The sequence below is a fragment of the Erigeron canadensis genome, chromosome 1, assembly GCF_010389155.1.
Source record: "Erigeron canadensis isolate Cc75 chromosome 1, C_canadensis_v1, whole genome shotgun sequence".
Lineage (NCBI taxonomy): Eukaryota > Viridiplantae > Streptophyta > Magnoliopsida > Asterales > Asteraceae > Erigeron > Erigeron canadensis.
The window spans coordinates 9,625,034-9,697,122 of record NC_057761.1 but is presented as its reverse complement, the minus strand read 5'-3'; the positions used below and the strand labels follow the sequence as shown (position 1 = coordinate 9,697,122).

The 72,089-nt window shown below is 33.9% G+C and overlaps 1 protein-coding gene, 5 long non-coding RNA genes and 1 other non-coding gene across 9 annotated transcripts; 3 read left to right on the top strand and 4 right to left on the bottom strand.

Moving 5' to 3' along the window:
- Positions 1–6,000: 6,000 nt before the first annotated feature.
- On the bottom strand, positions 6,001–6,074 carry TRNAH-AUG. The gene has a single exon. It is a non-coding gene; the product is annotated as a tRNA-His (tRNA).
- Positions 6,075–24,725: 18,651 nt separating this feature from the next.
- LOC122609260 (auxin-responsive protein SAUR50) lies at positions 24,726–25,674 on the bottom strand. Its single transcript, XM_043782322.1, has one exon. The coding sequence runs from the start codon at positions 25,582–25,584 to the stop codon at positions 25,270–25,272; it is 315 nt and encodes a 104-aa protein (XP_043638257.1). The 5' UTR covers positions 25,585–25,674; the 3' UTR covers positions 24,726–25,269.
- A 4,277-nt stretch (positions 25,675–29,951) lies between these two features.
- Positions 29,952–30,579, top strand: LOC122600329. Its single transcript, XR_006324033.1, has 3 exons — positions 29,952–29,993; positions 30,185–30,223; positions 30,534–30,579. It is a non-coding gene; the product is annotated as an uncharacterized LOC122600329 (long non-coding RNA).
- A 1,671-nt stretch (positions 30,580–32,250) lies between these two features.
- On the top strand, positions 32,251–34,128 carry LOC122585852. Of its 3 annotated transcripts, none has more exons than XR_006321799.1 (5): positions 32,251–32,533; positions 32,833–32,957; positions 33,083–33,130; positions 33,356–33,410; positions 33,537–34,128. It is a non-coding gene; the product is annotated as an uncharacterized LOC122585852 (long non-coding RNA). The 3 variants fall into 3 exon arrangements; XR_006321798.1 differs by having other exon boundaries at positions 32,271–32,306; positions 32,405–32,957; XR_006321797.1 differs by having other exon boundaries at positions 32,251–32,957.
- Positions 34,129–43,905: 9,777 nt separating this feature from the next.
- Positions 43,906–45,580, bottom strand: LOC122585476. Its single transcript, XR_006321713.1, has 2 exons — positions 45,464–45,580; positions 43,906–44,377 (listed from the first exon to the last, which is right to left on the bottom strand). It is a non-coding gene; the product is annotated as an uncharacterized LOC122585476 (long non-coding RNA).
- Positions 44,962–47,275, top strand: LOC122585477. The gene is made up of 2 exons (XR_006321714.1): positions 44,962–45,061; positions 47,086–47,275. It is a non-coding gene; the product is annotated as an uncharacterized LOC122585477 (long non-coding RNA).
- Positions 47,276–47,828: 553 nt separating this feature from the next.
- Positions 47,829–49,954, bottom strand: LOC122584996. Its single transcript, XR_006321629.1, has 3 exons — positions 49,015–49,954; positions 48,377–48,706; positions 47,829–48,244 (listed from the first exon to the last, which is right to left on the bottom strand). It is a non-coding gene; the product is annotated as an uncharacterized LOC122584996 (long non-coding RNA).
- Positions 49,955–72,089: the final 22,135 nt, after the last annotated feature.

Below are 72,089 nucleotides of genomic sequence, written 5' to 3'. Positions count from 1 at the left end.
CCCTTCTAAAATTTAACACTCTATTTTTAAAATCTTTAATTTACCCTTTTAATCTATACTAGCATAAAACACTTTATACCTGAAATTCCAAAAATACCCTTAAAAAAATCGTACGCGTGTCCCTTCCTTTCTCCGAAGTTGCTCACATAGTATACTAAAAAAACATGCATGCGTTTCCGAATTTAATAATCAATCAACATAAAAAACGTTCACTCTAAAACAACAAAGGCGATTTGCACTTTCAGCCGGACTAAGAAACACTTGAGATACATTCATGTAATAACACGGTACCGCTACTTAACAAACATTTTTTTCCTATGGTCCGCCGCATCGCGCGGGTAGAAGGCTAGTATATATATATATATGGGTGAGTTATTTTGAGAACTCCTAAAAAAAATGAACTCAAGAACCATTCTGGACCACACATTTTTTTCTTTTTTCTCTCTCTTCAATTATATAATAAAATTCACCAAATCATTCAAAATGTTCTAACTCACAAACCGTAAATCGTTAGACAAAACAAAAAGCATAGGTAGTCTTAAAATTTCGTCCTCTTTCATTAAAGATCTAATTCGATATACTTTTGACGACTTTTTAATTTTCGTTTTCTTTTTGGTAGTTACACATAACTTACACGTGTGTAGGTTGAACAAAAATTATGATTCAGAACGGGCTCGCCCTTAAGGATATTCATAAACCAAAGCTAGTAGGGGTGATAGTTCATAAAGGGTGATAGGTCATAAGGTGATAGGTCATAGAGGGTGATAGGTCATAGGGGGTGAGCAGTGAGGGGTGATCTACCTAACGGGCTCCGCCCTTAGCCGCTATTCCTCCATCATGGACTGACGGGCTCCGTCCTTGGCTACCATGGCTCTGCCATGGATTGACGGGCTCCGCCCTTGACCTTCATTGTTGTATACATATGTTTATTTACTAATTTACATGTAAAAACAATGATCTTACACATGTGTAGGATGAACGCGATAGAAAAAAAAATGAAAATTAAAAAGTCGTAAAAATTTTCTCAAATTGATTCAAATTGAAAAAATAAAAATCTCATCCCTAATACGTAATACGTATGTACAATTGGGATCAAATACAAATTAATTGATGAACCACTCATTTGAGATGCATATACTTCTACCTCATGTTTAGTTCCATCTGGATAGTTTGTCTTCAATTCGTGGCGTGTTCAACTTGACTTACAAATTCGATTTAAAAGAAAGGCTGTGATCCACAAATATTGTTCCTCAAAATAATTTTCAATTTAATCTCTAATCACCAGTAAACGAGTAATGATATATATCATCCTATAAATCCTTCTAATGCTTTCTTATCATGCCAAATATAATCCAGTAAAAATCTCTCTTCTAATTTCATACTTAAATCATGTCATGTGTCATGATTATATTACATATACATTATTATATAGATTATTAGGGTGTGATTTAATATGTGAAGATGACCTAATAGTACTCGCCAAAACAGTCTCAAACTTGATTGAATTTTTAGGGGGTGTTTTGTATGATAGAATGGAAAGGGGGGAATGGAAATTGGAAAGACTTCCCTTGTTTGTTTGCGACAAAGAAAGGGAATGAGAAAGGAGAAAGGGAAATCAATTTCATTCTCTCCATTCTCTACAAATGGGTGAGAATGAAAAAAAAAAAAAAATTTTTTTATCTTTCAAGATGTTATATGTAATAAATGTATTATTATTTAAATTTTTTTTTATATATATTCATTCTCTGTGAGTACCAAACAACGAAATTCATTCTCTTTCCAAATACTCATTCTTTTTCTCACTATTTCCATTCTCTATTACATTTCCAATCTCTATTATTCTCTCAATTCTCTTTCCAAATACTCATTCTTTTTCTTACTATTTCCATTCTCTATTACAATTTCAATCTCTATTATTCTCTATATATTGATCAGTACATATGTTGCTTACATATGATAAACGCATAGTCAACTTTTTTTTTTTCTCTCAAATAATGTTAGCTGTTTGGTAATTTCTCCTCCGACCAGGATAAAAGATCCCATTGAAGCGGCTGATCCCATGCATATTGTCTATACATCAAGTTATACATATTGCATAGTATCATAAAAATCTACACCCGGTATTACCCCTTCGTCAGGATAGCTTATAAGCAAATACAGATTTTGGGTATCATTCTCCATACTGAGATATATCATAAGACCAACAAGTTGATTAGAGATCTCGCTATCAACCTTGACCTAAAAAAAAGTAATCTTTCTCGATAAAGTCGGCTGATCAGGGTCAAATTGTATCCCTGAAATTAAACCAACCGTACATGCGCCTTTTTACTCATACAGTTAAAAAAACAAATCAATTTGTAGATTTCTATATAATATAAGTTGGATGGTCATGCAATACATAATGATTGGCTAGGCCTAACATGTAACATCCCGAACTTTTCGTGTTTGACTATTTGACCTTCCATTAGTTAACGTTAGGTTCGTTAAGTAAATGTGTGTTATATGTGATTAGATGATTAAATGCTTATGTATTTAATATGAATATGTAAATGTGATGTTTAATGAAAGTAATCAAAGTGACGTTAAGTAATTAAGTGCTTGTTAGATCGTTAAGACTCCCGGTAGAATGATAAGCTAAGAAAGTCAAGTTTATAAGTTGAGGAGTCCTAAGTGTATCATAATGGGCTGATGGTCAGGGGTTAGTAAGCAATTAAGAAGCCCTAATTAACACAAACGCTGTTGCAACATGTGTGTGAGAACCCCCAGCCGATTCCCCTCCCTTTCCAAGTGAAGATTCCACCGTTTCGTGTCGTTTCAATCGAGTTTTGTTAAGATCTTGAATCACCTAAGCCGTCTACAGGTAATATAGGTAATATTCTCTTTGAAATCTGATCTTATGAGTCATAGATGGATATTCAATCTAGGCCATGGGGTTTGGGTTGGGTTAATTGATTAAACGGTTACCGATTTCATGTTATTCAGGTGATTCAATGATTGATTTATGTTGTAAAGGATTAAAGGATTGATTGATGGATTAAAGTCATCAAAAGTGTTGTCAAAGAGGTCAATTTTATGTCTCCAGGTCGGGCTAAGGGTTTGAGATTGAATGAGAATCGTTTAGAGCAAGTTTAAAAATTAAGTTGCTGGTCGCACCCCAGGTGCGACTCACCAAGTGGGAGGTGCGACGCACCACAACCCAGGTTGGGAAATTTGATTTTCGATCGAAGCCCGATATGCAACTCACCAAGGGTAGGTGCGGCGCACCTACATCTGATCTGACTTTCCTGTATGATTGGTGCGACGCACCAATAGGGAGCGATGCCCAGGTTGCACAAAATGCTTCGTTTAGCTTATATTTCAATCTTATACTTGTTCTAGGTTGTCGGGAGCACTTGGCAAGCACTATAAGATACTCTTAACTTGTTAGTAAGCGGTATCATGGTAAGATACACTACTTTGACACGCTGAGGGTTCAACAAAAACATAGTTTTCATATAATAACTTCCCAAATGGTATCTTGTTTGCTTATGGGTATTCGGGATTATACGAGATGTGATATGGGCTATGTAGATGCATATGAAAGCCTGAAATGCTACCCCAATGATATGTACTAATATAAGATGCTATGTATGCTTAATAGATGATATGATATGAAATGATATATGGGATGAAATAATATATGATTTGCAACGATATATGACATGATATGATAGATGATATGAAATGATATATATATATATATATATATATAATATGATAAGAAAGATGATATGAAATGATGTACGATCTAAGATGATAAATGATATGCAATGTTGTAATGATATACGATGTGCAATGATATATGATGATGTACGTGATGTAACAATGTATGCGATGTAATGATATGATATGAAATGCTTTGTAAATGTCTTAAGATGAATTAAGATGTGCTATATGTTGATGATATGTAAAATGTGCATGACTGCATGGCTTGTTCATCTAGTTCACTAGATTTATTAAGTTGCCATGACACGTGCACGTTTAAGGGCCCAAACGTTAAGATGTATATGTGATAATGTTTAGGTAATATGAACACCTAAACTATATGAGATGTGAAATCGAGCTCGTAATTTAAGATGAAAGTGTTAAGCTTAACCCGTACTTGCCCTTGCCCGGCTAAGTGCGTAAATGTGGTTGCTTGGGTGGCTCCTTGCAACATGGTCAAAAATGTGAAGAGTAATACGGAAGCTCTAACCTGCCCCACTTGTATTGAACATACGGATTACTCCGGGATTGGGTTACCAATCCTTAACGACAATGATGTACAATCGTAAGGTTTGTCCATCCAGTCGGGTGTGACTTGTGTCACACTTATAAAGATGCATATGTTATATGAGATGCGTGACTTATGTCACAATTATAAAGATGTTTAGATGTGATATGTGGAGATGCAAAAGATGACTAGGCACATTTAGGATGACCCATCCTAATATGAAAAATGTTGATGCTATGATATGTATGTGAGATGATATGTTTAATGATATGTGCCTTAACGACTTAATATGACTTTTATATAATGTTTTAAATAGACAAACATTTTATAAACCTTACTTAGCTAATTCGTTAGCTAACATTGCTCTTTTAAAATGTGTTGTTCCCTCAGGTCCAACATTAGTGAGCAGGTTGATGTGAGAAGATGTGAGGCATGGGTAGATGATCTTGAAGCTGGCTGTAGTTTACCCATAGTGGCTGCTCGCTTTAGACATTTGCTTTATGTTTAGATAATAATGACTTGTATTGATAATGTGGTCGGTTGTTTAATGTTGGGCAACCGATGCATTTCCATTTGAACTTATTTTGATGATATGGCTAGTAACACCATTTAATGAATAAACTTAAACAGTTTTTGCTTGTTTGAACTTTTAAAGTTTACTTCCGTTTTTTTTACGCCGTTAGGTGAAGGTTTTTGGAAATCCATATTTTTAAACGACGGGTGTTACAAGTTGGTATCAGAGAAATGGTTTAAGTGAGCCAAGGACTATAGGTTTGCCATAGGAATTGGACTTAAACCGATAAAGATCAAGTTAGGCCTAAGTAGGTATACTTAGCCTTAGGACGGGTTTGGGATGAGTGAGAGTGTAGGATTAAGGCTATGTGATGACTGTTATTGATATGTGAATGTGTATTTTAGCCTTTGTTCTCTCGTTTCTCGCTTCTCCGTCGCTAAACTATCTTATTGCTACGATAGACGGTCCCAGAGGTAATAAGCCATTTCCCTAACTGAAATTAATAACTGTGTGATATAAATTATGTGTGAAGTAGCTGAGGTGAATGGAAGTGGGGAATTAGGTGAAATGGTATTCTATCAATGTTGTCTAGTCCATGGAGTTAGTGACAAGGACCACAAAGGAAATGAGATGTTGTAAGTGTGCGGGAAACCGTGTGAAAGGAATGAAAAAGGGTGATACACAAACGTGGGAACGAACACGCTTGTGAAAGGATGTAATTACAATTATGGTCCGGAACTTAATTGCAATTGTATCACGACGCGAGCGTGTTTGTATGGCCATGCTTGTGTTAACCGGAGTACAAAGTAATGAAGTTGAAGAGATTTCTATGTATTGTACCCCTATTTGTCAAGAGTAAATCTCAGATGTACTAGTACTAGCAGTACATCAAAGATGCAGTCATCGATTCTCCCGAGAGGCCACAATTGCCGCGAGCAAACATATTAATGATGAGGAACGCTTTTTTGTTATGCTACTAATACCTGTACTTGCTCTGCTATTCTGCCCCATCCTGGCTGAGGAAGAGTTACGGGCGCGTAAAACAAAAAAATACGCTGATGGGGGGCGGGCATACTATGCGTAATGCTTCGCTCATTTACGATAATAATAAATAAAAAGGCCATTCCATTTCGATAAAAGACCCACACACAAGTTCCATAGTTTTTGGTCCGCTATCCCGATCATGATTTTCCTACCCCCCGGAGGGAAGGGCCCTTCCCTTTTGGGCCGGTTGTGGGCGAGGAGGGATTCGAACCCCCGACACCGTGGTTCATAGCCACGTGCTCTAATCCTCTGAGCTACAGGCCCCATTCCGTCTCCACTGGATCTGTTCCCGGGAGTACCCTCAAAAAAAGGAACCTTTGCTCTCCTTAGCCGTTTCGGGTTAAGAAGATGTCAAAGCGCCTTTATAAGAACGGCACGTTCCGAGGTGTGAAGTGGGAGAGAAGGGATGTCATAGTTGGGGTTTTGAATAAGACGACCTTTTTCTTTTGCATTTTTTTCATATTGAAAAAGTATGAAGTCTTCTTTCAAATGCCTATTTATTTATGCTTATTTTGACGCAAAGACAAATCTTTCTTCGTATTTTTGGTGATTATCTATTCGTGGAATAAGTGATGATCCGATGGTTCTTACAACTTTAGTGATGATAATGCAAGTGATAGTCAGATTGAATGTTTTTGATGTTAATGATGTACATGAAATAAAATTAAGTGATTAGTAGTCAATGTTGTTGAGTCTACTAGTTTAAAAGACATGGAATTGAAGTTTGAAGAGTAGAGTTGATGCTGGATACTTGAAGGATTATAAGTAGGTGACGCATAGAAGGGTTACCGAGCACACGTTTGAAAGGATATAGTTACAATTCGTCGCGAACATAATTGTAAATGTATCATGACATGTGTGTGTTTGTGAGACTGTGTCTGTGTTGATCCGAATGAAGAGAAGATGAGAATGATGGAACCACTGAATGGTATCATATATAACCACGTGAAAAGTAGACAAGTATAAATGAAATAAAGAACGATGAAGCAGAAGCAAGTAAAGGAGTTAACCCTAAGGTTGATTGAACCCTTAACAATAAAGCTCTTCCATTCTATAAACACTATGATATGATGTGAAGCTACATTCGAGTTGTGAAGAATTAAAGTTGTGCTTGGGTGTAAGAAAAACATCTAGATTTCGTTGGAAATTATTTTATCCTGATCATCGATAATATGCGGCGCATGAACCGTCATGCGACGCATAATCTGGTCTGTTTGGATTCACGAATTGTTTAATCTTGATTTCGCTATGGGATGATATATGACGATTGGGACGAGTATCTTAAGGGGGAGGTAATTGCCACATCCCAAACTGTAACGTTCTAAAAATTTTATAGGTAATGCTCTATTTAGATACATGTCGTACAATATATCCAAAATTTGACAAGTTATTATGAAACTTTGCTAGACAATTCACATACTAATCTACGTACATTATACGTGTTTTAAAAGTTAACAAAAATAAAAAAAATTAACCTTCATTTTAGCACCTTGTATTAACTGTCCACCACAATTAAATTAAATAAGCCAGATGGCTAAGTCTCAAGTGATCAATTGCATGACTCATGTTTTAACCGACTTTACATGATATATATGGTTCTTTTTATTTGAAGTTGTTTTTGTTAGCTTTCCTGATAAGTATTTCCTCATAATAAAAATAATATTAAGCTAAATAAAGCATGGGTGAGATTGGAACATAATTTGCTTGTGGCTGGAGTTTTGTTGGAAATTTATAAATAAAGCTTAAGTTGTTCAAATTGTGGAGAAGTCAAGAATGAAGGTTGGGTGAGTGCATGTGTGCGCGTGATTTTATATAGAGGCAGGAAAAGAAAGGTTACCAATAGAGAGTCTATTACTGAAATTAAGGTAAGCAAAAAACTGAATTCATATATGTGTTAAGCCGTTATTATTGATAGTAATTTAATGATTTATAATTAAAAAGATGATAAGTTCTGTGATATCTTGAATGAGTGTTAGTTGTTATTGATAATAAATAGTAAGGGTTGTTGTAGTAACAACAATGATATTGGTTATTGTTTAATGATTCCATCTATTGTTTGTTGAAATCCCAGATAATAATTAGTCATATTTCCTTGTAATCTTCCTGGTATCTATTATGACTAGTTTTTATAATAATTATATCTAAATCTAAATATTAAGTATAACATAATAAATTAAATTTTGAGGGTGGTTTGTTGGACTCAAATTGGAAGAAGCAAAATACAGATAAGATACGGCCATATGCTCAAATCTATATACATTGCTTGTTACTACTTAATTAATAAATTTAGGAGGTCATAAATTGGAAGTGTGTATGTTAGTAGCCAACGAACTCTACAAGGAACAAAATGTAATTTATGTAGACTTTATACAAAATTGATAGCTTAGTAAAAAGATGAGTTATGTGCCGATGATAATGTACATTTATGTATGTTGTTTTCTTAATTAGTATTGTATGTGTTACTGAATATTATGGAAATTTGAATACGTCAAATGAAATTGTAATTTGAATGACCAAAATATGAAAGTGAAAATGGTTATCAATTGTAATGAATGTCGATGGAGTTATAAGAAAAATAAATGTGCATTATTCTAATAGGTACTATTGAACGTAGAATCATCATAGCTAAGCAGGATAACCAGTTGCAAGGTGAGTTATATTTTACAAATATAATTAAAAGTTCCGGGGGCACATAAAAGATAGTAAGTGCCGGGGGCACATAAAAATGATAAGTGCCGGCGGCACGTGAAATTGAAGTACTAGTACATTAAGTGGCGGGGCCACCTAAAGTGCTGGGAGCACATAAAGTACCAAGGGTACATAAAGTGCCGGGGGCACATAAAGTGTCAGGGACACATGAAGTGCTGGGAGCACATAAATAATTATGCCTGTAGATTAGAACTCACTAACCATTAAGCTTACTTTTTAGTTGTTGACATTTTGTAGGTGGGGAAACGAGCAGGGGAAAGGCTCGAGTAGACTGATATGCGAAATGTTGAATGCATGATATCTTTTGGTTATGTGGGACCGTAGTGATGTCTTTTGAATCAAGCTCTGGGTACCTGTTTGAACGTTTGTAAAATAAAGTTTAAAAGTTGTGTTTAAGAATATGTAATTATGTTAATCTTTTGTAACGTTTGGACTAATGTCGGTGTAGTTATCTTTTGTATATAAATAAATTTAAAAAAAATAATAATAAATGTTATGGTCAAAATTGATAAAGTTTTATTAGAAATAAATGTTAAAAAGGGTTGGGTGTTACACAAACTTTTTGGTGTAATGGTTGACTTCAGTCGTTAAGTCAACACATTGTTACCGTTAAGTCTCTAAACGAGTTAATGCTTACGTGGATGTAATAGGCTATATGTGAGAGGCTTAAATGCCTTAAAGGTATATACGTTTATGTGTTTAAGATGCCAAGATGTGTTATTGTTATTGTACAGCCGTAAGGTTTGTCCATCCAGTCGGGTGTGACTTGTGTCACACTTATAAAGATGCATATGGATATGAGATGCGTGACTTATGTCACAATTATAAAGATGTATAGATGTGATATGTGGAGAGGTAAAAGATGACTAGGCACATTTAGGATGACCCATCCTAATATGAAAGATGTTGATGCTATGATATGTATGTGAGATGATATGTTTAATGATATGTGCCTTAACGACTTAATATGACTTTTATATAATGTTTTAAATGGACAAATATTTTATAAACTATGTGTTATCTTACTTAGCTAATTCGTTAGCTAACACTTGCTCTTTTAAAATGTGTTGTGCCCTCAGGTCCAACATTAGTGAGCAAGTTGATGTGAGAAAATGTGAGGCATGGGTAGATGATCTTGAAGCTGGTTATAGTTTACCCATAGTGGCTGATCGCTTTAGACATTTGCTTTATGTTTAGATAATAATGACTTGTATTGATAATGTGGTCGGTTGTTTAATGTTGGGCAACCGATACGTTTCCATTTGAACTTATTTTGATGATATGGCTAGTAACACCATTTAATGAATAAATTTAACAAATTTTGCTGGTTTGGACTTTTAAAGTTTACTTCTGCTTTCTTTTGACGCCGTTAGGCGAAGGTTTTTGGAAATCTATATTTTTAAACGACGGGTGTTACATAACACTAATACAAGTCTAATACAAATATATCAACATAGTGTAATATATACACTAGCCCTCCCCCCCCCCCCCCCCCCCCCCCCCACATTTTTTTTACGTATTATGAATATATATCAATATGTTTTATCCGTTGTAATTGTACCAGATTAGATGTCATATTTATGTAAACAAAGCTGCTGTTATCACAATATATATACTATCGGTCTATTGTGGACGATCTTAACTAATAGGTGGAGTTAAGCTCTCATAGATGATTGCATAACCAACAAGTTTTGCCAACCGCATTGACACTCCATCAAAATATGACATGTTACTATATTAGAACTTGAAGATCAAGAAGTGGATCTGCTAGTCTAAGTGCAACCACCCCAGTCGGCATCGGAATAAAAAACAAGACCATATATAGTAGAGGCATGAATATGAAGACCATGATCAAGTTGGCGTCACACACGTATGTAGCGCAAGACACCTTTCAGGGCATGAAAGTGTGAAGTAGCTAGATCTCTACACTCATGCCTGCCTGCATAAACTAATTTGTTAGACAACATATGATCATCGGGGGTGTAATCGAGTCGAGCTCAAGCCTGACACTATGTCAGCTCGACTTGGCTCGATTATAAAACACGAAGCACGAAACTCAACTCAAGCTCGGCGACTGAGGTTTTATTACCAACCTTGAGCTCGAGCTCGCTTTATAAATCGACACATTCAAGCTCGGCTTGGTGCAAATCGATTAGGTATTATACTAATAAATTAAATTGGATTAGTTAGTACCATACGTTGTTAGAATAAGCATATAATCATACATATAATCACGAGTAAGCGCAACGGACGAATCGAAACAAATATGCAATCAAACTAATTAACAAAGAATAGAATTGAGTTTGTACCTTATGCAAAGCTCTGACAAATAATAATAATATTATTATTATGATTTAGGGTTTAAAGCAAAATCCCTCTACGATCGCACACTAGACACCTCTTATACCGTATGCTAGTACCCTGATCACAAACCGAAAAACCCTTTGTTACTATCCCTTAAAGTCGAACTAACCAAAACCCGAAAACCCTTTTTCTTTTGAGGTTTGGCCGAAGCCAAGAGAGAGGGAAGAAAGGAGAGAATTAATGTGTGAATGAATGCAAAACCCTTAGATTTAAGCCTCTATTTATAGGGAGATATTAGGGCATAATGACTTGGTGATCAAGTCAAATTAAGGCCTCAATGAGCCTTCAAAACTGCCCCCCCCCCCCTTTACATAATTAGAGTCCAACTCCAGTTATCTTATTTCACAATTAAACCTCCTTTTTAATTAATTTAAATATAATTAACACTTTAATTTATTTAAACTAAACATTTCATGATCTAATTAATTAATATACTACTTTAATATACTAATTAAGAATATAGAATTACCGTGTCATTTCGTGTGACCCCGTAGGCTTGAATTATTTCCGGTCATGCGATTTATAATAAAATGATTACACTGCAACAGATCCCACTTTAGCATGTTTTATAAAGGCAATAACATTAGTTAGCGTCTAACAACACGCCAATGCTCCCGGAAATATTTAAGATTAGATTCTTAAATTGCCAATTTGAAATGATTTAGTCTTAATATCTCTTTATTCAGATACCCTTGTTAATTATGAATATGGATCAATGTCATTTCATAATTTAACGATTATGTTTTTCATTTCTACAATTAATTAAGATTACCAAATTAGTTAAGACCACCTCTTGAGTTCATTTGGGTGTGGCCACACAAACATCTTCAATTAATTAATGAGGGCGCCAAATGGTATCATACTTCAGTTGCAAATTGAAGGAACAAATCCTGTATTGGCTACAAGTGTCTGGCCATGTCGTTTCTCAACATTTCTGAAAATAGCTCTTTATTACTGCCTTGTTTAGGACAGTATAGAACTATATCTAAAATACAATCCACACATGCATAACTCACTTGTATCTCAAGTCAAAGGATAAATACGGTAACCACTTCACGAATCTCATTTAATGACACCAATCCATAAAATGATCATTCGTTCTGTGGGGTAAGTCTAATATTCACCTTTTGAATATGATGTGAGTTTGGTACGATCCACCATCTTCTAGGTATTCCCTTAAATATTTTCACCAATCTCTCACAATTGTCTTACTTTAATTTTAGAATATTTAACTAATATTCATGGATCTAAACATGCAAATATAGGACACAACTATTATAAAATGAAACCGCTTATATCGTGTATAAAAATTCATTTATTGAAAATAACAAATGTTTAACATCACATTATCCAAATACCAATCACATATTTACATGATATAACTTAGCAGTATCTAAGACCTAAGCCTTTTGCATGCTTATTGAGCTTTCCCTTTGACAATGCCTTTGTAAAAGGATCCGCCAAGTTATAATCTGTGTGAACTTTGAGTAATTTGATTTCACGTGATTCGATTTGCTCATGAACGTAGTGATATCTCATTTGGTAATGTCTGACACCCTTTTGAACCCAGGTTCATTGGCAATGAGAATTGCTCCCGAATTGTCATAGTACAGATCTATAGGTGTGTTATTTGATGGCATCACATCAAGCCCAGAAATAAACTTTCTGATTCAGACAGCTTCCATGGCTCCATCCGAAGCAGCTATATACTCAGATTCTGTAGCAGAAATAGCAACGGTAGATTGTTTCTTGCTCTTCCAATCTACTGCACCTCCATTTAAAATGAAGACATGTCCTGACTGAGATTTGGTATCATCCTTATCAGTCTGAAATCCAGCATCACAATATCCATTGACTTTAAGCTCTTCATCCGGATTTCCTCCATACACCAAAAACAATTCTTTAGTAGCACGCATGTACTTAAGAATGTTCTTCACAACAGTCCAATGATCCTCTCTAGGATTTTGCTAATATCGGGTAACTATATTTTGCGCGAATGCAACATCAGGTCTAGTGCATCTAACCGCATACATGATAGAACCCATAGCCAAAGCATAAGGAATTCTTTCCATACGTTTCACCTCTTCAGGTGTAGAAGCACTGTTCTTGCTAGATAAATTAAGTCCTTCTTGCATTGGTAAATTCCCGCGCTTAGAGTTTTCCATCTTGAATCTATTCAAGATCTTATCTATATAAGCACTTTGACTTAATCCAATCAACCGTTTACTTCTATCTTTATAGATCTTGATTCCAAGTATAAATGCCGCTTCACCCAAGTCTTTCATAGCGAAACACTTTCCAAGATAAGATTTAACGTCTTTCAACATTGGAATGTGATTTCCTATTATTAATATGTCATCGACATACAAGACAAGGAAAGTAACATTACTCCCACTAGCTTTGCGATATACACATGGCTCATCAGGATTTTGAGCAAAACCAAACTTTTTGATCTCCTCATCAAACCTTTTGTTCCAACGCCTTGATGCTTGCTTCAATCCATAAATGGACCTTTGAAGTTTGCACACTTTGTTGGGATGCTTTGGATCGACAAAACCTTCTGGTTTTACCATATAAACTTCCTTGTCTAGAAAACCATTCAAGAAAGCGGTTTTGACATCCATTTGTCATATCTCAAAGTCATAGTACGCTGCTATGGCCAAGATGATCCTAATAGCTCTAATGTCCGCAACGGGAGAAAAGGTTTCCTCATAATCAACTCCAAAAAGTTGAGTATAAACTTTCGCCACAAGGCGAGCTTTATACATGTGTACATTTCCATCCATGTCGGTCTTCTTCTTGAGATCCATTTACACCCAACGGTTCTACCATTTGGTGGAAGATCAACCAAGCTCTAGACTTGATTATCTTTCATGGATTTCATTTCCACATTCACAGCTTCAAGCCATTTGTCAAATTCCGAATCTAATAATGCAGCATTGAAATTAGGAGGCTCATTCAAATCTCCTACTACATGCTCTTCAGATTCAACCATAAGATTTAATCTTTAACGAGCACGTATTGTCCTTGAGGACCTCAAACTGATGACCCGTATAGGGGGAGCACGTCGCATGGGAAGAATCAGCGTTAAGTGGAATCGCTTCATCTTCAACTTGATGTTCATCTAGAGATTCATCTCTTTGATCATTCCCCCTCCCCCCCAAGTTGAAGATTGCTAGTATTTTCAGAAGTTGACACATCTTCTTGATTCTCATCAAGGTTAACAATCCTCCCACTGTCTTCTTGAGATATGAGTTTCTGTTCAAAAAACTCAGCATATCGATGTACCTTGACAGTGTTTTCCGTAGGAAAGTAGAAGTAGTAACCCATTGTTTCCTTTGGGTATCCTACAAAGATGCACTTAACAGATCTAGATTCAAGTTTGTCAGGCGTATCTCGTTTCACGAATGCCTCACATCCCCAGACCTTTAAGTAAGACAATTTGGGAACACTCTCATGCCACAATTCATGCAGTGTCTAGTCAAGCATCTTGGTTGGAACCATATTGAGAATGCAAACAGCAGTCTCTAGGGCATAATCCCAAAACGAAAAAGGAAGAGTTGTATGATTCATCATTGATCGAACCATTTCCAACAAGGTTCGATTCCTCCTCTCCGAAACACCATTATGTTGAGGAGTATATGGAGGGGTAAGTTGTTGAACTATTCCACAAGCTTTAATATAATCTTTAAACTCTTGACTTAAGTATTCACCACCTCGATCCGAACAAAGAATCTTGATGGTTATACTAAGTTGATTCTCCACTTCACTTTTAAATTCCTTGAATGTTTCAAAGACTTCATGTTTATGCTTTATCAAATAAACATAACCATAACGACTGAAATCATCCGTAAAAGTGACGAAGTACCTAGCACCTCTCCTTGACACATGTCTAAATGGGTCACATACATTTCCTTGTCATTTTGCCGGAAACACAAGATATGCATTTGTCAAATGATTCATCATTTGATTTAACGATCTCATGTCAAATGATTCATCATTTGGTTTTAAGATCCCTTCAATTTGAAGTATGCATTTCTTGCTAATGATAATGCATTTATCAAATGATTCATCATTTGATTGTAAGATTTCTTCACTTTGAAAACTTTCAACACGTTTCTTGCTAACGACCATTCCAAAAACGCACATTTTATCAAATAATTCATCATTTGATTGCAAGAGCTCTTCATATCGAAGATTTTCAATGTGTTTCCTGTTAATAATAATGTCAAAAACATGCATTTATCAAATGATTCATCATTTGATTGTAAGACACTGTCCCTTTGAAGTCTTTAAATGCTTTTCTTGACAAAATTAAAGAAGATGACGATGTCAAAGATAGTTAGAGTCCAAGTTAAACTTGACTCTTTTGCTATTGAATTATTATTTGTATAACAACACATATAATTCAATTATGAAGATACTTGAAGCACTGGCTGAACCAACTTGCTTCTTCTTCGCATTCAACTCAGCTAGATACTTTAGCCGTATGCTCCTTTTTCCGAAAAGGTCTTTTAAGGTTTCGAGACTAACACAACTTGTTTTCTCTTACCAAATTCTTGCCCTTTGCTTACGGTTGTTTTGCTTTCTGAACCTTCCCCTTGATCATTAGAACTTGGGTATGTAGCAGATTTCTTTGGAAGCTCCTTCTTATAGTCAATTAATATGGCATATAGTTCAGCTATAGTTTTATTCATGCTGTGCTTATTATAATTGCGCACAAACTCCTCAAAATCCTTGGAAAAATATTTTAGGATTTTGCCAATTGTAATAGCCGGATAAGCATAGTACAACCTTTCCAATTTCTCATGAGTACTTCTTCAACTAGAGTTCATGAGGACTAACCGATGTTCCTAGCTCGTGTCGCAAGTCATGAAGTTGATCAACTAGGTCGAACAACTCCATTCCAGCTTGCATTTCGTACAAAGACTTGAGTTCGTTGAGCATATCATATGGAAATGAATGCTCAAATTGCTTTTGAAGGTTAGCATTCATGCTTCCCAACATCAAACAAGTAACCTCATTATGTCTATCGTACAGAGCATTTTATGCAGCCAACTCTTCAGTTGAAGCAGTCGCTCCCAGAACAATGGTGTCTGCTCATCAATGACTTGAAACCAGTCATTGAAGTTTGGCTTCAGAAAGTCTTTCCCTTTCTAGCAATGACCTGAAAGCCGATTGGTGTATGTTTTAAGAAGGATTCGTTGTTGCCATCTTCAAAACAGACAAAAGTTCAATTATCAGTATTTTCGATAATAATCCTTAAGAAATGTAATTTACCCTTGTTAAATTCATCTAACAAATTACTTTCACTAAGGCTAGGATCCAACTTGACATACAATCATTTCATTAGTTGATCTGCTAGAAATGACGGTATTCAAAAGGTAATTGAGAACCGATAATTGCATTCATGCAACTCCTAGAAATATGGGACTTACAACAACACTGTAAAGGGGTATTAAGTGTTTTGTAAACATGTTTTGCCCCATCTTATGCCACGGGTCAAGGATCTCACCTCTTAACTCGTTTTAAGTCGCCCAATTAAGAACATGTAGATAGTCCACCGCTGATCTCACAATGGAGTGGTAATCTACCTTGAAGAGATACAATTCGCCTACGCTCTCACGTAGGAGCGAAAAGCACTGGCAACTGTTCTTAGCAAAGTGGGTGGCAATGACTTAACTTTAAATGGGTAATGCATTTGATGTGAATCAAAAGTTTATCTATGAAGACTCATGCATAATGTTCATAACTTAATATTTAATAAAACTATTTGTATAGTCCTAGCAACACAAGATAGCTCGGTAGCTCCATTTGAACGCACAAAGAAGCGCAAGGGCAAAGGTTTGCGACGAACGAAATTAAAAACCCGCCCTTTTAGAAGGCTAACGCACTCCGGCTTATACCTCTCTTAGAGTTTGTTCAAAAGGGTGAGCCGGTGTATCTCTTAGTCAAGTTTATATTTTTCCAAGAAAACAATTTTTGCATCACCTTTATACAACTTATAAACAATACAAAAATTAATATACTTACTAATTACCGAACTACTTTAATCAAACAACAAGTTAAGGTAGGCCACCTAAACATGGTCACTATGGTTCATGCATATGTTTAAATCCCAGATCCCCTTTCCGAAGAAAAGGACCACATACATCAAGTTACCTTGATTGCGTAAGCCTTTAAACAATTTAATTTACCAAGCAATATCACATAAACACATAAATATGCTCACTGGAAATTTCCAGAAGCTTGACGACCAAATTAGACCTGTTTATGGTCCGATTCAGTCGGCCAGAACTACAAAGTTTTAGCCCTATGTGTTGAGCATCTACTTTACAAAGCACGACTTCTAACTCATTACCGATTAAAAGATATGAATTTTTTAGTGAACTGTCGCAAATCAGGAAAATCACACGAAGAATTCACAGTCACACAATTATCTAATAATTAACCTTAATTATTTGATCATCATGCTTTGCAAAAATATATCTCTATATATTCAGTAAAATCACAATTAATTTTGCATGAATTACTTGTGATTTTACTATTATTTAACAACTTTAAATAATTACGATAGACGTAACATGAAATTTATATCACATAAATCATGTCAATTCACAATTCAAAACTTGCTTGATGGTTACACTCATCCATTGAAATAGGTTAAATTAATTAAACAAAAAAAACCCTAATTTTTTAATTAATTAAAACCGATGTTTAATTAGTTAAAATAAGAAAATAACTTTTAATTATTTAACAATTAATTAAAAATCAACCAATCTTTAACCCTCCCCTTCAAGTTTTGATCTTTGTAATTAATAAATCACATATGTGGCTCGTGATATCACTGTTAGAATATAAGCATATAATCATACATATAATCACAAGTAAGCGCAACGGAAGAATCGAAACAAATATGCAATCAAATTAATTACAAAGAATAGAATTGAGTTTGTACCTTATGCAAAGCTCCAACAAATAATAATAATATTATTATGATTTAGGGTTTAAAGCAAAACCCCTCTACGATCGCACACTAGACACCTCTTATACCGTATGCTAGTACCCCGATCACAACCGAACAACCCTTTGTTACTATCCCTTAAAGTCGAACCAACCAAAACCGAAAACCCTTTTTCTTTTGAGGTTCCGCCGAAGCCAAGAGAGAGGGAAGAGGAGAGAGAATTAATGTGTCCCTTAGATTTAAGCTTCTGTCTATAGGGAGATATTAGGGCATAATGAATTGGTGATCAAGTCAAATTAAGGCCTCTAATGAGCCTTCAAACCCCCCCCCCCCCCCTTTACACAATTAGAGTCCAACTCTAATTATCTTATTTCACAATTAAACCTCCTTTTAGTTAATTTAAATATAATTAAGTAAAGTAAGTAACTGCTCAGTGCCGTCTTCCGCGGGTTTTGAGCTCCAATACCTCGACGGTGTATGGGGGAGGTTAAGATGTAGGCAGACCTTACCTCTACCTAAGTATAGGCTGCTTCCAGTTTCTACCTAAATGGTAGAAAAGGCCCTCCAACCTTTGCATGGGATGAGGATCGAACTCATGACCTCTGTCTCCAGAGGCAAAGGTGTTTACCTCTGTTTAAATATAATTAACCTTTTAATTTATTTAAACTAATCATTTCGTGATCTAATTAATTAATATATTACTTTAATATACTAATTAATAATATAGAGTTACCGTGTCATTTTGTGTGACCCTTTAGGCTTAAATTATTTCCGGTCATCCGGTTTATAATAAAATGATCACACTCCAACATACGTTTGATAATTTCCAGCTCGACTCAATATTTTGACACCGACTCGATTAAGATCATCTCAGTAGGCTAATAATTGTGTAAAGATATATAATGTTTAGGGTTTAAATATTAAAATGATCGACTAATCTCGTGAGCTTTTCGAGTAGGTTAATTTGAGGCTCGAACTGAATTGGAAGAGATAAGGTCAGCCTCTCATTTAGCAGAAGCCATAGATCTTACCACTCAATTGTCCACTTCTTTATCTGTTACAGGACTTAAATTCATATCTTTTGATCGATTAACCGATATATCGTTAGACGTCTCGCCTATTCTTAAATAGTAATTCATTTTTTAAGTTTTAAATGTGTTTCACCTCAAATTTAGCCGGTAAAAGACGTAAATAATTAAACACAGATGAAAACTCGGAGATTCACTAGTGTACATTTTGTAAGGAAAATCTTAGCACATGGCTCCCAGCTATGTTGACAAAAACAAGAAATACGTTTGAAAATGACATACGAATCTTCCTTTGTCAAATGTCTAATTTAGCCTCTTCCGTTTCCGTTTTCATCATAATTGTTAGATACTTGAATCACATACGTGTAATGCGCGGGTGTAAATTTTTTTCGAAACAAATTGAAAAGCATAAATTAAATATGACTCAGAATTCATAAACTTTGATTACATTAGAGGGAAGGGAGTGGAAGCGGGGAAGAGGTCGCGGGGCCAAGCGGGCACATGGCTACCGGTGTTTCACCGCAGGAGAGGGGGGATGATTATAAGTGAAGAACCCCGATGGGGGAAGAAGGAGGGAGAAAGGAAAGAAGGAGAGAGAGTGAGATTGATTGGTTGGTCAAAGATGGGGGCCATGGTTAATTTTTTATTTTCTTTTATATATAGTTGAACAATGGAGTTGTATATATGTATATGACTATATTTATATGTCTAGCCATGAAGAAGAAGAAGCAAAAACGACCAGATATGTTCTACTTTTTTATTTTTTATTTTTATTTGTTAATTACATTTTAGTCCCTGTAAATTATTTTATTTATTTATACTAATTGCATGTTGGTCCCTGTAAACTATTTTTTATTACATATCAACCCCTGTACTTTAAATTTTTATATTGCTGATTATATATATATGTTTTAGTTTATATATTTTTTGAAATTGTATTGGTATTAAAAATAAATCAAAAAGAAATGATGAGGTGGAGATTGGGGGAAAGTCCCATCAGTGATTTGAGGAAGATGGGGAAAGATTAGGAAAAATTGAGGTGGAAAGATTTAATTGGTTAGTATTGGGGAAAGTTGGGTGACCACTCCCTCCCCCCTTATGCTACAAACGGTAAAACGGGTGATGGTAGCTGCGTGACGGGCTTCCCAACAACCAGCTTACGATGTGTGTTGTTTGTTTGTCGATGGGTGATTAAACGTGATATTGAGCTAAGGTTCCTTCTATTACGTACCATTTTTGTTTCTAACTAGGTGAAACTCGTGCGTTGCACCGGTCTGTTTATTTTTTACGTAATTCATCGTGAATGACATGTAATAAAAATAATGTTATAGTATAAAAAGTGTATAGTTATATATAATAAAATATATTATACTCGTTATATATATAACGATACAATAAATATTACCTAATGACTAATTACTTATGATTGTTATTTTATTCCCCCCACCCACACACACACATATATGTATAACATATGATTTAACAAATATAACTGTATTATTTACTCAAATTTTAAAATAAGACAATGTAAGTAGAATAGTTTATAAAAATGACTTGTTCTATCAGCTTTAAAGTAAATTCCTATATGTAAAGTTTAAGAAACATGCCATATATATATATATTTATATATATAACACTCCGGTGAGAACACTTAAAAAACATAATTTTGATGCATTAAAACTCTATAAAACCAACATAGTGCATAACTAATTATCATTATCTAAGTGTTTAACAACAAATCGATCCGTCGAAATCGAAAAAATCACGTTTTTTATTGGATGCATCATTTTGATAAATATGCATCCAAGATGGATGCACAAAACAAAAACAAAAAAAACATGATTTTCTCGATTTTGATAGGCCAATATATTATTAAACACTTAAATAATGATAATTAGTTATACACTATGTTAGTTTTATGTACTTTTAATGCATCAAAATATAGTTTTTAAGTGTTCTCACCGGTTCTTATTTTAAGACTGTTCTTATTTGATTGTATATATATATATATATATAGGGTGACAATCAAATGAGAACCAACTTAAAATGAGAACAAATGAGAACACTTAAAAACTACATTTTGATGCATTAAAAGTCCATAAAACTGACATAGTGCATAACTAATTATCATTATTTAAGTGTTTAACAACACATGGATCCGTCAAAATCGAAAAAATCACGTTTTTTGTTGTATGCATCATTTTGAAAATATGCATCCAAGATGGATGCACAAAACAAAAAACGTAATTTTTCTGATTTTGAAGGATCAATGTGTTGTTAAACACTTAAATAATGATAATTAGTTATGCACTATGTTAGTTTTATGGACTTTTAATGCATCAAAATGATGTTTTTAAGTGTTCTCACCGTTTTTATTTAAAAAGTGTTCTCACCGGAGTGTTACCCTATATATATATATATATGTGAAAAGTAAAGGTGGTGCTGTTATGCGCCTAAGTTGGGTGAAATCCCCTCACATGCTAACTTTTTAATCCATAAATATATAATGAATAAATAATAGGCCCCATGTTTTTTATGGATTAAAAAATCAACATGTGATAGGGATTCCACCCAATTTAGATGTCTAACAGCACTACCTTCACTTCCCCCTATATATATATTAGGGGAAAAGAATATGAGGCTGTTAGGCACCTAAGTTGGGTGAATAACTCTCACATACATTTTTTTAAACCATAAAAATCATGGGAGACCAAGCATTTATTCAAAATATTAAAATATTGGTATGTGAGGAGTTTTTCCCCTTAGTTTGGTACATTACAGCCTCATACTCACTTTTCTCATATATATTATATAAGGTATATGAGCGTAGAAACACCTTTCATTAAAAGTAATTTATTGATAATACATTCGAATTATAACATAAAATTACAATAAAATTAACAACTAACTAAACAATACAAGAATCAAAATTACTTAAAGTAAACACAAAAGAAGAAGACAAATTGAGCAGAGGATTCAGTTAAACATAGATCGCACTTAAAATTGGTTTTGGGCCACCCAAATGAACCTGTCAGTTTTCTAAGGTACAACAACCAAAACAATATGCACTACCAAAGTTAAACAACAACCCATAATGATACCTTCAATAACAAATTGAAGAGAAAAAAATGATAGAAATTTAGTTGGAGGATCCAAGCTGATTTTTTGTTGTTGGTGTTGTGTATAACTTTTGATTTTCACTTAGAATATTAACAATAGGTGTCATTTGCTGAATTAATGCAAATATCGTTCCAGGTATTAAACCATGAATACCACCTGAGCCATAGAAGCCATAATGGAGCCAAGCTGAGTGGCGGAATTATACCTTCAATAAGCGGCTCGCGCCACTAAAACGTCACATTGTGCCTTGCACCCTCCTTGCCCTTTTGGGGTGTGACCACCTATAAAAAATTATTATTCCTCCAACACTCCTATTTATAGACACACTTAATGCTTATACTTTAATGTGAGACAAAACCAGATTAGTTAAATACACTTTCAACTTCATTTTAACATCCTCACTTGAATATTTTATGTTATATTATTTAAACACATTAAATAATATATTATACATAAAATTTCTAACAATGAGAACATCGTATCGTATATTTACATATGGATGCATAAATGATGACTGCTTCATACTAAGCAAGTTACGAGAGAACCAACTCATGCTAATGCGAACCCGATGTGCTAATTTTGTCATGTTTGATCTACTCATAACTCATGCACGTTAAAGATTTATAAATGGTAATAAGATATTTAACATAATCTTTCTTTTTACCTCCTGTTGTTGACTTCTTGTTAGTTTTTCTCTTGTTAATAATTAATCATCAAAGTTTTAATTTGAGCAATGGACTTCTCAAGACACAAAGCGTCCCACCTCTTGTGAACCACTAGACCAATAGCCCATTTACAGATACTTACTTCACAATTTCACATAGCTATTGATTAAAATTTTATACAGCCAAATGAACGTTAGATTAAAATCTAAGTTGAACTAAGCTTGTGGGGCAGGGTAGGGTTGAGGAGGGTTAGGGACAGGAGACAAATTGGGCAATTACCAGTTGGTCACTATGTCAATTAATGCAGTTGTAGCCCAACAAGTCTGGGTCATGGTGCAGCCCACCTATCAATCAGGTGGTTCTCCTTTCTGCCCATGTCTTCTTCGGTGATTTATTCTAATTTTGATAATACATATAAATATATTTATTCCATATTACAGCTAGAAAATAAAACTGCTAATATTGTCTTATATATAGACAGAAAAGAAAAATATCCTTTTCTTTTTAATACTTTCAACATTCAAACGGACAAATAAACAAGACCATGACAATTTCTGTTTTTTTATATTATTATTATTATTATTATTATTATTATTATTATTATTATTATTATTATTATTATTATTATTATTATTATTATTATTATTATTATGCAGGTCTAATTTACTACAAATCATTCATTTTGAAAAATCAATAATTAAAAGACATATTCAAAATAATAATAATAATAAGCAGAAGTCCGTGTAAAAAAAATAAGCAGAAGTAGTACTACGGAAGTACGGAGTAAAATTTGACGAGCTTAATACAATCAACGGGAATTTTCCATCAATGGGTTTTTGGGACAAAACCCCAACTTTTATTACTCTTGATTTTGAAAGTTCTAAAACAAAAAATTCATATCCCATGAGTCCATGACCCGTTTTCATCATGGGATCAACATATAAACATTTTAGATCCGAACACGGCTTAAATCGAGACCGATTTTCAAAGAAAGTTCATGTTTAAAAGAAACTAATTTGGCCAAAAATCACACTTTTGTACAGTAAATATTATCCAACAAAACTTTGTGGATGGTGTTGTAATAAATGATTTGTGCAACCTTTTAATTTGGACGTAAACAATCTAAGACTTGGCAACTACGAGTATTTGTGTATGCATCTAACGAGACCTTAACATGGTAGTAAACAAATGAGTTGAAAGTTGATTTTGCATTCGTGAGAAATGGATGAATGCCGGTGAGGATATGATGGTATGAAGCTATAACATAAGTTTTTGGATGAAGATTTGTAAATTTTTATAGTGGATTTAAGGAACTATCAAACTGCCGAAACAAGTACTTCTTTAAATTCTAAGATACAATTTGGTACTTATAAGTTTAATTAAATATGTATATCATTATTAAAATATATTTATAGTTATTAACATACTATATTTACAGTCCTTTTTACAACTTTTCTGCAAATCTTGAAAAAGTTTATGAATTCCATTGCTAGTCCATGACTCTCCATCAAACTGCCGAAACAATTTGGTACTTTTAAGTTTAATTAAATATGTATATCGTTACTAAAATATTATTATAGTTTTAAAATATATTAATAGTTCTGTTTACACCTTTTTCTGCAAATCTTGAAAAGGTAATTTAACCTTTTCAAGGGTACCCACCCACATGATGAAATAGTACGAAATTCGTGGAAACTTGTGCAATACGGTCAACAAACATGAAGTATTTTCAACTCCAAAACCAGTCATATTAATTAGCGATAATTACAAATTAATAATAATAATAATTAGTTGATGTTATGTGTATGCACTATTTCTAATAAGAAAAAATATATTTCTATTTTTAGCAAACATTTACATTGATTTGCATGAAATTATGCAAATACAACCAGCAAGGTATAGAGGCTTTCTTAGATCACCGAGCATCGCATCGAGTTACAAGGCAAAAGAGCTCATTCGGACCAAAAATACCATATACTTACAATATATACAATATAAAATAATAATGATGGTAAAAGGAAAGATCATCACACATATAACAAATAAAAATATCAACCAATAACAATTTGTTAAAAAACCACCAAATATCTCATAATATTAGGGAAACATTTAGTCACTCTCAAGTGGGTGTAAAACAATTTACACCTCAAATGAGGAAAATTACAACATTTCATTTGTACAAATTCATTCATTCAATCATCTAACCCAAAATACTAAACTTATTAAATTTCTATATTTTGGGTAAGAGTCAGCCAAAAAATAAAAGAAAACAAATAAATATGGTTAAAAAAAAAGGAAATCCCTTTTCCCAGAGCTCAAAATCACCATCTCAGAAATCAAACGTTTAAACAACTTGTGCTTCGTTCTTCAACAGTTGTACGTTTTTCTGGATTTAAACACTTTAGCTCTGCAAAAACCCATATTTTTCGAACATATCCAACAATAGTAATAACAGCACTCAGCGCAGTCACCACCCGTCTTCGCCACCATCATTTTTGGTCAGCGTCAAAGCGCCACATCTAAAAAATCTCTCCGTACACTATATCAACCACTAATTTTATGCGATACTCTCGAGTCCCATAATTAATCAACCACTAGTCTGAAACACGTCATCGTAGCATAGAAGTGAGTGATTGAAAAACGACTTCTTCACAAGGAATAGTGAGACCCATTTCATGATGAAACCCAAATTCTTCTTCAGCATGTTGGAGCAACCTTTGGAATTCAGGATGTGTTAAATACGATATCGGTACGATATATCGGGTGCGCTTTACGCCTACATAGACGGGAAAATGGCCTTTTGGGACATCAAGTGGAAGTCCATCATCATCATATCCATGTTTTTTGCCTAGACTTGAACATCTTTTTAGTATTTGCTTTAATAATGCTGCTTGTGAAAGTTTGTTTGATTTTTTGATGCCCATTTTTAGTGAAGAAATACTGGTTTTCACCTAGCTAAGAGTGTGTTTGGTTTTATTATAAAAGGTGATGGTGGTGGTGAATAAAGGATAGAAGGGGATGCATAGAGTATTTATAGAGAAAATATTGAACACAAGCTTAATATTCTGTTTGGTCACATTTAATATTGTACTCTACTAGTGGATATATTTTATTATAACTTTTAAAAACAAAATAATATTTTTGATGTAGATGATCTAATAAATATATTGTGTATTGATTTGATATTTATACAAAGGGTGAACTTCATAGAAGTTATGATGAAGATTTTTAATTTAACTTTTTCTTTGCAAAAGCAAGTTATTGGAGAGATAGGCTATTGGATAGAGAGCTTTTTAAGGGTTTTTTTTTTGAAGAGGTTATAGGTTCAAATACTGTCACATACAAACGTAACGAGGAGATATTAACTATGTTATAATTATCTATATATGAGAGAGCATACCCTTTAGGTCATTGTCAGGATTTGAACCCGATGTAAGTGCGTCAAAATTGAAAGTATTAGCCATTTATATCAGCTCTATTTAAAAAAAAAAAAAAAAACACAATACTTTGTGCGCAAGTATATTCAAAACACAGAGACACATTTGGTTACTCATTTTAAACTTTTAATTCCATAGTGTTGTTAAACAAACTTAAAATACATTCAATTTTTATACATTAAATTGATAGATTCCATTGTTATCTACATAATATACATGCTACAATAGTAGTTTACTACTTCAAAGTCTTAGCCTTTATAAGGATCAAGCCTAGGTGGACTTTAAAAAATGACGACATGCTTGCCAATCCACCTAAAAGCGTTGACGAATTTCCATATATAATGTTTTGGCTTAGGTTTTTTGTTGACTAAGACTATCTCTAATGCGGGCGTTCTTGAGCTGACACATCATATCCTTACAAATCTTTATAAATCTTTATAAATCCTTCAAATCTTATGATTTTATCTCCAACCATACAAACATCCTTACATTTCCTTACATGTCCTTACATATCATTTTACCTCCAACTAAAAACAAAAATATATTAAGTAAAAACAAGTAAGGGCATGCCCTTAGGTAAGGACATCCTTCAAAAAATCATTAGTTTTGGACAAGCTTCAACAGCAAAGGATATCCAAGGGCACCTAAGGACGCCTCCATTGGAGATAGCCTAAGTTGAATCAATTTTGAAGGCTTTTTCTAAAATCTTTAATAATCATCCTTCTTTATCCGGACTTGATAGCATATAATATATTATTAAACTTATTGCTTGAGATCTCAAGCGACCGCTGCCCATGTGTGTATGTATGTATGTATGTATGTATGTATGTATGTATGTATGTATGTATGTATGTATGTATGTATGTATGTGTGTGTATGTGTATGTGTGTGTGTGAAAGATAATTTGAGACCACCCTTTCTAAAAGGCACTGGGGACAAATCTCAGTCACTCGTTTCTTTTTCTTTTTTTTTGTAGCATCGATCCCAAACGTTTTGTGGTTAACTATTTGACAACGTTAGATTCGTTAAGTTTATGTGTCCTATATGGGATTATGTGATTAAATGCATATGTGTTTCGTATGAAATGATTAATATGATGATTAATGAAAGTAATTAAAGTAAAGTTATGTAACTAAGTGCTTGTTAGTATGTTAAGACTCCCGATAGGATGTTGAAGCTAAGAAAGTTAAGTTTAAAAGTTGAGGAGTCCCATGTGTAACTATTGGAGCTGATGGCCAGGGGCTAGGGGCAATTAGGCAGCCCTAATTGTCACAAAACCTGAGTATTGTGTGTGTTTTTACCCCGGCCCTACATGTTATGAAATGTTTATGTTATGTAATCATGAAAAGATGAAATGATAATGCTAAATGTTTGTATACATGGCTTGAGCACCTAGTCACTAGACTTGATTAGGATTGCCATGTCACGTGCACGTTAAGGGCCCTAAAGTAAAAAATGATATGTGATTAGCTTAGGTGACAGTGTAGCCTAAACTAATATAAAGATTAAAAGTCTCGAGCAAGATGTAAAGTCTTGTGTTAAGCTTAACCAATATTGTAAAATGAAGGCTTTAAAGGTCGTTATAAAGGCGTTATAATGCTTAAAGGTGGCCTGTCGTTATGTAATGTGTCTTGTAGGGTAGATTTAAAGGCTTCGGTCAATAAGGGTCAAATAACGTACTTAATGAGGCTGGGGCCATAGATAATAGATAGATACATATATTAGCCTAATGATTTTGTGTTTAATACGAATATCTTATGAAACAAAAAGATGACTTGGTTTAAATAAAATCACCAACATTTTTGGTTAGGTACATTATTGTTCTAAATTTAAATAAATAAAAAATTCACATAAAATTAATTATAGGTATTTTATGTTATACTTTTTAGTTTTTTATGGTTATTGAATTATTTTATAGAGATATTGTTAATATATATCTTTAAAAAAAAGAAGTTCCTTTACAATTTATAGTCTCCGTTATAACACTGATATATCTCCGCGAAATGAGATTTATCCTTAAAGGTGGTCGGTCATCGAGTGACCGCCTACCATTATTTACAACCTTGAGCTTAACCCGTGCTAGTTCATCAGAGTTGGTGCGTACATGGTCACGTGGTTTGGGAATCATGATACCTCCCGTGGCATAGTTACGTTTGAGTATTCCGGGTGGAGTAACTAGCCACCATTGCATAAAGGCATAAACAGTTTATTCAGGTGGAAATGACTTTGTCTTTCCTTAACGACGCCGATGGACCACCTTATGGTTTACCCATCATGTCGGGTGTGAGGACTCCATGTATGATCTATGACCGTCTACACACAAGCCCACTTGCCTATGTAAGTGACATAAGTTACTTAGCCTACATCTAGGCAAAGAAATAAATAAAAGAAAGAAAGATAAAGAAAGTAAAGTTAGGCACAATTAGGAATACAATGATCCTAATATGTTATGTTATGATATGTTATGTATGTATGTGATATTAACAAATAATGATGATTTTGTTAATATATTTAATTGGCAAATGTTTTCAAATTCATGTTATCTTACTTATTAGCTTACACTTGTTTTTGAGAATGTTGTGCCTTCAGAAAAACCAGGCTTGAGCTAGGAGAAAATTAACTTGGTGAGATGGGTAGAATGAATAAAGAAGACTAGCAAAGACTTTGGAATGCTTAGACTTCCCATTAGCCTTATGTTTTGGCTATTTCGTTTGTGTTTAAAGAGTTGTAATAATGTGACATTTATGTTGGTGCCAAGACTTGGATTTCTCTTATCATTTTGATGATGCTTATTAGTAACACCATTTTTAAAGGTACCATCCGTAACGGATAGGGCAAATTTTAAAGTAATCCTTTCCGCTACATTTTAAACGTCGTTTGACAAAGTTTTCTAAAAATTCAAGTTTTTAAATGACGGGTGTTACATTTTTTGTTCACTTACACATGTGTAAGTGACACGGTGACATTATCATAAATATTGACTTTCTTTATTTACCTACACAAGTTTAACTGTATTGTCAAAAATATACACTGGTTTACACATGTGTAAGTAAATAAAATTATTCAATATTTAGAAAAATGTTACCGCATCACTTGTACATGTGTAAGTGAAACGGAAAAAGGAAAGAAAAAATGAGTGATTGATATTTGTCCCGCGTTCTTTTTGAAAATGGTGGTCTCAAATTAACCCATCTATCCCCCTTTTCATACTAAAGAACACAAACATTGTGACATCACAAAACTGACGTGTCGATCAATGAGTTCTGCCACATTGGAACTATGACATCAAATTGTGTGTTTTATAAGGTGTTTTTGATGTGTATTTTGATTGAAGTGTAAAGAGTGTGTGTTGGAGGGTGTAAAAATGGGCGGGTCGTTTGAATTTTTAAATGGGAAGAGAGATAAATAGAGGGAGAATGGGAGAGAGAAATAATAAAAAGCTTTTATAATTATAATCTTTAGATCTAAAATTTCACCACTTTCTTTCATATATTCCTTTTCTTTCAATCTTCAATCCAACTTTTCAATTTGGCTTATGATGATGATGATAATGATGATGATGATGATGATGGAAAGAAAAACCATCTAAATGCAATGGATATCAAATCTGAAATATATATATATATATATACGAATACGAATCGTATTCTTATAAAAATATATGGGTTTTAATAGTTTGGGGTTTTTTATGTATGGGTTTTAAGCCGTCGATGATAACCATATCAGACTTCGATTGGATTGGAATCAGACTTCGATTGGATTGGAATTCATGTGTAATTTTTATTGATTAAATTTTTATTTATACTAATTATATTTTGTTTATAATCTTGTTTTTTTGTTTTGCAGGTTTAATAATCCGATCGAAAATGTGTGTTGGATATATAGACTAGCAACTGGTAACCTTCCTAAAAGACCCAAGCACAAATAACAACTTGAAAAGAGAAACTATGATTAAACTTTAATTTAGATCTTTTGTCTGTTTTATTGATTAAATATCATATCTCTATAAATGGGTTTTTTGCATATTGTCGATTGAAATTTCTTAAATAAAAGATTGAATCTTGTTTTTGTGATTGTGAATGTGAAGCACTAGGAATGGCGAAGCAAAAGAACGTGGCAGTTAAAGGTGTTCTTCTTTCAATTTTCTATTAAATTTTGTATCTATATCTACATCTATATCTGTGTTATTTGTTCAATACATTTTTTTAAAATCTTTTTTGAATGTATTCATACATTGTTTTTGGAAATCTGATATATATATATATAACTTAAAGAATTTACTTTTATGTTATGTGTTTATGGATTGTTGTTTGTGTTTTTGAATCAACCTTTTTCTTTTTGTTATAAATCTTTGTGCTTCAAGTTGTTATGTGACACTATATGTATGGCTATCCAACACATAAATTTTAGTTCTAAAGAGTTTTATTGGCTTTCAGGTTAAGGATTCTTATTATGTCATGTTTTGGATATTCGAAAAGTGGCACACAAAGGTAACAGTAATTGAATTTTTTTAATTGGTAATTATATTATTTGGTGCTCGATAATGAGAATTATGATATGTTAAAGAGTTATCATATTTGGGGTTTTTTATACAAGTTTTATGAAGTTCTTGGTTATACACCCTGCTAACTTATGATAGAAAAGGTAATGAAATCAGTGTCATAATATTTATGATAGAAAAGGTAATGATAGCAGTATCATAACTTACTTGAGATTTGGTTTATTTTTAGGGTTATCAAGATGAAAGTTGCAACTATAGTTTTTGACATATATTAGTTTTAATCTTGGAATGGCCTTAAGTCAAATGAGACTTCAATCTTGCTGGAATCTTTCAAGCTTGGTAAGTTTCTTTTTTTTTTGTGTGTTAAGTCAAACTTGGAAATTTTAAGTGGAAAAGGATGTAAACGTTTGTTATGAACTTGAAACCAATCTTATTGGGTTTGTAGTATATAAAGTTGTTTGCTACTAATAAAAAGAATAAGAAAAGTTTGGAATGCACATTAATTTTGAAGTTGAAATTTTTTCAGTTTGACTAAAAAAAGTCAAATTAATGAACTTTTCCATGTTAATTATTTCTAAACATTTGGTTGAAGCCTTTTCTCAGAATATATATATATATTCATAAGGTGACGGCTGATGCTGATGATGAAAGAAAGAATAATCATACGAACTATGAACAAATCCAGCCTACTATATTGGTATATATGTTTATAAATTATATACATATGCAACTATAGATATAGATATATGTATTTAATCTTCAAAATCAAATTTCATTGATGTCTTCAATCTCTTATGTAACCTATAAAAATCAAATAAAATCGTTCGTGTATATCACTTTGATGATTCCACGATGAAAATAGCTAAAAAATTATCTATTTTTATATATTCAAAGTTTTTTGTGACTTTACTCTTATTTTTTCTTTTGTATGAATACTTTGTAGAGGATGATCACAAAAAATACCCGGCACACAGCCGAGGCAGTTGGTGAATTGGTGCAGGGGAGCAAATATAATGGATTTTTTTCAGCCAAAACTTTGATGGATTTATCCACTTTAGGTATGAATTTTCAAATTTTAATTTAGGTTTTTTTGGAAATTGCTTATCTATTTGCTTGATTATTAGGTGTTGTTTGGTTCTTGAATAAATCGGCTTTGTGTTTTGGGAATCTGGCAGATTTTGGTTGTGTAATTAACCCAGATGGAATGTACTATACGTATGGAATATTAGGTGCTATATCAATTGGATTGTATGTTTTTAGTTGGTGGTAATTGGGAATTGGCTAATGTTTGCTTGTGTTATATGTAAATCTATTGAAGTCTTATAATAGATAAATGAAATGAAATTGAAAATTAGTTGTAGAGAAACTTTGAGAAAATTAGAAATTTGTAGAAGAGAAATCTGAAAAAAAGAATCAAAGCACTCAAGGAATAAAAGGTAATATACTTTCTATACACAATCAGATATAGGTTTTCTATAAACGTTTTCAAATATTTTCGTCTTCCATTTATGTGTTGCACAGTAAGTTTGAGAGAATTTCTGAAAGAATAGAATCAAGCAAGGAAGAGAAGGTAATATACTTTCTATACACAATCACATATAGGTTTTCTATAAGCATTTTCAAAGATTTTCGTCTTCCATTTATGTGTTGCAGAGAAAGTTTGAGAGAATTTCTGAAAGAATAGAATCAAGCACTTAAGGAAGAGAAGGTGATATACTTTCTATACACAATCATTATGCAGCTCGAGATACCCAAAAAAAATATGTGTGATTAATGTATTTAATGTTTGGATGGTTCTTTTGTTAGTTATATTGGGACGACATGTTCCAATTCCGAATACAGGGTCAATCTGCTGATCTAGATATCCACCAGTCCCGGGGCTAATTGAAAATAAAAAAAGTGGACAACACATATACTAAATCGTCTCTACATTCGGTGAGTTATGGTTTAAGTTAGAAAAAAAGTTTCAGGTTCTAAGATAGCGGCCTGGTGGAAGGTAAAAAAGTAGACAACCCATATACTAAATCTGGTTGATTTGGATGGGTTGGGTAATGGTCAAAGTGAACCGTTATACATTAAGATCAAGGTGGGAAGTCACATTTGACAACCTACATTATTTTGGAAATTTTGAAGTAGTTGAGGTATTAATTAGAATTGAAAGCTCAGTAACTTGTAATGATACTTTAACTTCAAAAGAAAATCGTATTTTCCCTGCACCTCTTATGTACTTCCAGGTTGGAACATATTGGTGAAAGAAGAGTTGGCTCCTCGATGTCAATGAAAGGCTGATGAATTACTATCAAGTTTGGATGACACCTTTAAGTTCAGCTCGGTTATATATATGATCTTGCAGCATTTGGTTAGTTGAGTTTAAGGTTTTGAAAGTGAGAATTAGTTTTTCTATATTCTGTCCAAATATAGCAAGAATTAATAGTGATGTTGGCATTCATAAATTTAGTCATGTCTAATTTTTGTTCTACTCAGGTTCCAAGACCAGAATTGGAGCAGATTAAGCAAGAGATGCAAGATAAGGTATGTGTATGAAATCACCTGTTTTAAGTTGCAGAGTCAAAACTCAAAAGCCGAAAGCTTGAACCTTTTTCATGTCATTTACTACTTATTATCAGAGCCGTTGGTGTTTTTCGGGTATAGCCGGTGTACTACAACCAAGTAGATGATTATGATTAATACAATCTTTTTAACATATACAAAGTGTTATTGTGTGTTTCTATCGTCTAACTTAATCATGCCATTTAGCCCACTGTTGTTTAGCTGGCATCCGTGTTCATCGCTCAGAAGTAGACATGAGAAAGTATGTTTAGTTTTCAATTTTTTAAAAGTTAATTTGGAAGTTTTATATTATTACAAATTAAAGCTCATGATGTGAGTTCGTTAGCTAAGTGTCTGCTGAAATGTAGACTTTTGTTATTACCTGCAGGACATGGAAAGATAGGACCAGATTGCAGGACATGGAAAGATATCATGAAGGCAATAGCGAAAACTCAAAAGGAGTGCAGTGAAAGCGGGTCTACGAGTACAAGTCCTGATCTCCGAAGGGTGCCCCGACCTTGGTGTGGGAGAACTTCGAATCAACAGCAAGAAGTGATGATGGAAGTTACACTTATAATATTTCTGAAGTACAAGGCCTATTTCAATATGCTTTGCTATGACGATAAACAAGAGCCAAGGACAATCACTCGATTGTGTTGGTTTGTATCTTCCACGACTAGTTTTTAGTCATGGCCAATTGTATGTAGCAGTCTCGAGAGTCAAAAGCAAGAAAGGATTGAAAATTCTAATACAAGATAAAACAGTTGGAAGTCAAGAACACAACCACAAATGTGGTCTACAAAGAAGTGCTTCAATGCTTGTGAAGATAAATATATTGCTAACAAAGTCATGGCATATTTCAATCAAGCAGGAAACATGTTTTGTTACAAATACGCTTAATGTCTTATATAAATCCCGGCTTAATATCTTTTGTTACTACCTGTAATATCTAATGTACAAATCCTACTTTGTCCTGTTTATATCTAATCCTATTTCATTACTTTCACATTATATATAGCTAATATATTTTAGTGTTAAATTTCGTTGTTTTAAAATCGATCTGCGGTTTCCCACGGGATAAAAATTTAGTATATATATGTGTGTGTGTGTGTGTGTGTGTGTGGAAAAAGGGAATATAAGGTTGTCCGACACCTAAGCTTAGGTGTGGAACTCCTCACATACTAATATTTTATTATTTATTATTTAATGCATAAAAGTCTGGGCCCATGATTTTTATGGTTAAAAAATTAATATGTAAGTGTCCGGCACCTAAACTTAGGTACCAAACAGCCTTATATTCCCATCCCCCATATATATTAGGGGAACACTTCAGTGAAAACACAGCGAGAACACTTGAAAACATCATTTTGAGACATTAAAATTTCGTAAATATAACTTAGTGTATAACTAATTACAGTATCATTATTTAAGTATTTAACAAACATTGATCCGTCAAAATCGAAAAAATCACGTTTTCTGTTTTGTGCATTTATTGTGATGAATACACATCCAAGATGGATGCACAAAACATAAAACATCTCAAATTTGACAGATCAATGTGTTGTTAAACACTTAAATAACGATAATTAGTTATACACTATGTTAGTTTATGGACTTTTAATGAATCAAAATGAAATTTTTAAGTGTTCTCACAGTGTTTTTATTTTAAGGGTGTTCTTATTTGATTGACCCCCTCTATTACATATATATATATATATTGGGAAGTGAGTATGGGGTTGTCCCCTATCTATGCTTAGATGGGGAACCCATCACACTTGGTTTTTATAATCATAAAAATCATGGGGGGTTATGTATTTATTTAAAATATAAACAAATATTAAAATATTTGAATGTGAGGGATTCCCATCTAAGCTTGGATGGGACCCTATACTTACTTTTCCATATATATATATATATATATATATCAATAAATAAGACTTTAACAAATAATTTTTAAATTGAGAAGAATCTGTGTGCACTATCCATGGAGTGGAGTGACTATCCTGAATCTACTCTTCTCTATCTCCCTATTTTTTGCCTTCGGCTATTATCGGCTGGCAACGCTGGGCTCATCATTGGATTTGTTTGAAAACAATACAATCAATGTGGCATTCAAATAATCAAAGCTTTTATGCCCTAGCACTAATGACTCTCTTTGGAAAGAAAGAAATACATGGAACAAATCTTTCCTTTCCACTGGTTCTTGAAAGCTCTCAATCCTTACTTCTCCCATATTAATTCTCCCTCTCGCATCGGTGTTGCATCAGATAATGAACCCATGCACAAACTTTATCTTTTAGTCATCATAAGGATTTCATAATCATCGGGCAGATATAACTATCATTCTTTGACGCGGAAGGATCGATGATGAAAACTAGAAGAAAGAAGAACGATACAAACTATTATATAGATTCATAACTGGTTTAGATACTTTAACAACACCTAACGAGATTTCTGAGCTGATTGTGCACCAAACCGGGGTTAGGATGAAAGTAGGATAATGGGTATTTTAGGTTGTTCGTTGGCGGTTCCCCAAAGGTAGGGTTCGTGCCTCTTTATGCCAATCGAACGTATGTGTGTGATCTTGTATGTGATGATGCCTTGGAAGGTCTTTTGATTCTCCTTTTATAGAGAAAGAACAATCTTGGGGAAGAAGCTAGGCCTATTTAGGGTTTTCTTAAGTCTTAGGTCAGGAGGATTATTTCCCTATTTACCGGCATTTAGTGATAAGACCAAATCCGATTTTATAAGGAAACAATTATTATCTCTTTTTTCTTCTACGGGGGCCTTCATTACGGAGAAGTCTTCGTATCGTAGCGTGTTACTGTTTCTTTGTGTGACACGTGTTGCGTAACTCTGGGAGGGTATATTATCACGAGCTCGTAACAAATTTGAGACTAGTTGCTGCTCTAAGTCATCTTACCACGCACACATCTAATTTGATCATCCTTGTTACAACTATTCTAAATAAACTTATATATAGTTAAAAAGGTAAACTTATATCTAGTTAAAAAGGTAAATTACATTAACTTAACAAGTAGAGTACCCGTACAATGCGGCAACCAGCGATGATGGTGGTAACTGTATGGTTATTAATATAAAAATAATTAATGTGAAATAGATATTGTATTTATTTTAAGGGTTAAAGAATGTATGTTGTAATTAATTTCATTAAAAGTATTATAAGTATATTCGGTGAAAATATTTAAATTAATGAATAAATAAAATAGGTAGTTTAGAATTTATATAAATAGGGTAAAAATAAAAATTTTTGGGTATTTTTGGTCTTTTATAAGTTGAAAATTAAAAAAGAAAAATGATAGTTTGTTTTATATAAGAATGAAAATAATAATCAATAACTTCAATTATTCAATTATTTAAGAATTAAACAATTTCATGAGATTACATACATACATGTCAAGTTAAAGTTACATGATTTCACAAATGTGGTATATGTGTCTATTTGTGAAAAGTGTTGCCTAAATAATTGTTCTTTCGCAACAGCATGTACACTTGTTTTGCGTACCAAAATCTAATGATTTTCAAAATAAGACTGGACTTCGAAATGGTTCAAGATTCAACCGGTTCAATAGGTCGGAACAGACCGAAAAAACCGCACCTTTTTTATAAATTATTACTTGTAATCATAAGTTCACAATTAAGAAGAGATATATATTAAATAGCGCGAATTTCATTAACAAAATCTCCTATTTTTCAAGTGGAAAGGAGCTTAAAATATTTTTAGGGAGGTCACATGCTCTATTCCAAGGGTATGCGTTTCTAATTTCTATTTTTCCAAGGTATAATTTTAAGATTGGACAGTGTAACACCCGCGATTTAGATTTATTAACTTTTGAGAGTTAGATTCAATATGACTAGCCTTCTTAGTGATAATTAGTAATTGAATTCAGTGAGGAAAACTTGTTTATGAAAAGTAACATGGAGAAAAACTATGGTGTTGGAAGCTAAGAAAAATAATTATTATAAATTAATTTATTTTATTTTTTTGAAAAAGGTTAACGAATAAAATGCTTGTTGATAGAATGCTTGTTGATAGAAATACTAATAGTGAGGTTATTAGAATTTTGGGAACACTCATTAAGAACACTCAAATTTTCCCCATACCTTTCCCTTCCTATATATAAAGCCATAAGAAACTATCAAAATGGGAAAAGCTCAAAACACACAAACACTCAAACCTCAAAATATTCTCTCAAGAACACACAAATCTCATAATGTCACTCAAATATTTCTCCATCCAAGAATCATATTTTTGTTTAGTAATCCATAGATGTAAACTCAAGTAACATAATCTCTTTCAAATTTAAGGTATTTCAAACAAAAATTCTCATCTTTCTTCCTTTAATATTTCGGTTTTATTAACAAATATGACACAAGTTTTTTTTTATCATCAAGTTTACAACTTTTTATGTCCAAAAGTTCCTAAAACATATGATATTACTAATCCTAAAGTATCACACGTTTTCATCAACAAAAAGTATGAATTTCAAGCGATTTCGTAAAGCTTTTATTAACTTTGTTATCAAATGGGTCACATACTTATAGTCCATTTTTGAAACCGTATGTTTAATATTGTTTTTTGACAGTCCACGGATTGCACAACTTATGTTGTAATTAAACTAGACAAGAAAGTAAATAAGAAACTAAACAACAATAACAATAACAAGTCAACTGTAACAAATCTATGCAAGTATAATCATATGTATCATTGACTAAACGATGAATACATGGTCGATATTACAAACTTGACTTACAAGAAATACAAATGAACAAAGTAATTGTTAAGTCTAGACACACTACAAACTTAAACAATTACAAGCAAAGTGACACACACTTTTTCAAGGTGACTAACACGCTTGTTATGTTGTGGCTGTGTTGCCTTTTATAGATGAGAGTTAGGGCAACACAACCTTACAATGATAGTGATTCAATGGTGGTTGTCGATCTTCTATTGGCTCCTTGTACTCGATTCCAGAAGCCTTTGTCTTCTTTACTAAAACGGGTATGAAAGAGGAAACCCTTATTTTGGTCCCAACTGTACCTTTGCCTTTCAAGGTAAATTACAGTTGGAGGAACCACCATGTGACTTTTGTCTTCATCTGGTTTGAATTCTTCCCACCATGACAAACATTTGGGCAGCATACAACCCGCTAAAGAGAGTCACTGGACTAGCTGATGACTCGCTGACGACACACATCAGCGAGCAAGTCTTATCAGCTAATTCAAGACTCAACAATCCCTATTCGCTAAAGAGACTTGCTGAGTGGATGAGACTTAGAGAACTTAGAGAAGAACACATGATAGATGAAAGGATGTCTTTTATATCATTCAAATAATTTACAATCAAATACAAATTACATATGAAAGACATGAGAGGTGTATGTTGCTTCAATCTCAAGAGCATCTTCTTCTTTGGCAATCCTCAACACGGGATCATTTCTTCTGTGGGGCTTCATCAGATCCTCATCAATCTTGCTGATGAACCCTCTGGCACTTGTCATTTTGGCAAACCTTCTTCTAATGCTAATCAGGAAGCCAGTGGAAGCCTTTTCAATTTCTGCCAGCCTGAAGAAGAGTTGATCATTCTGAAAGTTCAAGAAAAAGATGTCAGCAGGAGAATCAAGAACCCTCCCTTCTTCAAAGAAACTCCTAGGAGGAAGCCTGAGATTTAAGCCAGCATCACTAGGGATAGGAAGAAGGTCAGCAGACAAGGGTTGATGAGTATGCTTTCTCTTTTGTATTTGCTTGCCTGCTGACAAAGAGACAACAGCTGGGGAGCCAAAGATTGCCCTCAGCATCGAGAGGTTTGCCTTGAACTTTATTTCGAACTTCAGTTCTCTTTCAAAGTAATCTTTCAGCATGCCTTGAAGTTGTTCATAGCTGGCAGCCTTTTTATCATTTATCAGCATATAAACCTCAAACCACTCTGAAGCCCCCAAGTTGGTTAGCTTTACATTTTCAATTCTGGTTGGAGCACTATGTCCTTCCCTCAAGAACTTCAGATTGGTTGTTGTTGCTCTATGTGTTTCCACAACGGTTATTCTTTGAGGCCTTTTCCTGTCCTCCATGATTTTCAACCACTTGGCCTTCTCACTTTCAAACTTGGCTTTTTTTTCTTTTAGTTGCTGCTCAACATCAGCATGCTTTTGTTTGTAGAGAGCTTCAGGCCCACCAGTGGTTAACAACATCATTTGTTCTCCATCCATTTCATCCTTCTCCAAGAGATCCAGTTATTTTATGTACTCCAGGTTTTTCTTTTCATTTTCCTGGTTGGCTTTGATTCTATCCAGCTCCTCCAGGGCCTCATCTTGGGTCTTTCCCTCAGCAGTTAAAGAAAGAATGTCAATCACTTGATGTTGATTGCCTGTTGGGGAAATGATGGAGATGTTTTCAATAAAGAGAGACGAGGAAGAAGGTTTCTTAAAGAAGCTAGCGTCAGTAAGCTGCTTTTGACGTGCTTCAGTTATTTGAGTGAACTGGGCATTTCCAAGGAAGCGAGGATGGAAAATGTTGAGCACTTCCTTGGATCTGTCAGTGGCCATCTCTTGAGTTAGGCCAACTTCCCATGCTACTTTAATTGCTCGAGGACTCATCTGCTCCTCCTCATCACCAGTTCTTTCAATCTGGGGAGCATTTGCCACAACTAACTGCTGCTCCCCACTTCAGCATCCTTTTCTACATAACCACCAATTGTCTCCCCCTCAACATCAGCACGAAGATCTTCAGCAAGTTCAACCATTTGAATCTCCCACTCAGCACTGGTAGGGGGAACTTCACTTGTATTCTCACTGACAGCCACCACAGCTAGTTCATCAGTTTTGTTTTCGGTGGCCTCAGCAGACTTATCTTTAGCATTTTCTTCCAGTATCTTGTCAGTAGAGGCTTCATAAACATTATTTACAGCCTTGTTAATTGCCTCAGTGACAAGGTCTAAGATGGCAGGATCTACTTTCTCCCCCTTGGAGGTTGTATCATTTATAACCACCTCCACCGTTGCCGTTGGTGCTGCCTACTGCTTTAGAAGTTGAGACAACATCTGTTTGATCTTCCCAACTTCTGTCTCCAACTTTTCTTGGCGCTTACGATCTTCCTCACTGACGGATGCTTGATGGGGAGGAAGACTGGCCACTTGTGTTTCTAAGGCATTTATAGACTTGGTGTTGTGTTCAATCTGGGAGATGAGAGGAGAGACCAGGTCAGCAACTTTCTTTGCCTCAGCAACAGCACAGTCACTGCTGGTGGCAGCTTTCTTCGCTGAAAAGCGAACACCATTTCCAATCCTGCACAACGATCGAGTGAATCCTCTGATGGCCTGCTGATCTCTTTTTATAACATTGGTGTAAGTGCGCAGCTTTTCTTGATCAACAACCATCGAAACTAATTTTTCTTTTATTGTCTCGATGCTAGCAGTGTTATCCTCTTGTTTCTTGTACCAGCTTTCTAAAATCGTCACCAATCTGTCATCTTCATGACCTTTGATTTGTACAGCAAGTGTGGCAGCCTTGGTGAGGTCATTTAGCTGGTTTTCCACCCTTGCTAGCCTATCTGAAGAGTGGGTAAAGAAAGAGATACCCAGATCTTTGGCAGTTTGAGGTTCAATAGACATGTCAACAGATGAGCAGCCAGGAACACTTAAGAAGGAAGAGGGCATGCCTGGAGAAAGCATGGTGTTCACTGGTTGCATAGGTGGAGTCTAAGGTCTGGCAGAAAGAATCAGCACCTCAGTTTCTTCAACAATTTCTGCTGCATTAACATCAGCAACAACTTCTTCAGCATTTTCAATAATGGTTGCTGCATTTTCATCAGCAGCAGCCTCTGCTTCAGTATCCACCTCCATATCACTTGCCTCCATTTCATCAGCCTGGTTGGAGGAATCCAGCTGGAACTCATCAGCCATAAAATCTCCTAACTTCAGATCACTCTCCTCATCATCAAAAACAACATCAGCACCAACATCAAATCCTTCACTTTCCACTACATTTTCAACTTGTGCGACATCCTCAGCACATTCAACTGTATATCTTTCACCAACACCTTCACTTTCAAACATATCCTTCTCAGCCAGTTATGCGACCTCATCAACACTAGAACCCACAACAACATCTGTAGCACCTTCAATATCCACATGCCTTCTTTCAAATGAAAATTTTTAAAAGTTAGGGGAACCGGGTGCCTAGCTTCAGTGTGTTGTGTCACTCATGCATCATCGGCCGTAGAATGTGTTGTCACTAGCATCACATGTGATCTGGCTGCTGACAATGACTCAGGGGGTTGAGAAGATGAAGGAAGTATTTGTTGGGTTTACTCAACTCTAATGGGCTGGGTTGACCCTTGTTCTACACCAACCTCGCCTACAGAAGTTTGAGGTGGCTGTTGTCTGTTTCCCATATTCTCGTCAGTAGTCTGTTGGGAGATGGCTGATGGGCTGGCTGGGTCTCTAATGTCATTGGGAAATGAGGACTTCCTAACCTTAATAGTTTTGCCCTTTGCTACTCGCTGCTGCTGTTTTGGGACAACAGCAGGAGGTGAAGTGGAAGAAGATGAAACAAGTGTTTTCTTGGTTTTCTTGGGAGCTTTTTGGAGGCTGCTGGGGGGATTACCAGCACACCAGCTCCAGAAGGGTTAGGTTTATAAACTTTAGGGAATACAACAAGTAGTACCTAATTCATTGCTGGAGTGAGCTGGCATAGTTGGCATCAGATTGCTCAGTATCGCAAGCAAGAATCTTATATACTGAGCCAACAACTCTTGGAGAGAGAATATAGTTGGCACCATCAGGAAAATATTGTTCTTTTAACTCATGCCTGAAGATCAAGGAGAGAAATCTTGCAAAGGGCACAAAGCTAGATCGATTTCGGATAGTGATCTTTGTCCACGAATCTTCAAATATGACACTGGCGAAGTCAATATTTCTACCATTCGCCAGGGCATAAATCATCTGCATTTGAGCAGCAGGGCTTGATCAAATGAGCCACTGTTGCCTCAAGACTTTGGATGACATGTGTAAACAGCAACCTTCAGACACCCGGCAAGTACTTCTTCTGTGGGTTGCTGTGAACAGCTTGAGCAGGTGATACATTGGTGCCATAACCAATGGTTAATAACCATTCCTTCCATTCATTTGTTTCCACTAAACCCACATATGGTCTTTCCTTAGTTTGACGAGGAAGTTGAAGAACATCACGCAACAGATCTGCAGAGATGGTGATGGTGTGAGTTCCTTTCATCACAGTGCCAGATATGGTGCTATCTGCGAGATTGTAGTCACAAGTCCACCAGAATTCTCTTAAAAGATGAACACACATCTCTTTGGGATCTTTGTATATTGCCCTCCTTGCTGGACATCCTTTGATGAAGTCCAGCATAGAGTAGTAACCTTTAATCTTTGGTGGAACTCCTTCAGATTTCATGTAGTTATTTGCTTTAATAACCAATTTAGATGCCTGAAAAGACACTTGGTTAGAAGGATGAATGCCTTCATTATCATAAACTTTAGATGTGAGATAGGAGAGATTATTTTCATGGATTTCAGGGTTTTGTTATTGTTGTTGTTCAGGAACATTTTCGGATTGAGAAGCCATTTGAATGATGCAGATAGGAGTGAAGATGAAGAGGATGAATAAACGAGAATGAGAATTTGAAGAAATTGAAAAGATTTGGGAGATATGAGAGAATTTGGGAAGATTTGAGAGAAAAAATGAACGTAAAAGACGGAGAAGTGGAAGAGATATGCATATATATAGCATGGATATGGGCCCCATAAATACAAAAAGTGACTTGTCACATTTTCTCTCTCCTACGTAATATATACATATATACGTATTTATTTGAAAATAAATTAAATAAAATATATTTTGTACCAATGATAGTACAGAAAATCATTATTTAATTAAGACTATATGTTCAAATATACGTATGTGAGTAACGTATAAAAGAAGTATGATGTGACAACTAGTACCACAATTTCAACTGTACTTGAGTGCATACGGCGGGTACAGTATACAAGTTGCCCATTAGGGAGAAAATCGAGGTAACCGTTTGAGATACTTAATAAAATATTAGTAAAAATACGTAGTGGAATACACTAAGATAACAAAAGGTATCCACTGACGGTCGGGGTGTGACAGACATGGTCGGATTAAAAAAACCGGTGACATATCCGATTTGCGGTTGGACCAGCCGGTCGAGTTTTCAAAATGGTGCAAAAATCACTAACATCAAGTCAGTGTTTCTCAAGTTTTGCATTCTACATCCTTAATACAAGATATTGTGTTTATATTTGTTTTTTCTTTTATAAATGAAAATGATAAATAATAATAATAATATTATATATCATCAATGAAATTTAACTATAGCTAATAGAGATATGAGTTTTAGAGGGATGAGGATTCACTCTTTCTTATTTTGAGTCGAGTTAAGAATATCTTGACCCTTAATAAAAATCAAGAACAAGATTTAATGATTATTTAAATCATGACCCTTAGATTATATTATATTATAATATAATGGTCACAGATTTTTAACTTGTCTCTCAATTTATTTTCAAATTCAAAGGAATCTTTATCCTAAATAAGTCCGTTTTAGAGGGAGTCATGTGTGGTGATTGTGAATTTAACAGAGGACACCCCATATGTAAGTTTTGGTACATAGACAAGGTAGGGACATACCCCATTGGCATCCTACTATATGTTTCACATAACTTCTTCAATACCTGTCAATCAAAAATTATTTGTATCTTAATTTTTAAAATTAATGATATACTTTAATGATTAAAATAAATGTAGAACCGAAGAAGGTTGTTAGTTCCTTGATTCAAAGAATCAAAGGTTGACATCTAAGAAATCAAAGCATAAGAGCATCAGGTATGGTTTCAAGATCCAGAATCATCTAGAACGCCAACTCAGCGCCACATCAGTTTTTATCATTTAATCTGTTTTGAGCCGTTATGGCTTCTCTCTAGATCTGAGATCGGGATCTCCTCTTCTCTTTTGGCTTTGCTCCAGTTAGCCGTCGAGACTATTTTTTCAGTAATACCCTAGGTCGGAGGTCCTTAGGAAACAACCTCTTTACCATTGGGGAAGGATAAGATTGTCTACATCATACCTCCCTCAAATCCCGACACTCACCGGGATTGAATACCGTTGTTGTTGTTGTGAGCCGTTATGGATGCAGAACGCAGAAAACCACTTTTTCATTTTTTGTATTTACCTATACAAATTAAATTAATTATCTTTGAGACTATTTTTTATAAATAATACTATAAAACAATATTAACAAAAGTAAAATATTAAATCAAACAGAATATAGTATTAATATAACAAATATAATTATTTTGCTAAGTGTGATTATATTCAAGGGAATAAATTGAAAACTTATACGGAGTATTAAAAAGAATAAATGTTGGCTGGCTTTTTTTACTTTACATATTTATTTTACTGTCTCTTCCACTCTTCCATCTACAATAAATAATTATACTACCGTGTACATGTATATATATATACCTTTATATATTATACACGATGGTAACAACTTAGAGGATGTTTGGTTAAGAGAAATAAGCCCAATGAAATGAAATAGAGTCAATTCCGTTGTTTGGTAGAGAAATAAAAATAAAAACACGGAGAAATGAGATTTCTCGGGAAATGATCTCTACGTAATTTCATTTCCACCCGTTTTGTAGAGAAATGAAAATCTGTACTAAAGTTTCTCCGTGTGCAATATTGAGAAATGGGTTAAAAATTAAAAAGGTGAGGGAATAAATATGCACTACACGTGCAAGTCACATTCCTCATCAAAAAACAGAAAACTCTGCCTTTTTCTCTCTTTTCTTCTCACTGATGATTTTGGGAAAGTTGTGCTCCCATTTATCCTTTTGTTTCAATCTGCCATCAAGTAAGTATTATCCCCTAGTATATTATCACTTTGGAGATTTCTTTTGGTTTTTTTAAGAAGCACTATCCGATTAGCGTATAATATATATATATATATATAGTGAAGGAAAAAGGCAAAAGAAAGAGAAACTAGTGGTTCTCACGGTTTTTTCCATAGTTGTTGTTATCACGTTACCCTACCTTATATATATACATACATATATATATATACATATTAATTTAGGTTTCAAACACGTATTTAGAATTTTGGTTTGCAATGGGTTTCAAAACTATAAATAAAAGAAACCATGTCTATCTAAGTTCTTAACCCATATTGATGCTATTATAGTTAGATCTATTCATTTATTAATGTATATAAAATCTTTTTGATCTTGAAGTTCATGAGATATAGGTGTTGACTCACCTCAAGGAGATATGACTTGATTCAAGTTTATAAGGAATCATGTGATAAGATCAATAGCACCATAACAATTATTGAGAGCGAGATGAACACCGATTTAAGTAAGTAAGATGGCTAATAATCAAGAAATAGAACAAGAAAGTGAAGCAAGAAAAGCTCAAATTGAGATGGATATGTTAAATAGTGTTGAAATCCATGTAGAAAGACCGTTTCCTAAGGACCTTCGGCCTAGGGTATTATCCTTGCAAAAATAGTCTCAACGGCTAGTCGGAGCAAACCGAACATCATATGGCCGTATTTGTTAATTTGGAAAAGAAAATTTATTTGATATCATTATGGTTTATAATTAAAAAAAATAAAAAATTACATAGTTTTTTAAGGTTTAAATTTTATAAAGATAAAACAATGAGATTATTGGAATAAAATAATATTTTCATTTCTCTGGTATTGTTTACCAAACATGGGAAATGATTTATGCACGTTTCTCTAATCAATTTCTCTGTCATTACCAAACAAAAAAAATTCAATCAATTTCTCAATCAATTTCATTTCTCTCTATTTCATTTCTCTACTTTATTTCCTCCATTTCATTTATCTGAGTTTCTCCCTACCTAACGTGTCCTTATAGTAATTTGGGAGAGAAAGCAAAGCCATTAAATAATACTCCCTACATATATATCTAACTAAAGTAATATAAAAAGACAAAAAGAAAAGGAAAACAAATCTGACGTTGATGCTTGGCTTTCAAACGTTGGACCCCGAACCATGGGTCGATGCCGATAAGGGGTGGTATGATGGAGGGGCCGACACCGAATTTCCAGCAAGGATTCGTGATCGGCATCAAGCCTCCATACCCTGTGCTCTAAGGGGAAATGGAGTTGTTTTACCAACTAAACTCCATTTCAATCAAATTTTCACTTAATTATTTTTTAATAAAAACCTTTTATTTCATTATTTTTTTAAACTTCATTATACTTCACCAAATCATTGACGATATTTTTACTAAACTTTACTAAACTTCCCAACATCTCTACTTCATTATTTTTATTTCATTTATTTTTAATATTATATGACTTCAAAACTATAAACTAAAACATAAACATGTCACTAGAAACTTAAACATTACAATACTTAAAAAACATTTACTAAATACTTAACATAAAAACAAAATACTTAAAAAAAATCCAACAATTCTAAAAAAACGAAACTATACACGTATTGTAGACAAACAAGTTGTGAAATATAAGGAGATGATGATTGAGAAAATTGTTGATTTGGGAAGGGTTGGAAATATTGTTCCGGATAGTTAACAAATGACCCCGATTATTTTTGGGGTGCTGTTTTTTTTTACCCTTTTTGGATCCGTGATTTGTATAAATTTAGTGTAGTAGAAGAAGAAAAGAAATGGTAGTGGTTTTGTATGAGTTTTTTTACAAAAATGTAGTGGGTTTCATAGTGAAAAGGTAAAGAAAAAGAAAATTAAATTAAAAAAAAAGTCAAAAATTTGGTTGTTCAGAGACCCTAGCAAACATTCCAGCCAATCCCCTTCTTCTTTCTCCACTCCATTGTTTCTTTTCATTCAGTGTTCTTCACCGAAAAACCTTACCTCTCTTCTTGGTGTTTAGGCGGCGGCAGTTTTACCGTCCGTCACTGATCGGCGAACGAGATAACCGATCCCTACTAGTTTATTATTATGTAATAACCCTTGAATAAAGTTGTTATTTATTCTTGATGTATCAATTATCATTTCCATAATAATATGTTGGTTAATGATACAACTTGAGCATATATTAGAATTTCTGTTATTTTGAATTATTAAATTATATATTGGCACTTTGGATCTCAGGTTACTTGATCCGTACCATTTATTGTCCTTTAAGATTCTTTTCACTTGCTCTTAATCTTTTTTATTGATTTTAGGGATTTGTCTTTCGGTTTGAGATCCTGGATTTTGATTCTTAAAATTTTTAATACTTTATTAGATTAGAGGCTCCCTGAGACAAGGTTGAATATACCTTATTAATTTAGTTGTATATAGACTTGGGTACATAAATTTAGAAGCAATTTTATCATGATGGTGTATTTTTACATTTTATTAGATTAGAGGCTCCTTGAGACAAGGTTGAATATATCTTATTAATTTATTTGTATATAGAGTTGGCTATATAAATTTAGAAGCAATGTTATCTGAATGGTGTATTTTGAATTTTAGCTTTGAGGTTTATTTTTTTTATTCATGTCATAAGTTGATTGAGGCAGGCTACCTGCCATGGATAACCAATGCAAATTTAGTGGGATTGTTACATCTCTTCTAAACATTGGTTTTTTTTTCCCTTTAAAATCAAATAAAACTAAAACTGCATTTCTATTAAACTAAAAAGCATTAGTAGATTAATAAAGTGTTCCATCATTTATAAAACAAGACTACAAACTTAAAAAAAGATAACACAATAACATAAATAAAATTAATGATATCCATATTTTCCTTGATTTTTGTTACGTCAATTAACATGATGGATCGTTCGGGTTCATCAAGGTGACTATAGTTAGTGGTCAACCCTCTCAACTCGGCGAGCTTGATCGTACTTACCTTCGCCTTTAGCTTCATTTTAGCCAACTGATTTTCTCCTTTCCCATACCAAAGTGTTCTTTGCTAATGTCCATCAAATCGTCCAACTTCACCGACAAATGGCCAAATGTTTTGTTGGTACCTAGCCTTTCCTTTTGGTTTCCCTCCCGAAGCTTTCCTAGCCGCATCTCTACCACCAACACACTCTTGGAACACTGACTCATCATCGTCATCAAAAAAGTTAAGGTCGATATTGACGCGAGCATCTTAACCTTGAAACATATATATAAAGAAATCGATATATAAAATTTAAAACGCATTGTCAAAAATATATTAAGAAAAACTACCTTGGCTAATTGGATCGTTAATGGATGAGGTTTTCAATCTTTTCGCACTTGGTTGACCACGAGTTTTGTTGACATCAAAAGTTTTTCCATAAATTCCATAGTACTCGGCAATGGCACTTTTCACCACGTCGGCATCACTCTCACCGCTATGATGGTTGTTTGCAAAGGTACAACGAGTATAAATTTGGTTAAAGTTTTGAATGTTTGGACGCATTCTCCTCCATTTTGGTTCCAACCTGTGGTCATCACCATAACCAACCTCCTTGGCTTCGAGTGCGAGCAACTTCTCACAAATTCTTACCCAATACGTCTATTCCTTTTTAAAAATTGCTACAAAAAAACAAAACAAAACATTATTAGGGTACAAAACATTTATATATAACCGAAACACATTTATGTACTAAAAAAACATTAAAAAAAAAGGCAGAAAAGAGAAAAACAAAAATGAAAAAAAGAACTCATTTTTTTAAAAAAAATAAGAAAAGCCGAAATTTTAAAAAAGAAAACTAGAAACCTTTAAAAACCAGAAAAAGAAAGAATAAAAAATGAAAAAAAAAGAAATTTTTTTCGGAAATTAAAAGAAACCAGAAAAAATACCAAAAAACCCAAATTTTTTTATAATAAAAATAAACATATACCTTCTGTCTGGTCTTCGGTAACTTCGAGCCAAACTTTGGCTAAACTCTTTTCATCCTCCGATGTCCATGCAATAGAAAGTTTTATGTGGTTTATCGGCGTGTTTCGTTTTGTGTTGCCGATTTCCTTTTCTTTTTGCTGAACTGCCGACTTTGGGTTGTGTTTCTTAGACGACTTCAACACCAGTGGACGACTTTGTGGTGGCGTATCAATAAGACATTGGCGATCAAAGTGTTGCCCCTATGTGTTTTGTGGAACCAAAGTCGTATGTTTCTTGTGGCGCGTTCCAATTAGCGAAACCCATTTGTTGTGTCCCCATTTGTTGGTTAATGTTGATTTGTTGAAGCAATTGGAATACATGTGGATTGTTTAGTAAGTCTGAATCGTTAAAATCCGGTTGATTTGTAGTGTTTGGGCGTGGACGGTATCCCGGCGTGTTGAAAGGTTTTCTCGGATTGTTGTTGGGATAAATTATGTATAAAAAGTATAGAAGTAGTGGAAGAAGAGAGTAGAAATAGAAGAAGAAAATGTGATTTGAAATGTAAAAAGTTGTTTAAATAAGGAATAAAGTTAAAAAGAAAAAAAAATTAAATTAGGAGTCTTTTTTAACGGTCCATTTTTTGAAATGGGCAATAGTGAAGCACCAAGATGCCGACCCATTTATTCCGCCTAAAATGCAAACTGCTCGGCGGGGTGGTGTTCCCGACGATTAGCTGGCGGTTGGGCTAATTGTCTCACTCCTCTTAGCCTCGGGGTGTTTTACCTAAGGGATTTCGTCCTGGGAGAAAGGATTCAGATCTTTACAATTACATTTGGAGAGGTGATTTTGTAATGCTATTGCCCATCCAATATAAGAACAAACACTTTTACGGTATAACTTGGATTCAAACTCGGGTTGGACACATCATCCAAGGGTGTTGTCAATTTTTTTCATCATTAAAAAAAAGTCATCAAATAATTGTTTTTTATTCAACACCCCGGGATACCTTATAAAACAAACCCAACTCCACTCCCTATTTTATTAAGATTTTAAAAGGGAAAATCCATAAAAAGGTAACTAATTTACACAAATTTCCTATTAAAGGTAACCTATTTTGTTTTCGTCTATTTAAAGAACTGTATTTTCTAAAATTTCCTAATAAATGGTATCTCGTTAGTTTTTGACAGACGACGCTCGTTAAGTGTCAGGTCACCGATGCCACGTCATCATATTTGTTGACGTGGAAGTTGAATTTGACTAAGTGATATATCAGTTTATATATATATATATAATTTCCACGTCAGCAAAACTGATGATGTGGCATTGGTGACGTGGCACTTAACGGACATCGTTTGTCAAAAACTAACAAGATACCCTTTATTAGGAAATTTTTAGAAATAGGATCCTTTAAATAGACAAAAACAAAATAGGTTACCTTTAATAGGAAATTTGTGTAACTAGATTACTTTTTTATGGATTTTTTCCATTTTAAAATACCTAAATAACCCCCACAAATTCAATATTCTTTTCATTCATCCATTGAATGTACCCAAAATACTGCTAACAATTTCAACTCACACAAATCTAAGGTCAAACCCTAACCTAATTATCTATCTACATCTATATTATATTATATCATATTATACAACAAATCTCATTTTGTTGAATTTTAAGTTTTAGTATTCCACAATTCATCTCCTTGGGTTTTAGCCCAACTGGACATTTAATGTCTCTTATGTTTTTCAGCCAAATATTGGTCACGGGTTCGAAACCTTTGAAAGGCATATTGGGAAGTCCTTGCCAATGAGGTGGGACATGGGGGTTTTCTCTAGCATTTAGTTGGTTTCCTCCAGAACGGTAATGAGACTTCCACTGCCAGTCATGCCATCAAATTAACTGTGTTGGTGACGTGGTCAATCTCTACCGGACGATGAAGAGGCAATGTCGTTGAGTCCAATCACCATTACTGTTCAAAAAAAAATAATTCCACAATTCATCAAAATCACATTAAATCAATAACTTATACTACTTGTCGCCGTCACCATCACCACCAATCGCCGCTGCCAACACCGTCGCCACCGTGGACACTACCGCCGCACGCCAACATTCATGTGCCACCGTCGCCGCCATCACCAACGTCACCTCCCCCCACCGCCGCTACTGCCGCACGCCACCACAACCCGTCATCGCCATCACCGTCGCATCGCGCGGGTACCTTTCTAGTTATTATATAAAGCAAACTATTCTTTCTTCCTTTCAACTATTTTACTTTTAAAATATCCAAAATGCAATTAATAATATAACTAAAATAATTCATGAGCATATTGAATCTTAATATACCCTCAATGAAACTAATTACAATAAATACCCTTGAATTCCTATAATAACTGGGTTATCCTATTACATCAATAACCTACACTACCCACCGTTAACACCAATCGCCACCATCATCACGCTACCGCTACGTTTATCTCCACTAGATCACGTGAGCATTCGTCCAGTTTTTAAAATACAAACCAACAATTACTCAATCATTGTGTTTGCAACTTTAATGTGCATCAGTGTCGCCTTTCACGGGTTTTGGGTCTCAAATACCGTCTTCAACGGTATATGGGGGAAGTTGAGATGTAGACAGTCTTACCCCTACCAAAGTTAGAGAGGCTGTTTCCAGGTTCTATCAATGGTAGAAAAGAACATCTAGATTTGCTGGACATGATGATCGAACCCATGATCGATGTCGTCAAAGGCAAGAGCTCTATTATGATATTCTCAGCCACTTGGTTAGCTCTATTGGTGTCCCTATTGCTGTTGATAGATATACTGCTAAAATGTGTGAAAATAAGAAAGGCAGGGCAGTATTTGCTAGAGTTTTGGTTGAGTTTGACTCATTGAGAGATATTCCTATGTTTGCTAAGGCTGAGATTCTAGATTCTGTGAGACGGTTCAGACTTGAGTATCATTGGCTACCTCCTAGGTGTTCACATTGTAAGATTTTCAGGCATAAATTTGATGATTGCAGTGTGAGACCAAGGACACAGAAAGAGATGGAAGCCCGTATGGTTTCTGCAGTTCCAGCATCACAGGTAGGTCCATCAGGGACCAAGGTTGGCCCAACAGGGGCCTAACAGCCTACTCCAGTAGAGGCCCAGGATCAGGATGGGTTTCGAAAGCCCAAGAGACGAAAGAGGAGGCCCAAGAAAGCCCCTTCTTTCTCTATGCCCAAGCCCAAGGTTATCTTTGTCCCTAAAAAGACAAATGACCCTAAGGGTAAGGCCCCAGCTGCTCCCACTCCTGCCACTATAGATTCTTCAGCACCAGTCAAGTTTCCTACTGATCCAGTTCCACAGAGACCACTCTAGATTCATACAGACACAGTTCCAGATACTTACTCAGGTACACAGGCTCAGACAGATCATGATTCTATACTTACTCCACCAGGTCCTGTTGTTGAGACTAGGAACAAGTATGATGTACTATGCCGAATTAACACTGATGATGTTAGTATTCCCTCGGTTGAGCCTTATTTTCATGCTACACATGCTGCTGGGGATGATGGTTTTGGTCGTTTCATGATGATGGACGACTGGCACTGATAGTTATACTAGCACTATGTTATACTCTTATTGTTTAGATTACTAGTTTGATTATTTATTGGGTTTTTGGGCCTGTCCAGTTACTCAGTTGGTTCATTTCCTGCACCATGGGTCCCCTTATCTTATTCTGGGGGGCCCATGGGGGCATTACTTTGTAAATGTTTATTGCATTTATAATACATTTTCCTTTATCCAAAAAAAAAGAGGCAAGAACTCTAACCACTAATCCAACCTAATTAATTTCCATCAATATATAAACTCTAAAAGAGAAAAACAATATAAAATTAAATATATAAGTAAATATATAATTAAACTTTAATGTGCACTATCCATCAGAATTACATATATAATTAAACTAGAAAAAAATCTTAAAAGAGAATAAACACTACCTTACATCTGCTCTTGATGAGAGATACGAATTATGACTCAAACGGTTGACGAATTGAAGAATCCTATCCAAAAATTTCTAGATGGAAAGAGATGTTATATATGGAGGACTTGGCTCAATGGAAAGAGGGTCTGTCCTTCAACTTTAGCTCAATAATTGAAATGTCATTCCCTTTGAATAAGGTCTTGTGTTCATTTTATATTCATTAGTATTGCATGAAGTATAATATGTGATAGTTAATATGAATATTTGATAACGTATGTTTTTATATAAATGCAAAGATTTTCATAAGTAATAAGAGTTATATTTTGAATTTATTTATTTCAATAAAGTAAAAATTTCCATTTAATGATAATATAGATTTATATGTACATGCCTAAATAATTTATAGTTGTTAAAAGTTATTATAGATATTCATATAACTAAAACAACATTTTTAAATAACCGCACATCGTGCGGGTAAAAGACCTAGTATATATATATATCTATATAACTATTAAAACAGTAGGAAACCGAATGATTCTAGAGCATCTTTAACTTAAAACTATCTTATAATATTGACACATAGGATTAATCGTATGTGTCATCTCCATACTTTTCTCTACAATATTAATCTTTATATTGGAATTAATATAGAAAAAAAAGTGAAATAAATTTAAAATCATTATAAAAACATCATATCTTTTTTATAATTGATTCTACTTTACGACAAAGTTTAGAAAATTAAACTATGAAATTCATTTGATTTGTTAATATACTCCATATTCTTTAATTTGAATGATTTAGATATTTTTAATTACTATATAAATATAAAAAAAACCTAAATTACTTTAATAACAGAATCTTAAATTTATAGGAAATATATATAGATTTATTACCCAATTCTTAAATCATCTGTCCTAACATATAGATTTTTGCATATATAAATAGATGAATGAATGTAAACAACGTAAATTTTTGTATTGCTTTCTTACGACTCAAAGTGAATGTAGTTATGGTTTTTAGGTTTTATATTTTCATGCAAATTAGTTTACTATATTAAAATGAATTGGTTGTTTATATAAACAGATTTCAAGCTGAATGTTTATTTTGGATGTTTTTTAAACCATTGAGATACTATTAAGTTGTTCCTTGAAATCGATGGTTTTTTGTGTATGTTATTTTTGTTAGATTTTCGTTAACTAGACATAGAGGTTGCAGATTCTTGATGAATAATAATTTTTTAAAACATCATCATCCAAAAGAACTAGATATATTCATTTTTGTGAGTAATAAATGTGATTTCTTTTTTAAAGTCGATTATTTTATTTTTTAACTTTGTAAACTGTAACAGTTAGATTCTATTTTTTAAAATTTTTATTTACATAGCTAGCAAATAAACAACACAATAAAATTACGATAACTAGATCAAATTTTATTGATTGTCAATGTTAAAAGTTTTGAAAAATAAATTCAACATCCACGCATCACGTGAATAAAAGACCTAGTATATATATATATATATATATATGGAGTGTCTAGGGCTATGGGGTGTTCTTAGAATTACGAGGCTTATGTGATATTTTATCCAAATTTTTCAGTTCAGCCATAAGTTTGTTAATTCGACATTTAAACACCTCAAGTTTTTAATCTATTCACCAAAGACTTAATTATAACATTAACTTCTATAGGGCCACACAATTTACATGTTTTCATTTAAATAACACATACTATATTCAATGTACATTTTATATACACGTATAACACTAATTAAAGACATCTATGAAGGACCATTCGGTGTGCTATTGCATGTTCTTCACTACAAGTTACTTATCTTACAATTTTAAATCAACATATATATTGAAAAATAAAAAAATTACTAGAGCATAATCATCTTTACTAGCGTCCTGGAAGTAATTAGTTGTATGTAGTGCTCATCATTTCCAATAAACGAACCTCACCTAAGATGAACAATCTTTTGACTTTCTTGAAAACTCAAAGAAAAATCTTCCTTACACTATTCGTACCCAAAAAAAAAAAAAAAATCTTGTTTGTCACAATAATGTCTCATTGACATTTATAGTGTACAAATTAAATCCCATCATAAGATGGATGGTGGTAGGTGAATGAAGATTAGGAAGCTTTGTAATTTAAGGTGGTCCGCTTTTTTAATGGATTAAAGGTCCACAAATCCAACTTCAAAGGATCACCGTTTAAATGGCCGGGTTTAAAATTTGGCTCCACTTACTAGGACCAAAAAACCATATGAAGCAAATTATTTACTTGCATGTTCTAAGGCTCATATGAAGCCCTATTTATGTGACATTAACACTCAATAAATATATTTTGAGGTGAATAATGAAAGAAAATGCAATCCACCAAATCAGATAATGGTTGTGACTGTTTATTTGAACTTCATTCGAAGATACATCGACTAATCTAAAAGAAAAGAAAAAGATACCATTCAATATTTCAATAGTAATCGTCTTAATATTGATAGCCACACTTAAGAATGTTCACTTTATAAAAATTATGTCTAGATTCATATAGGACGGTTTTTGAAATGATTATGTAGTTTCTTTTAGGCTAAACGGAGTGGGGCGGATTCCTCCTCCTTCTCGCCTCTTTCTCGCCCCCTACACCAATCCTTCCCGCCATTTGCGCCCAAATACTCTTCCGGGCGGATTTATTTTTTGCCCAAAACCCACTCATGACCGTGCCTTGTTTTCCGTCCCCCATCCCTCCAACGGTTACTTTTCTTCTTTTCTTTTTTCTATATATACATAACCCACATTCATTTTTTACATACAACCAACACAAAACCAAAACAAAAACCAACATACACCCAAAAATTATATAAAACATACACTACATTATTTAACAACTAGATTATTAACCCGCGTAATACGCGAGTCAACATATAATTAGTGACATGTTATTCTTTTATAATATCAATATTAACCGATTTAGATAGAAAAAAATGTTAAAAATAGTTATGTTATTATTATTTTAAAAATTATTGTATCTATTATATACATATAGTTAGTCTTATTTATTTTTAAAATATGTTAACATATTAACATTATAAAACAAAACGCATATAACAGATTATTATTACTTGTATGTGATATCATACATGTTCTATACAAAATCACAACTTTAGTAATGATGTTTTTAATCTTTGAATTTATAACAAAACTAAATGTAACTTTTATATTTGTTTAGTTACATAAATTTATTCTTTTTTGTAAGAAATGTGTGAATTACTAGTGAATATCGGAAGTTTTGACAGACATTGTCTTAATAGCATGTGTAATTGATTTGATTACATCGGTCACCTTTAAAAAATTACTATAATTATGAAAGCTATATAATAAATTTAATATCAAAATAAATGAAATTAATATTATCTTCACTAAAAGTAAAATATTGGAAGCGAACTTTTTCTAAACTATGGTACAGAGTATTGAACTTTCCACATAATATCATAGGATGTTATACTACATAATGAAATGAATTGACAGATTTAAATTTTAAACATTTTTATTTTTTTTGTTTCGTTTAATTACTTCATTTTCAAAGTTTGCTAAATATTATAATTTTTATATTCTAGTACATTAAATGATCCTAAGTTAGCGGTGGTTGAAGCCGTGACACCACCATAGATTGTCTAGGTATATTATTAGTACTGTTAATGTCAAGTTAGTTATTATCATATTAAAATGGCATTTATAAATTATTTATGACTATTGGACTTCAAAACACAAATAAAATCACTAATGATACAAAGGTCTTTATCATGTTAGTTTTAAAAACTATAAAATTTCTCGTGCGGTAAGAAGTTCGAACTTGTGACCATGACTTTTACACACAATGTGTGTGCCAACTCTTCTTTGCAGGAGTTGGCAAAAAAAAGGTCAAATTTGAAATTCATGTTGATAAAAATTATAAACTTTAATTTATACACTTATCAATTTAAAATTCAAGATATTGAAATTAAATAATGTCACGTGTAAATTATAAAACAAAATGGCCTCCAGCACAATATCAATCTTAATACTAAAAAAACTTAATCATTATAGTATAACATATCACTACGTATTTCTCAACCAATATTAACGATTTTTATGACATAATATATTCATCCTCATATAGTGGGTGAGTATCATGTTAGTTTTAAATATTGTATTTTCATCCCAATATATTGCGTGAGAATTATGTTAATTTTAAAAATTATAAACTTTCACATGCGATAAGAAGATCGAACTTGTGACCATGACTTTTACCTACTCTTCTTTGGAGGAGTTAATAAAAAGAAAAGTTAAATTTGAAATTAATGTTAATAAAAGTTGTAAACTAAAATTCATATACTACTTATCAATTTAAGACTCAAGATATATTTGAACTTAAATAATGTCTTATTTAAATTATAAAGCAAAAAAGCTTTTAGCACAATAGAAATCTAATAAAAAAAAGTCATAGTATCGCATATGAAACATGTATGCATTGGTAAATAAGATTTACAAAAAAATATTTAGTAATTAATAATTAGTGATTATTAATAATTAGTCTATATTCCTTTATGAAACAAACTTTCTCCCCTTCCTTAATTTTAAGAACTTGAAATGACAAATTTATCCTCCATCTTAATACATCCTTAAAATCTATTTTATAGACTGTGACTAAAATGTCTTTAAAAAAATTCAACATCTATCTCTTCCTCACGCAGAAACACATAACACAAACCCTAACTCAAAATCCGTCCCCCTCTTCCCCCTTTCATATCCCACGCAACAAATCATCACATCTTTGATCGCAATGAACTTACTTTTACGTTAGTAACAACACCATCATCGTCGTAGTTACCCCATCTGCATTGTGCGAACACCAATCTAGTAGTAATATATAATAATTAGTAATCTAAAAATAGAAGGTGATGTCAACAAAATAATCTAAAGGTTAGAATTTATTATTTCTTTTCATCTAATGGTTGTTATTTTTTTAAAAAACATTTGAAGTGGCTCTTTTATAGTTATTGTTAGATTATAAAAGATATCGATGAGTTTTCATCTTCTAGTTCCTCATCAAGTGGTGGTTCAACCGATTTAGACGAGGCTATTGAGAATACGATCGTTTTGAAGATAAACACGATGTTAGAAGCCACAAGAGAAGAAGAAGAAGCGGAGGGGGCGCACCACTACCGCGATATACCGGTTTTAGGCGAAGGGCGGTCCTACATCGTAGACGGCATGAGTTAAACGAACGGTTGATGCATTTTTACTTTGTTGACAACCCGGTATATACACCGAGTGAGTTTAGGAAGCGCTATCGTATGAGTAACGTTTGTTTTTGAAAATAACAAGAGATTTGGAAGATAAGCATACGTATTTCCAACAAAGATATGATTGTCGTAGGAATTTAGGTTTCACTGCGATACAAAAGTGAACTGCAGCGCTTCGCCAACTAGCATACGGCAGTACCGTCGACTCATTTGACAAAAATTTCGAGATGTTCGAAAGGGTTTTACGAGAGTCATTAGCCAACTTTTGTGAAGGTATCAATCTAAAACTTTAGTTACGCAGTTTTACATTTTATTATAATTTAGTTACGTAGTTTTACGTTTTATTATAATTTACATATTATAGTTTAGTTACGTAGTTTCACATTTTATTATAATTTAAGTATTATAATTTAGTTACGTAGTTTTACGTTTTATTATAATTTACATATTATAGTTTAGTTAGATAATTTCATATTTTATTATAATTTAGATCTTATAATTTAGTTACGTAGTTTTACGTTTTGTTATAACTTACATATTATAATTAAGTTATGTAAGTTTTTGTACATCAAAATGAAATTGTGAAAAATCTATATATATGGCTAAGGGGATTGGATATAGATTGAAATAATGAAAAGGCTTCCCCCGAAATCATTAATGAGGAGGGAGTATTAGGCTATCGGAGGGGGATTAAGGGTGTCAAGTGTACCCTCAATCTCCTATTTTAGTTGTGTTATTCATCTTTTAGTTATATTATGGATAAAATAATTTCTTTTTCTTTTCAATAATTAATAAGTTATATTATGGATAAAATAATTTTTTTTCTTTTCAATAATTAATTAATTTTTTTATTCAATATGTAAAGGGCTATCTTTATATTTTTCATAATATGATTATATGACATCATAATTCAATAAAAATCTTTTAAAAATAAAATATGGACTTGCCACATCAAAAACTTTCTTAAAATACTTGTAAAAAACAATCTTGTTTTATTAATAAAAATAAAATTGTGATAATGTCATATTATTCTAAATTATACTTCTTTATATATAATTTTGATGTTGTATTTTTATGACATCATCCAAAAAAATTTAATAGTGGACAAAAAAAAAACTTGTTTCAAGATATTATGACTTTAAAATATTTTCAATAGATAATCATGGAAAGTTTCTATTGAAATGAGAAACAAATTTGTAGATCAAAATTGATTATCATAATACCATTTGAGCTTTGAATTATCATTAGATTTTTAACATAACTAATGTGATGCATATGTAATGATTTTTAAACAAATTGTTACTCAAAAGATACATTATAATAGTGTTCAACATATTAAAAAGTTAAACACGTTTATTGTGTAGTATTTAAAAAAAAATCAAATTATATTCATATGTCTGTATAATATGCGGGTTAATTGATAAACGTTAATAACCAGATTTCTTAGAAGCTTAAGTTTGTATACGAACATCATAAAATTTCAAAACTAAAAATACAGTCTATCAAAATTTAAAAAAAAAAAAACACAAAGATAAAAACGAATATTTTAAAAAGTATGCATTACATATCCATGATTTAACCCAAATTTTATAAATCTACTTTGTCAACAAATTAACTCTAAGAACAATAATTTATTGTTTGATTGGACATGTCAAAAAACCGTGGGTGATAATAAATCTGTGAATTGTCCACATAAAATCCTGTTTCGATAACTAATTTAATATTGGAGTATCCTACATATGGAGGCATTTTGTCTCTCATATTTGTTTTACTAGATACCAAAATATAATAGAATAATCAATAATGTCCTTTCGGGTACGAAATCATCACCATACGCATCTCCATCGATCAATCAAAACTATAACCGATGACACATTTTGACTCTTCCAAACAAAAAATTAAATCAATAAATAAATAAAAATACAATTCTTAAAACGTTATGTACAAGTCTGTATAGTATCGACTGATCCGAGCTAATATCAGACTAGTCCCTTGCCATCTAATATCGGACTAGTAAATTATAAACAACACGTAACCTATGACAAGATGAAGATACTATTAGAGGGAATGAGGTGATTTATATTAAGAACTCACAAAGGACGCGAAAATAATTTTAAGCCACATATTTCTTTTATGTTTTTCTCTCTTCAATTAAATAAGAAAATTTATTCAAATCATTTAAAATGTTTTATCTCACACACCGTAAATCGTTAGATGAAACAAAAAGTATGAATAGTCTTAAAATTTCGTCTTCGTTGATTAGATATGCAATTCGATATATTTTTGACGACTTTTTAATTTTTGTTTTCTTTTTGATACCTACACATAACCTACACATGTGTAAGTCGAACGAAAATTGTGATTCGGAACGGGCTTCGCCCTTAAGGATATTCATAAAGGGTAGCTGGTGAGGGTGATAGGTCATTGAGGTTGATAGGTCATAGTGTGATAGGTCATAGGGTGATCAGTGATGGGTGAGCTACATAACGGGATCCACCTTTAGCTGCTATAGCTCTTCCATGGACTGACGGGCTCCGTCCTTGACCACCATGGCTCCGCTATGGACTGACGAGTTTCGCCTTTAACCTTCATTGTTGTGTACAGATGGTTATTTATTAATCTAAATGTGAAAACAAAGATCCTACCATGTGTAGGTATACAAGTACAATGAAAATTAAAAAGTCGTGAAAAGTATATCGAATTGCATCCATAATGAAAGAGGACGAAATTTTAAGACTATCCATATTATTTTTTTATCTAACGATTTACGGTTTGTGTTATAAAACATTTTGAATGATTTCGAAGTATTTTCTTATTTAATTAAAGAAAGAGAAAGGTGGGGAAAATATTAAAGAAAGTGAAAGGTGGGGAAAATATGTGGTGCAGAATTGTTCTCATATTTGTAAGTTTTTAAATAACCCTTGCTCTTCGGGAATGTATTTTAAACACTACAAAAACAAGTTCATTTGTTCACATTTGGTTATAAAAAGTGTGAAAAAAATATATGAATTTAATCCCATATAAAAATGTGTAAAAAAAATTACATTTATAAATGTGAATAAATTTCAAAAGTTATAATTTTATCACACTTATAAATGTGTAAGCAAAATGTTAACACTTAAAAGTATGAACAATTGTCAAATATTTTCACACTTAAAAGTGTGAAAGTCAATTTGTAATGCATGATTTCTTCACACTCGTGTGAAGATAATAGGTGTAACAAATTAACTTTCACATTCTTAGATATGGATAATTGATATATTTTTACACACTTAAAAGTGTAAACTTTTCTTTTCGACATATATAAGTTTGTAAATATTGTGATTTTTTTGAATTTCTTCACACTTTTATATATATAATATTTTTACACACTTTTAAATGTGATTAAATTAACAAATTTTTTCACACGATTTGAAAGTATGAAAAAACAAGTGTAAGAAAATGACATATTTGTTGTAGTGAAAAGTTAGTCTAAACAATGTACAACTTTCAATTTCTAAATAATGTTTGCTGTATAACAACAACCTTATTAAATTAAGGGGAATGATATATCTATAACAATAAATGGCTAATAATTATTCTAAATTTACGCAATTGTAAATTATACAACAAAACATATATATTTATTGTAAATGACTAATAGTTATTATAGATTTATCACTTCCAATCAAATTATTGTTCTCCACAACTAAGGTACGAAGGATATGACATGCAAGTAGTCTTGCTTTTACATTAAGATAGAGCTAGGTTATATTCAAAACGATCTTTGACCATTTTATAGGGAATATGGATCGAGCCCTCCGTCTCTACTGACAAGGGATGTTCTACTTGATCTAACCCAAGTTCTTGTTGTACACCTTACGAATCATTAAAATTATTTCATCTTAAATTAATTAACTCATACCTTTCTATCTCATTCTTAACATGCGCGCATGGTTGGATTAGTTAGAAAACTCCTTTCAAGATTTTGTTGTTCAAGGTTTAATGATGGCAATTCGTATCATCATGACCGTTTTTGAACTCTTTCCTTGGGCACTCGACATTCAATTAATTATGTTTAACTACAAGATTTAGACTTATAAACTCTTGTCAAAACATTAATTAGAACGTCTGACCTTAAGCTTAAATGACAAATGTAGCTAAAACTCGATGAAGGGTTACTTCAGAGCTCGAGTTAGAGTTAGATGATGAACACCTGAAGTCATTGCTTTCTTTCACAACAAATGCTAAGTCTAGATTGTTCAAGAGATGCGCTTACGACATTTTATAGGAAAATACGGGTGAAGCATCAAGGCTTCTAGGATATATGTCTTGCCATTATGTGTGTGAAAATTTGGATTAATACAATAGACTTACAATGATTTTTTGGAAGTAGCGTGGTTGAATTAAGTGGATTTCATCCTTGTTTTGACATAAATATATATATGGTCAAGTGACATATATCGAAAACCGTTTAGTGGGTTTTGTAGTCTTTGGCCAAGGCTACACAACGAACTAAGATGCGTCCAAATTGGATTAAAGATGAATGAGATATCGAGTCTCAAAGTAGTGTGTTTGGTGCATAAGTTGGAGTTAGAAAACCTTGTCACACATTGGTGTGGGATATAAACTTTCACTAGTTTATAAGTGGAAGTTTCTAAGCTATGTCAAGATCTTGTGTTGTGTTTTACTCTGGCTCCTACCCACGCGCAGGGGGGGGGGGTGCAAAAAACGGGTTTTTGGGTCAAAATTCTCTGAACCAATGCGGACACGAATGCAGCTCAAAAAATTGGGGCCCGCGCGGGGCTCCTTTTTGCTGCGATCCGAGATAAACCCGACCCGGGTTTTGACCCGTTTAAGAAAGATCTAGAATAAGCTTTTGGGATAATTATCAGTATGGTCAGTTTTAATTAGCTTCTATCTCGTTGTTCGTCTTCGTATCGAAGAAGACAACAAAGTTGCTCAAAAGCAAAGCTATGTCCCAGCAAAGGCTAATGTTGTTGAAAGTGGTCAATCTTCACGAGGTAACAAAGGCAAGGGACGGGTTGAGAATAAAGGCAAAGGAAAAGGTCCAAATCTTGGAGCCAAAGGTGGAATTGTGAAAAAGAAATTCCAAGGTACCTGCTACAATTGTGATAAGCCAGGTCATAGGGCAAATGAATGCAGGCAGCCCAAAAGAGAGACTACTCGCCAAGCTAACATGGTTGATGTGGATAATCTGGTAGCAATGGTCTCTGATCTCACTATGATGATCTCTGAGGTTAACTTGGTTGGTTCTAATACCCAGGAGTGGTGGGTTGATACTGGTGCCACCCGCCACATCTGCTCTGATAAGAATCTGTTCAACACCTTCAAAGAGGTCACTAATGGTGAAAAGCTCTTTATGGGAAACTCCGCCACTGCTGATGTGAAAGGCGAGGGTAACGTGATCTTGAAGATGACTTCTGGGAAAGAACTCACTCTTCAGAATGTGCTGTATGTTCCAGAGATTCGCAAGAATCTTGTGTCTGGTTATTAGTTGAACAAGTTTGGTTTCAAAATTGTGTTTGAGTCTGATAAGGTCGTGTTGACCAAAAATGGTTTGTATGTTGGTAAGGGCTATGCCCTCAATGGTATGATCAAAATGAATGTAATTGCTATCAATGGAATGAATAAGACCGGTACTAGTTCTGCTTACTTGCTTGAGTCTTCTAATGTGTGGCATGGTCGACTTGGTCATGTCAATTTTAATTCCATTCGTCATTTGATTAAATTGAATAGCATACCAAATTTTCATATTGACCTAAATCACAAATGTGAAACTTGTGTTGAAGCCAAATTAACAAGGGCACCATTTAAATCGGTTAAAAGAGCTACCGAACCGCTTGATATGATACACACAGATGTGTGTGATCTAAAATCCATTCCCACGAGACATGGATTTAAGTACTTCATTACGTTTATCGATGATAACACGAAGTATTGTTATGTTTACTTACTGAAAAGTAAGGATGAGGCAATTGAGACTTTTATTGCCTACAAGAATGAAGTTGAGAATCAACTTGAAAGGAAAATCAAGGTTGTACGAAGTGATAGAGGTGGTGAATTGCTGAATTCTGTTCACAAAATGGAATACGACATGAGTTCACTGCACCTTATTCACTTCAATCAAATGGAATGGCTGAACGAAAGAATCGAACCTTGAAAGAAATGGTGAATGCCATGTTGGTGAGCTCTGGTGTCAATCAGAACATGTGGGGGGATGCCATTCTATCATCAAATTATCTTTTGAATAAGATACCTCACAAGAAAAAGGATGTGACCCCATATGAGTTATGGTGGAAGAGGAAACCATCCTAATATCTAAAAGTGTGGGGGTGCCTAGCCAAGGTAGCTGTTCCACTACCTAAGGCCCTAAAGATAGGACCCAAAACTGTTGATTGCATTTTTATTGGATATGCTGATCAAAGTAGTGCATACCGTTTCCTTGTACATGAATCCAAGATTCCAGATATACACAAAGGATCGATAATGGAATCAAGGAATGCCTCATTCTTTGAAAATATCTTTCCATGCTTTGCAAAAGAATCTGGAAATTCGTCTAGGGTAGTCAATGAAAGTGTCCAAGATGAGACACCTAATGAGCCAGTCCAGGAGGAACTGGAACAACCTGAGGAAGAAGAAATTGAGCCTAGACAAAGCAAAAGAGCTAGGACAGGAAAGTCTTTCGGTCCTGATTTCTACACTTATGTGGTGGAAAGTGAACCTCAAACTTACCGTGAAGCTGTAACTTCCTCAGAAGGGCCTCAATGGATGGAAGCCATCAAAAGTGAAATAGATTCTGTTTTACAAAACCATACTTGGGAGCTAGTGGATCTTCCTCCAGGATGTAATCCACTAGGTTATCGATGGATCTGCAAGAGGAAATTGAAGTCAGATGGCTCAATTGACAAATATAAGGCAAGATTGGTGATCAAGGGTTACAAACAGCGAAAGGACTTTGATTATTTTGATACATATTCGCCGGTAACTCGAATAACCTCGATCAGGTTGGTACTTGCCATTGCCGCCATTAGAAATTTGGAAGTTCACCAAATGGATGTGAAAACCGCTTTCTTGAATGGAAATCTTGAGGAAGAGATTTACATGGAGCAACCTGAGGGATTTATAGCTCTTGGGCAAGAAAATAAAGTATGTAAGGTTGTTAAGTCTTTGTATGGATTAAAACAAGCTCCCAAACAATGGCATGAAAAATTTGATAATTTCATGCTTGAGGCTGGGTTCAAGATCAATGAATGTGACAAGTGTGTGTATGTGAAAGACACACCAGATGGATATGTTATCTTGTGCCTATATGTAGATGATATGCTCATTGCTGGAAGTAATGACAAAATGATAAAGTCTACAAAAGATCTCCTAAAGGCAAGGTTTGACATGAAAGATGTGTGTTTAGCAGATGTGATTTTAGGGGTTCAAATCACACGAACCCATGATGGACTTGTTTTAAGTCAGTCCCATTATGTGGACAAAATTCTTGAGAAGTTCAATGCAAATGACTCTAATGTAGCAAGGACTCCTATCGATACAAGTCAACATCTTGCGAAGAACAAAGGAGAGCCAGTTGAACAATTACAGTACTCAAGAATTATTGGCAGCCTAATGTATCTAATGAGTTGTACAAGACCAGACTTGGCATATGCTGTTAGCAAGCTAAGTAGATATACAAGTAACCCAAGTTCAAGTCATTGGAACTGTATGACCAGGTTACTTCGGTATTTAAGGTACACTCGTGATTATGGCTTGCATTATGGCAGATATCCAGCAGTAATTGAAGGACATTGTGATGCAAATTGGATATGCAACAAGTGGGTATGTATTTACACTTGGAGGGGCAGCCATATCGTGGAAATCGTCTAAGCAAACGGTTATTGCTAGATCCACGATGGAATCAGAGTTCATCGCTTTAGATAAAGCGGGTAGAGGCAAAATGGCTACGTCAGTTTATTGAGGATATACCAAGATGGCCTAGACCGGTGTCGGCCATATGTATACATTGTGATAGCCAATCGGCAATTGGTAGAGCTCATAGCACAATGTACAATGGTAAGAATAGACATATCAGACGTAGACATAATATAGTACGACAACTAATCTCTACAGGAGTTATCACTGTTGACTATGTGAAGTCAAAGGATAATATCGCGGATCCGCTAACAAAAGGCTTAAGCAGAGAGTTAGTTCAGGAGTCGTCAATGGGAATGGGACTAAAGCCCATGAAAGGCTAAGCTTATATGAAGGAAAACCTAACTCAGCTGACTGGAGATCCCAAGATCTGAGTTCAATAGGAAACCTAATTGTATGAGCTGGCGAGGTCACTGTGGGGGGATTTATTAAAACCCCACGCCTTACAAGGGAGTTTATTATAGGGCATAATAATCTTCCTAGTCCATTCCTAAAAGTGACAAGTTATAAGGTTAAGCCTATGGCTTTTAATGATTCGGGTAGCCTACGTGGTGAATCACCTATGTGAGAGAGAAGTGGGGTCGCTTCTTAGGGTATTAATGGGGGCACAATTCTTAATAGATCTCGCAGAACCAGGCGCATGTCCAGGACCATAATGGACATAACTATGAGGCTTGACTTTGTCAGGGAGAGTCTTGTGTGAAGCGTATTGTCTCCTACACAAATGGCAGACGAGTTCAAAGGCATCACCGTCTACTCAGAGCCAGTAGACTAAGTGCGTTTCATGAGCGAAGGTTCAAAGGGTTACACCTACCTTCGTATGCAAGATTCAACTGTTGAAATTTGAATGAGACACTGTTGTTTCTGAGATCGACCTCCATTCATGTGGGGGATTGTTGGGAAAAAGTGCATTTTTCCACCACTTTGGACATAAATAAATATATGGTCAAGTGACATATATCGAAAACCGTTTAGTGGGTTTTGTAGTCTCTGGCCAAGGCTACACAACGAACTAATATGCGTCCAAATTGGATTAAAGATGAATGAGATATCGAGTCTCAAAGTAGTGTGTTTGGTGCATAAGTTGGAGTTAGAAAACCTTGTCCCACATTGGTGTGGGATATAAACTTTCACTAGTTTATAAGTGGAAGTTTCTAAGCTATGTCAAGATCTTGTGTTGTGTTTTACTCTGGCTCCTACCCGCGCGCAGGGGGGGGTGCAGAAAACGGGTTTCTGGGTCAAAATTCTCTGAACCAATGCGTGTACGCGCGACCTGCGGACACGAATGCAGCTTGAAAAATTGGGGCCCGCACGGGGCTCCTTGATAAACCCGACCCGGATTTTGACCCGTTTAAGAAAGATCTAGAATAAGCTTTTGGCATGCTTCTAACTCTGAAACTGATGTCACAATTATCAGTCTTGTAACTGATAAATTAACTCACCATTATAGCTGCTTTATGGTCAGTTTTAATTAGCTTCTTTGTGATATCAGTTACAACTTTGTGTATATAAGGATCTCATGGACTTGTGAAAAATACACAACAACACACAATTTCGTAGCACATACACACTGCTCTATCTTGCATATTCGTTCTCGTAGCAACATCCATCCCTGTGTTCTGTTCTTCTTTCAGGCAAGTGATCAACGTCCGGCAGTACGCTGCTATAACCGGTGTACCCTGGGAACAGACGGCGAATCTGTTTAAGGGAATTGTGTCAAACACAAGCCCGGTTCTTCTTTATTGTTATCACGTTTCTTTTGTCTTGCAGGAACTTTTCCAGTTTGCTTCTTTATTTAGTTCTTCTATTCTGTTCTTCGTTTTATTGTTTCATATTTTCGTTCATATTATAATTTTCTAAAGAAATTACTTATATTATTATACTGTATTTCCAACATATTCCTCATTTATCATCAAGATATTAATACTCAAAATTTATAAAAGACGGCATCCAGTGTTACATTTTGTTCACTTCAATGATTTTTGGAAATACTGTTAATGTAAAATGGCTTCTACATAAGATCACTTACATAGTTGTTGCACCTATTCATAATAATTAATACTTTTCCTTTTATGAATATTCACATGTGATTTTGTATTTTGTGTAGTCCCTTTCTCGTATCTTTTTTACTTACAACAAATTTCTCCAACAAGTAACCCTTGGAGTGAAAGATACTAGTAGATATTTGTCGACCTCGATCTCTTGTGCTATTTTTTATATTTTTTTTTTTTCAAAGACAAAAGTTTTTAAACAAAATACTACTAGCAACTAGCTAGAGGCCGAAAGCTACAAGCTAGTAAACTAGAGATGCAACATATACATACTCTTCTCTTTCGAGGCTTTAACTAAAGATGCAACATATACTCTTCTCTTAGATCTATTTTCCGACCCCATCCCATAATAACTGCATTCTAATCATCTGTAATCTTAATTAGGAAACTCAGCATGTATGTTCCCTATTGCCTCAACTAGAATTACATTTTTAAACTCCACCTCTCGACCGAAAAAGTAACACTTTAATTAGTTGGAGTAAATTAGTCCCAAAAAGGTTATTACATTTGCTTGGAGGGCAAAAACTTTAATTATAATAGAAACTAAAAGGTGTTTGGGATCCAAATATATATCCGTTTGTTGATTAATTATCGTTACAATACTCTCTAATAAACTATATATTTACTTATTATAAGGAAACTAAATAGTTTTAGATCTAAATATGCAGTACAAAGAACTAAGGTTTAAAAGAAAGGACTCGAGTGTCGATCCATGTCCCATTTAAAAGCACAAAATACATAACCAACTAAAGTAAATTATAGTTATACACTTATACCAACTATTAATTATACGTATAGTACGGATGTAATAGAACATCAACGTATCGTTTTCTATCGAGCCACCACAAGAAATGGTAAGCATATAAAATAAAGGAAGGATAATGGTGTAAATAAAGGGTAGAATGTGAGGTGTCACATTGTTGTGGGTAAAGAAAAGGGTGTGGTAAATTTCTCTGACACCATTTTCAATATAATATTATAAATAGTACATCTAAATACTTTATGATCACTCATCGAACATAACATCTCAACACATCACAAATCGACCACTCGTCTAAAACCGTTTCTTAAAATTTTATTAGGCGTAAAAACAAGAAGAAAAAAAAAAACCCAATTAACAAACTGCTCGTTGCCACTCTTGTCTATTGAGATAGAACCGGTTCTCACTCTTTGCAACACTGAAGATCCTTGTTTATGTTAGATAAAACATGGAAGTAATTTATCTATCTTTGATAGGATAAAATGGTTTATATCTCAACATATCTTATAGATAGCATTAAGACCTAAAAAACCAATTAAAGGCGACATTGTACGTTACCTTTTTACTTTAAACTACTTGTTGCCACAACAATCACCTGTCTATCACTTACCGAACATGAGTCTTGCATACTGGTCCCGCTCATAAAAAAATAACGGAGCCAAAAAAGGGTCTTCCACCAACGATTGTGTGTGGTCTTAGAGGCTCTTAATATCACAAGACGTGCTGATCCAATGACTTTTTGTCACTCGACCATGCCTTTTAGCTTTTGTTTTTTTTGACTGCCACCTTCAACAGCGATATTGCTGCTAAAAATTATCAGAAAAGACAATTCGTACGCAATCTTTAGTAGCAATATCTTAGCTAAAAGGTACATAAAGGATGAAATGCCTCAAACATTAATGCCACATATGAGGTAGACGTGAAACATTAATTCAAGGTCTCCGACGGTTTTCAAATTACTTTTGCAAGTTTCTGATGGTCTACGACTTAGTAGCCAATTTTGGACATTCCTATTAGCCAATTTTAGATATTCCTATTATAAATTGGCTCTATCTTACAATGAGGTAGTAGATATTAGCCAATTTTGGACATTCTTATTAAAAATTGGCTCTATCTTACAATGAGGAAGTATAGATGTAATAATATAAACATCAAATGTATTTACGCAATTACGCCTCTCTCATTTTTAAATTCGCACCACGAATTACATTATAACATTTCTTCATGTGCATTTTACCAAACACCCTTTCTTACACCACCATCACTGTTCAAAGCCAAAACACTCGACCTAAAGCTTAAGCCGCCATCTTAAACTAAAACATATACGTCTTGGTTCTGACTAAACAACCTTCTTAAACCTCAAACCACAAACTTAGTGTACAACTTGAATACCAACCCATGTTAATTGCTTCAACTTAATTAGTTAAGGTTTGTTTGATGGTCTATTTTTCAGTTTCCACCATATCATGAACTCGATATGGCTTCGTATTGTTGTATTTATATATACCATTATCAAGGTCGAAAGTTATTTCATCCGATTAAAACGAAAATCTATCACCCGTGGTAAATCAAGACCCAACAAAGGTCGATATCTATTGATCTATTAGTCAAATAATTCCAATACACAGTTAGCCTCTATCTCTACTCCTTAATAAAGCAAATCCTCCTCCCCTATTAAATATTTCTGTCTTTGAAATATCTTATTTGCCCTTGGACTTTTTTGTTTTTTTTTCCCTTTACGTAATTACCCAAAATCCTTAATAAAGCAGGCCGCCTCCCCCACTACTGTCGTCGCATTACAATAAGCGGGTACCATGCTCATTATGCACAATGTAAGCCTGTATGGCAATGCTGATGAACATTTCTTCTCCTATGCATGTAACAAGTCACATGTTGTGTGAGAAAAACAACGAAGAAGGTGAAAACAAAGTGGTCCCTCACCTCTCAGCAAGATGCGGTCACCCACAAAGCTTATAGCCTAGTTATGGGGCTGGCCACACCAATCTTGGTTCGATGGTGACAACGTCTTCTTAATGCACATGAACCCATGTTACCCTGTCCCTTACATAAACTATATATACATATATAGAAATAGATTTATAAAACATATATAAAGAAAGATAAGACATGTGGGGATCAATCTCAACTACTTGCCACAATCCAGCTTCTTATAAGCTCCTCAAAAAGAAAACTAACCAAGTATTTTTAATGTTTGTGACCCCAGCACCTCCGTCTGTACCTGCCTTGGCTAAACCTCTCGTCCTTGAGTCGTACGAATCGTTATCTGCATTAATAGTAGTACTTTTGAGCTAGCAATGGTACATGTTCTGATGCATGCAAATGTACAAATGTAGAATGCAGGTAACGTGTTGGCGAGGAAATAGAACAGATTGTCAAGTTACATAAAATATCACATGTGTAATCCCATAACCGAAAACCAGATTTTCAGATGGTAACCGATGCCTAAATCGATGTTGAGGAAAAGGAAAGTGGTTAAGAGGGTGTTTGGGATTGCGTAAAATGCAAATAATCTAAAAAAGTGTTTGTATGAAAAGGTGATTATCGGCTATGAAAACGCAGTTTTAGAAAATCATATGTACCTACATGTTTTTTCAAAACGCATAATCTATTTTGAAAACGTAGAATTTGTTTTGTGATCACAAGACCAAACACCCCCTAAGACCTCAATATATGTATGCTAATACCATACAGTAGAACAGAACAAGAGAGAACTAGTTTCTAACTAGATTTCAAATACAGCTAGAGATGGCAAACATAACGTACATACGAGCTTTAGTTTCAGTTGATTGCTATGTTAGGGAACATACTATCAAGATTGACGTTGTGTGTTTATATTATAAATCAAAATAAGGGACCTTGAAACTGATTCCACAAATATGTTCCCTAAAAAAGAAATTGACTGAAAATATCAAAATACAGTTCTTTTACATTATGAATTCGAATATTTGTAAAGATTTCTTGTGAGTTCTAAAGGACCAGAGTACAAGACTGCTTATTCGAACCTGGTACGCTGTACATAGCAATCAATATTTCCAAAGGGGGTAACCAACATGATGATATATGGAGATAACGCTTTTACTTTTAGATCACATGCATGATGTTAG

What these genes read in the sequence shown, in the direction of transcription:
- LOC122609260 (XM_043782322.1), bottom strand. Translation starts at nt 25,584, where the DNA reads ATGGGCATCAAAAAATCAAACAAACTTTCACAAGCAGCATTATTAAAG.